General features: G+C 37.6%; 3 protein-coding genes and 1 pseudogene across 6 annotated transcripts; 2 read left to right on the top strand and 2 right to left on the bottom strand.

The window, feature by feature from the left end:
• Positions 1-10554: 10554 nt before the first annotated feature.
• On the top strand, positions 10555-16971 carry LOC127428599 (myosin regulatory light chain 2, smooth muscle minor isoform-like). 2 transcript variants are annotated; one of them, XM_051677079.1, is made up of 4 exons: positions 10555-10707; positions 13075-13289; positions 13678-13839; positions 16115-16971. In XM_051677079.1, exons 2-4 carry the CDS (start codon positions 13103-13105, stop codon positions 16285-16287), a joined length of 522 nt encoding a protein of 173 aa, XP_051533039.1. In that variant the 5' UTR covers positions 10555-10707; positions 13075-13102; the 3' UTR covers positions 16288-16971. The 2 variants fall into 2 exon arrangements, with proteins under 2 accessions (XP_051533039.1, XP_051533121.1); XM_051677161.1 differs by having other exon boundaries at positions 10558-10711.
• A 1180-nt stretch (positions 16972-18151) lies between these two features.
• Positions 18152-26068, top strand: LOC127426194 (FAST kinase domain-containing protein 3, mitochondrial-like). 3 transcript variants are annotated; one of them, XM_051672881.1, is made up of 7 exons: positions 18152-18222; positions 19840-21272; positions 21368-21456; positions 23686-23860; positions 24162-24231; positions 24348-24462; positions 25669-26068. In XM_051672881.1, exons 2-7 carry the CDS (start codon positions 19865-19867, stop codon positions 25801-25803), a joined length of 1992 nt encoding a protein of 663 aa, XP_051528841.1. In that variant the 5' UTR covers positions 18152-18222; positions 19840-19864; the 3' UTR covers positions 25804-26068. The 3 variants fall into 3 exon arrangements, 2 of the variants coding, with proteins under 2 accessions (XP_051528841.1, XP_051528915.1); XM_051672955.1 differs by lacking the exon at positions 18152-18222 and adding an exon at positions 18273-18415; XR_007894765.1 differs by lacking the exon at positions 25669-26068 and adding an exon at positions 24602-24916 and having other exon boundaries at positions 23686-24231.
• chmp5b (charged multivesicular body protein 5b) lies at positions 25124-41067 on the bottom strand. The gene is made up of 8 exons (XM_051676865.1): positions 40910-41067; positions 36393-36497; positions 36130-36176; positions 31956-32049; positions 31528-31599; positions 31271-31379; positions 26102-26217; positions 25124-25545 (listed from the first exon to the last, which is right to left on the bottom strand). Exons 1-8 carry the CDS (start codon positions 40976-40978, stop codon positions 25495-25497), a joined length of 663 nt encoding a protein of 220 aa, XP_051532825.1. The 5' UTR covers positions 40979-41067; the 3' UTR covers positions 25124-25494.
• A 4827-nt stretch (positions 41068-45894) lies between these two features.
• LOC127427592 (delta-type opioid receptor-like) lies at positions 45895-57898 on the bottom strand (annotated as a pseudogene).
• Positions 57899-65069: the final 7171 nt, after the last annotated feature.

Raw genomic sequence — 65069 nt, 5'->3', positions numbered from 1 at the left:
TCATCGTGACTTATGTTGGGGGAATGATTTTCATTTCATATGAAATCAGCAAGATTTATTCACAGTGGTTAATATTTAATCTGTTGTTTATCTGCCTATTTAATCTGTCTGTACACATCCTGCACTGCTGAAGTGACCCATTTCATTCCAGGTGTGTTCAGAGTCTTACAATCATGTGAAGAACAAACCTAAATGTAGGTTTTTGGTCACCGATCATGGTCACCCGGCATCCACGTAACACATCCTGCACAAGTTTCATTCTAACACATTAAAAAAGTGCCACCTCAAGTGTAATGACATAGGTTTGAAGTCAGACACTCGCGATTATGTCATTGGCTCTCGCATGTCTTGTGACCGATTACAAAGTGAACGTTACATTTATATAGTGCTTTTTTGACACTACACTCAAAGTGTTTTACACAGTGAACAATAGACTCCCCTCAACCACCACCAGTGTGCAGCATCCACCTGGATGATGCAACGGCAGCCATAGTGCGCCAGTATGCTCACCACACACCAGCTATTGGTGGAGAGGAGAGAGTGGAGTGATAGAGCCAATTAATGGATGGGGATTATTAGGAAGACATGATTGATAAGGGCCACTGGGGGGAATTTGGCCAGGACACCAGGATTACACCCCTACTCTTTTTTAATGGCCACAGAGAGTCAGGACCTCGGTTTGACGTCTCATCCGAAAGACGGTGTCTTTTTACAGTATAGTGTCCCTGTCAATATACTGGGACGTTTGGATCCACACAGTCCACAGGGTGAGCACCCCTGCTGGCCTCCCTAATACTTCCAACGACCTCAAGTTCGGATGTACATGTATTTTTTTAATGAGACGTGCCAGTGTTGTGAGAAATTGAGTCCCCCTGAAAATTGGGTCTCCCTCTGACATCACAGCAATTCTATTGGCTGAGGGACCTATTAATCGGTACTATATTCACTGCCTGAGTAGAAATCCTTTAAAATCGTTTTATGATGTGTGTCGATATAACTTTGTAAATACGACATTTTATGACTTTTAAACCATAAGTTAAACACATAATAGTATATAACTGAAGTTATATATCGTGCAATTAAAGATGTGTCACTGTTTGTGTTTTTCAGTTACCCTAGACTTCAATGACATGCTATGATGATAACATGATAGATTTTTGCTCAGGCATTACAAACGGTTACCCCCATGGGGACTCGATTTACGAGGCAGACTAAATTTATCATTATACAGGTAGAATCAGGATGACACAGGATCAGGATGCCTTCACAGAGGGGGAATATTTTTACTGATTAAAACCTTCAGTTTCAAAATGCTTGTGCAAAAGGCGATAGAGAGAGTGTCAGAGCGCTGTCGTGCTAGCCAGTATGGGGACTTTTATTATGAAACGCGCTTATCGCGGATAGCTGGAAGAGACGCTGTTCATTACTCGGAGATCGGCAGACTGCCTCCGCCACTGCTCGCGATTGGGTTTTCTGCTTAAACTAATGTTGGAGACGTGCATTGTCATTAATATCAGCCACAGTTTGGATGTCATTTGTGTTGTGTGCGTCCTATAAGAGAGAAACCACACCGTCCACCACAATCATACATCTCATGCTTCTACTGATATGTACCCAGCCCTCTCAAGAAGACAAGATCTGTGAAAGACAGTACTTAAGTTCTCCCTCTAACTGGCTCATGCCTCCCATCATTCTCAGCAACCCGTGTATGCTTATCAGCAGTGGTCCCAGAGCCCATACTGAGCAGAGAGTATTCATTCCTCTGGATGTTTCCAAGGAGGTCTCCTTGTCTCTATCACATACACCACTTTGGGCCCACTGCAGTCCTCAAGTCTATCTGTCCACATCCTGTTAGTAGAAACTGACTGATGTGCATGTAAAGGCTGACTCCCCTCTCTGGTTTGATTATAGCGCATCTGTGAAAATAAACCTGTTCAAACTGCTACTTCCCTCTGTGGTGTTCTGACCGACACACCTGGTTCACTGCGATTCGAGCTAGCCCTAACAGTATAAGGTAGCACTTCGCTACATTTGTGGTCCTTCGAGCCGGATCGTAGTCGTGCTGGGAGTATGCAACGGAGTGATGAAGCATCGTTACTACTACTCACACAATGCAATCGTATGGTTTGGAATATTATTATAATGCATTTTTAAAAATAAATGATCGTGACTGTAGTTTATCTGCTTGTTACGTCTTTTCTATTGTTGAAAACTGGTTAGGTTTAGGCATAAATGTGTGGTTGGGTGCTTAAAAATATCTATAAATAGTTTAAAGGTGCACTCAGTAACTTTGGTCTGTGTGTCATCTTGGACTTACACTGACACCTAGCAGCTTGGATGCAACATCATTTAAATCAATAGTTTTAGAAATTTAGTTTTCACAGTCAGCCATGATTACTTTAATCAATGAGTGAAAGTGTCAAATAATAGGACGGTTGCTGAGATTAACCCTTGTGCGACATTCGGGACATTTTTGTCTTTTTCATTTTTGATCATTTTGGCTGTGTTAATGCCAACGGCATAAATTTCGCCAGAGGTGTGTATTTTTTGGGGAATTTTGACATTTCAACATCAGTTCCTATAATACATCTATAGTACACTGTGTACACAAAATAGTTACACTCAGGACCTTCAGGACAAAAATGTACCCACTGAAACCCATTAAAATGGCAATATTTGATCCCAGTGCCATTAAAGCATAAAATTATGAATTCTATGATATTATGCTTTCATTCAGGACCCCTGGCTTCAAAATAAATAAATATTTTCCACCAGATGGCACCATTTTTCTTGATTGGCTTGAATGGATACCACTGATAATGTTTGGTTATGAACACGGGAGGCAAATTTTATTTTGCCTCTGTTTGGCCATTTTTGGATGCTTTTTGAACAGAAGCAGATGACATTGCGCCATTTAAATATCCATTTTGATTGGTCAGTTTACTAATGAGAGGTGGCATTATGCTGTCAGCCTCCTCTGGCATTCATACTGATTCAGAATCAGAATCAGAATAAGCTTTATTGCCAAGCATTCATACACATATAAGGAATTTGTCTTGGTGACCGAAGATTCCAGTGCAAAGAGTATACAAAAAATATACATATACAACATATACATACAAACATTTGAAATATAAACAGTGAAATAAGAATAAAAAACAAGATACAACAGATAAATATATAGAAGAAACTACAGTAGGGCAATAATGTTGTTCAAATATGTAATATACAGATATACAGTTATGTGCAAGTTGATTTAATGTATTGTGCAGAATAGGTAGGATATGTCAATAAATATAAATGGAATATAAATATGAAGGAATAGTTGAATATGCATATGATTGTATTGCCACATGGAGAGTATTAGGGGCAGTTTTAGTTCATAAGTTATATGGCCTGAGGGAAGAAATTGTTCTTATGCCTGACGGTTCTGGTGCTCAGTGCTCTGTAGCACCAGCCAAGAGGGATTTCGTCACTCTGGATATGTACAGTTCTAGCAGGGTGAGTAGGGGAGCGCCAATAATTCTCTCAACAGTCCGAACTATCCTTTGAAGTCTTTTGTTATTTGACTTGGTAGCTGAACCAAACCAAACAGTTATTGAAGTGCAGAGGACAGACTCAATGACTGCTGAGTAGAACTGAATCAGCAGCACCTGTGGCAGGTTGAACTTCCTCAGCTGGCGAAGGAAGTACAACCTCTGCTGGGCCTTTTTCTCAATGGAGTCAATGTGGGTCTCCCACTTCAGGTCCTGTGAGATGGTAGTGCCCAGGAACCTGAATGACTCCACTGCTGCCACAGTGCTGTTTAGAATGGTGAGCGGTCGATGCTGGGGTTTTCCTCCTAAAGTCCACTATCATCTCCACTGTTTTGAGCGTGTTCAGTTCCAGGTTGTTTTGACTGCACCAGTGAGCCTGCCGTTCAACCTCCCTTCTGTAAGCAGACTTGTCATCATCTTGGATGAGGCCGATGACTGTAGTGTCATCTGCAAACTTCAGGAGCTTGACAGAGGGGTCCTTGGAGGTGCAGTCATTTGTGTGCAGGGAGAAGAGTAGTGGGGAGAGCACACATCCCTGGGGGGCACCAGTGCTGATTGTACATGTGCTGGAAGTAAATTTCCCCTTTCTCACTAACTGCTGCCTATCTGTCAGAAAGCTGGTGATCCACTGACAGATAGAGGTGGGAACCGAGAGCTGGGTTAATTTATTCCATAGGAGAGCAGGGATGATGGTGTTGAAAGCAGAACTGAAGTTCACAAATAGGATCCTTGCATAACTCTCTGGTCTGTCTAGATGTTGCAGTATGTAATGCAGTCCTATATTGACTGCATAATCCACCGACCTGCTAGCTCTATAGGCAAACTGCAGGGAATCCAGAAATGGTCCAGTGATGTCCTTCAGGTGGGTCAACACCAGTCTCTCAAATGACTTCATGAACACAAACATCAGGGTGACAGGTCTGTAGTCATTGTAATCTTGGGTTTCATTGGGACAGGGATGATAGTGGAGCATTTGCAGTGATCTGTTGAAGGTCTGTGTGAAGATGGTGGCCAGCTGGTTAGCACCGGCTTTTAGATAAGTGGGTGGAACACCGTCTGGGCCCTGAGCTTTCCTTGTCTTCTGTTTCCGGAAGACCTGGCACACATCCACTTCACAGATCTTAAGTGCAGGTTGAGTAGTAGAATGGGGGAGGAGGATGGTTGCAGGAGGTGTTTGGGTTTGTGTGAAGTGAAGGTCAGAGTGGGTGTGGGGTGTGAGACTGGGCTTTTCAAATCTACAGTAAAACACATTCAGGTCGTCAGCCAGATGTTGATTCCCTACAATGTTGGGGGATGGTGTCTTGTAGTTGGCAATGTCATTCAGGCCACTCCACACTGATGCAAGGTCATTAGCTGAAAACAAGTTTTCCAGCTTTTCAGAGTAGCTTCTTTTAGCCACTCTGATCTCCTTTGTCAGTGCATTTTTGGCCTGATTATTCAATATTTTATCCCCACTTCTGTAAGCATCCTCTTTGGCCTGACAAAGCTGCCTGAGTTTTCCTGTAAACCATGGTTCGTTGTTGTTGTATGTTAAATAAGTCCTAGTAGGAATGCACATATCCTCACAGAAACTGATATATGTTGTTACAGTATCTGTGAGCTCGTCCAGATTGGTGTCTGCAGCTTCAAAAACACTCCAATCAGTGCAGTCAAAACAGGCTTGAAGTTCCAGCTCTGCTTCATTGGTCCATCTCTTTACAGTCTTAAATACAGGTTTAGCTGATTTTAGTTTCTGCATGTAGGTTGGAAAAAGATGAACCAGACAGTGATCAGAGAGTCCTAAAGCTGCACATGGGACAGAGTGATATGCATACTTTAATGTAGTGTAACAGTGATCCAGTATATTTCTGTCTCTGGTGAGGCATGTAATGTGCTGTTTGTATTTGGGCAAGTCACGTGTGAGGTTTTCTTTGTTTTGTTTTTGTTTTTTGTGATTTTTTTCCCCTTTTCTCCCCAATTTGGCATGCCCAATTCCCAATGCACTCTAGGTCCTCGTGGTGGCATAGTGACTCACCTCATTCTGGGTGGCGGAGGACGAATCTCAGTTGCCTCCACGTCTGAGACTGTCAATCCACGCATCTTATCACGTAGCTTGATGAGCACGTTACCGCGGAGACATATCGCATGAGGAGGCTTCACGCTATTCTCCATGGCATCCACGCACAACTCACCACGTGCCCCACCGAGAGCGAGAACCACATTATAGCGACCACGAGGAGGTTACCCCATGTGACTCTACCTTCCCTAGCAACCGGGCCGGCCAATTTGGTTGCTTAGGAGACCTGACTGGAGTCACTCAGCATGCCCTGGATTTGAACTCGCGACTCTAGGGGTGGTAGTCAGCGTCTTTACTCTCTGTGCTACCCAGGCCCCCAGAGGCTTGCTTTGTTAAAATTCACAAGAATAATAATAAGTGAGTCCGTGTGTTGTTGTTTCGTGTCTGTGATCGATCTGCCAGCTGTTGCAGTGCTGCATTCAAGCACGTTTGTGGAGGAATGTAAAAACTCACCAGAATAAATTAGGAAAACTCCCATGGCAAGTAGAAAGGCTTACAGTTGAGGAAGAGCGCTTCTAACTTAGGGCAGCACATCTTCTTCAACACTGTTACATCTGTACACCAACTTGCATTGATGTAAAAGCATGTTCCACCGCCTCTTGTTTTCCCCGATAACTCAGCGATGCGATCCGCTTTGAACAGCTGAAAGCCCAGCAAATGTAATGCGCTGTCCAGAATGGCTTCACTCAGCCAGGTTTCCGTGAAACACAGAGCAGCAGAGTTAGCAAAGTCCTTATTTGTACGGATTAGGAGAAGTAGTTCATCCATTTTGTTAGGAAGAGAGAGGAGATTTTCTAGATGTATGCTTGGCAGCGTGGTTCGGAAGCATTCATACAGTAATTTAAACTCACTTGTCTACCACGCATGAAAGAAAAATAAATAGAAAAACATATTTTTGCTTTAAAGGTATCTAAGTTGTTTATGTTATTAAGTAAACTGATTAAAACAACGTTCATTTTGCTATGCTGTGCCTGCTGTTATGCAGATGTTATGATATTGATGGTCAAAAAGTCACCCAATTTATCTTAATTCACCTTAATATAAATGTACTTAAAGTAAAACACAGTCCAGTCAAAAAGTTCACAATGGACATTACTTAAACAACCAAAGGATTTGCCTCTTGATATTTGTTTTGATTTGTCACGAAAGTCAATAATTGCATGTTAGATGGTCTAAACGGTCAAATTACAATCAGTGTATGTTAAAGTGAAATAGAATTCCCAATTAAAGGAATGTTCTGAGTTCAATACAATTTAAGCTCAATCGACAGCATTCGTGGCATAATGTTGATTACCACAAAAACGAATTTCAGCTCATCCCTCCTTTTCTTTAATAAAAGCAAAAATCTGAGTTACAGTGAGGCACTTACAATGAAAGTGAATGGGGGCCAAAATATAAACGTTAAAATACACACTGTTTCAAAAGTATTGCTACGAGACATAAATCATATTCGTTAACATGATTTTAGTGTGGTAAAATCGCTAACTAACCATTTCTGTTTAAAGTTATATCCAATTAGAGAACTTTGTTGCCATGACGACGTAACGCTGTAAACCCTAAAACAACCACACACAAAATAGAAAAACAAAAGAGATGATTTAAACAACTTTACAGTTCAAATAATACACAATTTTAACCAAAGAATTAACAAAAGTTATTTTTATAAAATTATAAGCTTAAACTTGATGTTTTTAAACCCTCCAAAAATTGGCCCCATTCCCTTCAATTGTCAGTGCCTCACTGCAACCTCAATTTTTGCTTTTTATAAAGAAAAGGACGGTCAAATATAAATAAATGTTTGTGGTAATCAACATTATGCCACAAAAGTTGTCGATTGAGCTGAACTTGTATTAAACCCGGAATATTCCTTTAAATGAGCAACATAGTAGTCATTCTTAAAGTGTTTTGCATTTTAGCCATTTACAGTGTTGCATGGCTAGTTTTGTAAAGATCATCTCTTAAACTGTAAAGCAAAGTTTGGGTTGGGATTATCTCCAATGCACCTTGGATTAGGAGGTAATTCATAAATTTCAGTTACGTTGTTGTCAATCAAACCAAGAGTGAATATTCTGGAAAGTGTGTATGTGTTTGCATATTCAAACTAGCTGTCTGAGTTTATGAGATTCTGATGTTGTCATGAGCTTGTGTATTTTTGTCCCTCATCAAAGAAGCTTTGTAATACTGGAAAAACACATGTTTGGCTGACCCTGGGAAGTAGCATGGGTTTACACACAGCTGCTGTACTACGTAATACACTAATAAACTAACGACAGGCCCAGATACTTACTGCTACAGTCTTCTGCAGAATATATGCACTATATTTGAAATTATAAACCTTATCATCATTACTATACATTGCATACTTAAGCCTCATTATACCATACTTTGCAGTTGTCAGAGTGGTTCAGAGTGCTATAATGAGCTGTTCAACAATGGGACACTATGAAAAACTGTACATGCGCACAGGCCCAGCTCCAGCTCTAAGATGTAAGGTGGGCCATAGGACTCTCTGGGTGGGCCAAACAGTTGGAGGGGTGGGTGGGGGTGTGGTTGCCAAGGTGGGCCAAGCTCAAGCCACACAGGCCCTCTGTGGAGCCAGGCCTGCATACATATATAACAGTTACAAGCCATAATGAACTATATAGTTCAACCCTTTTCTGCAGGGTATTTGAATATTTTTAGATATACAGTATATACATACTGTAGTTTAGAATCAGAATCAGAATCAGCTTTATTGCCAAGTATGCTTACACATACAAGGAATTTGTCTTGGTGACAGGAGCTTCCAGTACACAACAATACAAAAACAGCAGCAAGACATAGATAATAATAAAAAATAAAAACGATTTATACACATACTTACAGACACACACATACATACATACATACACATATACACATGGGTAGTGCAAATCTAATACAATCTGTTATGTACAGTGCAAATGTTTTTTTGTTTTTTTTTTCAGAGGAATGAAATGGCAGAAGAGGTTGGATGTGTTGGATAAATATAAAAAAGACTAAACTGTGTATTGCACAGTTATTGCTCAATGGGGCAGTGTAACTGTTCATAAGATGGATAGCCTGAGGGAAAAAACTGTTCCTGTGCCTGACGGTTCTGGTGCTCAGAGCTCTGAAGCGTCGGCCAGAAGGCAACAGTTCAAAAAGGTAGTGGGCAGGGTGAGTGGGGTCCCAAGTGATTTTTCCAGCCTTTTTCCTCACTCTGGGAGTGTATAGTTCTTGAAGGGGGGTGCAGGGGGCAACCAATAATCCTCTCAGCAGTCCGAACTGTCCTTTGTAGTCTTCTGATGTCTGATTTCGTAGCTGAACCAAACCAGACAGTTACTGAAGTGCAGAGGACAGACTCAATGACTGCTGAGTAGAACTGTATCAGCAGCGCCTGTGGCAGGTTGAACTTCCTCAGCTGGCGAAGGAAATACAACCTCTGCTGGGCCTTTTTCGCAATGGAGTCAATGTGTGTCTCCCACTTCAGGTCCTGTGAGATGGTAGTGCCCAGGAACCTGAATGACTCCACTGCTGCCACAGTGCTGTTTAGAATGGTTTTGGGGGGGTTTCTCCTAAAGTCCACAATCATCTCCACCGTTTTGAGCGTGTTCAGCTCAAGGTTGTTTTGACTGCACCAGACAGCCAGCTGTTTAACCTCCCTTCTGTATGCAGACTCATCGTCATCTCGGATGAGGCCGATGACAGTGGTGTCGTCCGCAAACTTCAGGAGCTTGACAGAGGGGTCCTTGGCGATGCAGTCATTGGTGTAGAGGGAGAAGAGTAGTGGGGAGAGCACACATCTCTGGGGGGCACCAGTGCTGATTGTACATGTGCTGGAAGTGAGTTTCCCCTGTCTCACAAGCTGCTGCCTGTCCATCAGAAAGCTGGTAATCCACTGACAGATAGACATGGGAACAGAGTTTATGAGCTTTGCCTGAATCTTAGTCAGTAACTACTGAAACTGCTTAATACTTTTATATTAAAAATGTTACATATATAAATCCCACATCATATCTGTTTAAAATAACATCACACAATGAATGAGAGAAGACAATCCATTCGTGAAAGTGATTTTATTAACAAGTCATATCTCATTCTGTAGACAAAGTATGTCTAATTGAAAATAACATAGAGATACCACTGGGCAATTAGCTTCTTATAAATATAAACCTTTAAAAATTAAATAATTAAATAATAAATATAAATATTAAAATAAAATGCATAAATATGTTAACACACAATATAATAAAATCATGGGTTTTATAAAAAGAATTCACTCAAAAAAATATATATTTTAGTTTATTTTTAAGATTTACGCATTTAAATTTTAAATATAAAAAAACTCCATCAAATTAAATTGTGAAATATTTAACAAAATTAAATTAATAAAACTTAAAGATATTTAGTTTTTTTTATTATTATTAATTTTATTAAAGATTATTTATTATTTCGTTATGAAATTTAAATACGTAAATCTTAAAATTGCTTTTTTTAAAGTATGTAGAATATTTGTACTTTTAAAAACCATTTGCCACACCGGTAGGATCATTTAAAAGTGAAGGCAAAACGCATTTTGAACAAAACTCTATGTTGATAAAGGTAAAAAAAATAAAAAAAGTAGGCCTACGTGGACATTATCCGTACACTATCCACACGTGATGGCAAATTAAATGTTTGAACAGATGGCTTTTCATAATCCAAACGTCGAATTGCTATAATTGCAACTATCGACACATTTGTCTTTTTGCTCAGGAAGAAAAACATTATTTCAGACCTCATATGGTCACGTTACAAAAACAATTACGTAGTCAGAAGGGGGCGTGTCCAGATAAACTACCCGGGAAGAAAGGGGGGGTTTCATAGACATTTTAGTTGATTAATGAATAGGACCTCATGAGAAAAATACAGATATTACATGAAGAATATTTTAATTTAAATGTATTACGGTTTACTGTGTGCTGCGTTTCACTTTTGCGAATCTCTGTCTTTCATCTGTGACCCCCTTACTGTTGTAATGGTCTGGTCCGAGGAAGATCGCCGAAGCGCCGCTGAAATCCGGAAGTTTGGGCGGTGGTTGAACAAGGCGGAGGTTACTGCTGTCGATCTCGGTTGGTAGGTGAGACGATTATTCTCATTGTTTAATCTGTTTTCACGCGTTTTTGTTTTATTTAGTAATATGATGCTAATTATATACTTACGTAAAAAACATGCGCGCAGAGTGAATAATCGAGTTACTGTATATGCTTCCACGTGTCTGAAATGGTCTTGGTTTTATTTATTTATTTATTTATTTATTTATTATTATTATTTTTTAAATCTTAGCATGTTATTTAGTTGCAGTATTTAACGAACCAACGTGTTTAAAATAGAAACTCAGCATTTTATTCATTGTGGCAGTTCAGTTTTTTTGTTTTTTTTTTTGCGCTTCCTGTGTTATTTTTAGGGCGTGTGTGTTAGCGTTTAATCGGAAAATATTCTAAAAGTTGTTATAATTCATAATCCTTATTTAGGCCACATGATTGGGATCTGCCCTCATTAAATGAAAGGTGCTATAAATACATCAAATTGGTCGCAGATGTAGGTTATGATTAGTGTCAATGTAATGGACCCTTGGTCACTGGTCAAATGTTTGTCGACTTTATTGCGATTATTAGTTGTGATTAGTCAGTTTTTGTTGTTCTTTTGAAATCGGGCTATGTTTAAGTAAGCATTTGTACCTGTTGTGTTTTTTATGTTGTAACTTTACAAGACTCAAGAGTAGGGATTTTTTATTATTTTAATTTTTTTAGGCCAGTTTTGCCAATATTTTCACTGGGCCACCACAAAAATGATCCATTTTATTTTTAGCAATGTATTTTTATATATGACAGAGTGTGTGTGTGTGTGTGTGTGTGTGTATGTGTGTATATATATATATATATATATATATATATATATATATATATATTCACCAAAGTGGCATTCAACTGATCATAAAGTATAGTCAGGACATTACTGATGTAAAAAACAGCACCTTCACTATTTGAAAAAGACATTTTTTATCAAATCTAGACAGGCCCCATTTCCAGCAGCCATCACTCCAACACCTTATCCTTGAATAATCATGCTAAATTGCTAATTTGGTACTAGAAAATCGCTTATAACTACCATTATATCAAACACAGTTGAAAGCTATTTGGCTCGTTAAATGAAGCTTAACGTTGTCTTTGTGTTTGTTTTTGAGTTGCCACAGTATGCAATAGACTGGCATGTCTTAAGGGCAATATTAGGTTAAAAATGGCAAAAAAGAAACAGCTGTCTCTAGAAACTCATCAGTCAATCATTGTTTTGAGGAATGAAGGCTATACAATGCTTGAAACTGCCAAAAAACTGAAGATTTCATACAAAGGTGTCCACTACAGTCTTCAAAGACAAAGGACAACTGGCTCTAACAAGGACAGAAAGAGATGTGGAAGGCCAGATGTACAATTAAACAAGAAGATAAGTACATCAGAGTCTCTGGTTTGAGAAATAGACACCTCACATGTCCTCAGCTGACAGCTTCATTGAATTCTACCCGCTCAACACCAGTTTCATGTACAACAGTAAAGAGAAGACTCAGGGGTGCAGGCCTTATGAGAAGAATTGCAAAGAAAAAGACACTTTTGAAACAGAAAAACAAAAAGAAAAGGTTAGAGTGGGCAAAGAAACACAGACATTGGACAACAGATAATTGGAAAAGAGTGTTATGGATCTTAACCCCATTGAGCTTTTGTGGGATCAGCTAGACTGTAAGGTGTGTGAGAAGTGCCCGACAAGACAGCCACATCTATGGCAAGTGCTACAGGAAGTGTGGGGTGAAATGTCATCTGAGTATCTGGACAAACTGACAGCTAGAATAACAAGGATCTGCAAAGCTGTCATTGATGCATGTGGAGGATTTTTTGATGAGAACTCTTTGAAGTAGTTTAAGAAGTTTTGAACATTTGCTTTCAAATTGTAATAGTAATTTTTCATGTTATTAATGTCCTGACTATAAACTGTGATCAGTTGAATGCCACTTTGGTGAATAAAAGTACCAATTTCTTTTCGTAAGAGCAAAATCTGTTCATTATTCCAAACTTTTGGCCACCAGTGTAAACATCAGATGAAGGGTTTTGGCCCCAGAAGAACAGAGGAATAATAAAAAAAAAATACTATCAGCGTTGATTTTTGCAGATAACCAATAGTTAAAAGCAACTATCGGCACTGATATATCGGTCAACCTTTAATTTTAACCAGCTTGATATCTTTATTGTGACAAGTTTAAATCAGCAGAATATGCAGCAATTCACATAAACCCAAATTAGGTTTGCAGGGCATTAAAATGCATGCACCTTCATGCAAGCTTCTAGTAATCTAATTAGTTTTTGAGCTGCAGACAAAGCTCTCTTCTGTTCTGTAAAATTCAGAAATTATTAGTGTTTGAGCTTGTGTTTGATATTTCCCTTGTTTGTTTAGCTCATAGGTAAAGCCAAACTCAGCCAAAATGTCAAGCAAATGTCGCGCCAAGGGAAAGGCCACCAAGAAGCGCCCTCAGCGCGCCACCTCCAATGTCTTTGCTATGTTCGATCAGTCACAGATTCAGGAATTTAAAGAAGCTTTCAACATGATCGACCAGAACCGTGATGGTTTTGTAGATAAGGAGGATCTGCACGACATGCTGGCGTCTCTCGGTAAGGTTTCATCTGTTGCCTTAAAGGGGTAATTCGCCAAAAAATGAAAATTCTTTCATTTACTCACCCTCAAGTTGTTCCAAACCCATTTTCTGTCTTCTGTTAAACCTAAAAGAAGATGTTAGGCAGAATTGAACAGGCTGACAGCCTCAGTAACCATTCACTTTTCATTGCATCTTTATCCATTTTTATCATAGTTGTCAAGCTTAATAAATGACAAAGACGTAATTGAAGCATGAATGATGTAGTCCATATGACTTACGACATCAAATGACAAGTTTTCATTTTAGGGTGAACTAACCCTTTCAGTATATCAGTTATAAATAACAATGTTTTGTTTACAGAATGGTTAAATTCATCTGTTTTTCACTCCACTTTTTCACTTCAGGGAAGAACCCAGCAGATGATTATTTGGAGGCGATGATGACAGAAGCTCCCGGGCCGATAAATTTCACTATGTTTCTCACTATGTTCGGAGAGAAGCTCAATGGCACAGACCCAGAGGAAGTCATTCGTAATGCTTTTGCTTGCTTCGATGAGGAAGGAACAGGTAAAAACTTGTCTTGAGCCCATGTGGGTCAATGACAAATAAGGATGGTCCGATAAGATTCAAATGAGAAATCATTACCATAAAGGAGTGGTGTTGGTGTAGTGGACTAAAGCACTGAACTGGTAAGCAGAAGGTTGTTGGTTCAATCCCCACAGCCACCACCATTGTGTCCTTGAGCAAGGCACTTAACTCCAGGTTGCTCCAGGGGGACTGTCCCTGTAATAAGTGCACTGTAAGTCACTTTGGATAAAAGCGTCTGCCAAATGCATAAATGTAAAATTACCAAACCTAGTTTAAAGCAGATGTATCGAGTTCATTAGTTCGTGAAAAAAACATTTATAGCATTTTCCACAAACACACACACAACAAATGATTTAATGACTTTAAAAATGTCAAGTGGTGTAACCATTAAATAAAAGGTATTAAAATACTTTCCTTGCTCAAGTGTACACAACTTTTTAGGTTTTGCGTTACCTCGCAATAAGTTTACCATGGTTTTACTACAGTTACCATATTTTAACCATGATATTTGTAGTGAAACCATAGTAATAAATCAGGAAAACAAAAACTGGTAATAAAAATCATAATTTTGTGGTTACTATGGTTTTACTACAAATACCATGGTTAAAATTTGGTATTTGTAGTAGAACTATAGCGACAATATTAACCATGGTTAATCTATAGTAAAAGCATGGTTACTATATGGATACAGTGTACTGTATTAAAACCATGGTTTCTGAGGGGGCCTGGGTAGCTCAGCGAGTATTGACGCTGACTACCACCCCTGGAGATGCGAGCTCGAATCCAGGGTGTGTTGAGTGACTCCAGCCTAAGTAGCCAAATTGGCCCGGTTGCTAGGGAGGGTAGAGTCACATGGGGTAACCTCCTCATGGTCACTATAATATGTGGTTCTTGCTCTCGGTGGGGCGTGTGGTGAGTTGTGCGTGGATGCCGCTGAGAATAGCGTGAAGCCTCCACACGCGCTACGTCTCCGCAGTAACGCGCTCAACAAGCCACATGATAAGATGCGTGGATTGACGGTCTCAGACGCGGAGGAAACTTGAGATTCGTCCTCCGCCACCCAGATTGAGGCAAGTCACTACGCCACCACGAGGACTTAGAGCGCATTGGGAATTGGGCATTCCAAATTGGGGAGAAAAGGGGAAAAAACAACAAAAAACATTGTTGCAACAGTCAGTGTTACTACAGTGAAACCATGGTGAATTTATTCAGAGGGGTTAGGTTAGGGGCTAACCTTAGTAAAAACAAAACTCTAAACAAGTAACCATGTAGGAAACTTTTTTTTTTTTTTTTAGCAGAAACCATGGTTTTACTATAGTAAGTAACCTTGATTGTAGTAACCAGTAGTACTGTACTATGGTTTTACTATAATAATATGTAGTCTGTAACCATCTTGTTTTTACTATAGTAATGTTGTAGTAACCATGATAGTAGTAGGCTAACCCTGTTTTTCCCCCCTCCCATGGTTTTAATACAGTATACTGTATCCATGGTTCTCTTATAGATTAACCATGGTTAATCTTGTGGTTACTTACTATGGTATTACTACAAATACTATGGTTAAACTATGGTATATGTAGTAAAACCATACTAATTTTTATTACCATTGTCTTTGTTTTTCTGTATTATTACCATGGTTTCACTACGAGTATCAAGGTTAAAATATGGTTACTGTAGAAAAGCCATGGTAAATTTATTGCGAGGGAACGCAAAACTGTTTCAGACAAACGAATCCCGCCCTGTCCACTAGAGGACTCCGTAGGTTACATCACCTGACTTTGATTTGGTGTGCAAGTTTGAAAAAATATTAATAATTAATACGGCCTTATTCAAGAATTTTAGCTTCTAATGAGACTTTTATTTCTTTTTTTACTGTCTCTGTATGGTTACACCACTAAGACATTTTTTTATTTTATTTAACCCCCAGAAAAATATCAAAATGACTTTTAAAAATAAAATAAACATGTTTATCATAGTAGAGGTGTATTCAAGTAATTGTTTGGTGTGAACTGCATTATTAATTATTAATTGCATTATAATATTTTTTATTTGAATTGCATTTGTAAAAAAAATAGCGTCACGTCAGTTTATGCTGCACCTATTGCATCACTGAATCTATTTACAATTTATCATCAAATATGACAGCAGTCTCCTAAAACATTATGCATAGAAAATACTAATTCGCCTTTTGACGATATTTGAAATATATTAATTAATATGTATGAAAGGAACATTTGATTCTTTCTCCCCTCAGGCTTCATTCAGGAGGACTACTTGCGAGAACTTCTGACCACCATGGGTGATCGCTTCACAGATGAAGAAGTTGATGAGCTCTTCAGAGAAGCACCCATTGATAAAAAGAGCAACTTCAACTATGTGGAGTTCACCCGTATTCTCAAACATGGAGCCAAAGACAAGGATGATTAAACTGAAAACAAGCCCCTGTCATCTTGCTTTTAAAATCCCCTTTTAGGCTAGAGAAATTCTGCGCTGTCCCATGGGAAGCTGACCTGAGCTTTATTATTGCATGTATGCGTGTATGTGAGAATTAAAGGAGCACTCTGTAGAAATCTCTAGGATAAGACCTAATATATGAATGGGTTATGATGCTGAATCAAGAAAACGGTTTGGGAAAAAGTTAAGTCACTCTATTACCAAAATCAAAATCCACCATGGAACTGTGCACCATTTTGTTTTTCTCTTTGTGGTGTTTGAATTTGGTCAGTGCAACGTTGACGTTTCAGTGTTTATTCTTTTTTTGATATATGCAAATTGTAACAAATTCCACTAATTATTAGGCCTCATGGTTAATAGTTGAATGTATTTGTAGCTTTATGGGTCTGATGGATCATCATCTTTTTCATATATTTTGTCCATGTCTAGACTATAATGGAGTGTAACTTTAGAGTTTACTTCTAGTTAGTCGGTAAGTTGTACGATCTCAAACCTCTAATACAGGGTCTCATTTCTCTCTTTGTTAAAGACAACAAAATAAAATAAATGTGAAAGTGTTACATTTTAGGTGCATTTGAGCTTTTCGTGGCCTGAACTAACTGTATTTTTACATTTCATAATAAACAATATTTTGAATAAATGACTTATTGAACATTGTTTCTTGTGGGCTTTGCTTAGTTGTTGTTAATTATATTAATCTTGATGTGAACAATGTAATTATGTTCACCAGATGTTTTGTGAAGGTTAGAAGATGCAACTGCACTTAGAGTAACTATGGTCTACTCTACATCTATTTAAAAGCACATCTTAAGAGAATATGTTAATGCATCAAAAAGCAAAGCCATATACACCCTATTGAAAAACTCAAAACTTGCAACACTTGTCCTTTCTGATTTTTTAAGGCAGATGTGCTTTCTTACAATGCTCTCATCATTTTGTCTGTTTTCTTTTACTCTGTCAATTTGAATCTTGCCTTTTCTGGTTACAGCATTTAGAACTTTCAGAAAAATATGTGGAATTATTATTTGTCAATTCATGCTTGTACAATGAAGATAAACTACAATAAAATTGGGCATAAATAATGCTGAATTTGATAAACGGTGCTTATTAAATAGCCATTATGTCTGCCCTGGGTAAAACGACAGTAACAAGAATATTTATTAACTATAATATAATTATGAATATATTAGTAATATAATGAATTATACAATAATATTAAATATAAATTGTACTACATTATTTATATAAATGCATTCTATATAAAATAATATATACAGTATATAGCAATTATTTATGACATTTTAATTATTTAGGAATATGAAATATGTTCAACGCTGGCTAACAGCAAAAGCAAGAATGTTCATAAACAATATAGTAATTATAATACAAATTATTATTCATAATATAATATATAAATAATATAATTGAAGAAATTGGTAATATAATTATACAAAACATTTAATATAAACTATAAAATACATGAATTCTATTATTATTATATTATAAATAAAATAACAAATGATATAATATATTAATAATTATTTATGAAATAATATAAATCATTGATGAATATGAAATATGAAGAAAAAAAATCATAATTAGAATACATAATTCAAATTTAAATATGAAATATGTTGTCATCTCATAGTGTTTAATACGGAGTAAACAAATATCGATTTTTTTTATTTATTTATTTATTTTATTTATTTATTTATTTTTTATTAAAATAAAAAATCCAATTCTTGCGTAAGTCAAAACAGCGGAAGAACGTGGGCGGAGTTTTGCCACACTCTTTCCCCGCCCACGAAGACGGAATGACCAATCACAATTCAGCTGTCAGTGTTCATGCGCAGTTGTTACAGAACCATGCCGGGTTTGTGTAATCTGCACTGGACGGATGTTTCTGAGGTAACTGTCTTTCATTTCACCTCATTGTTCTGTATTTGTGTTTTCTATCATGCCACTATGGCACTTACTTTGTCCCTTCATTGTCTCGCTGAACCGTGAATAGTTTATTCTCGATCTCACGCGGACTTTGCTATATAACATGACTTCCGCGTGAGGTACAAGGGCAAAGCGTGTTTCATGCAGCTTTATTGTAGTAAGTAATAATGATACTTTTTCTAATTCTTTTGCTATGTAAAATTTGTAGGCATGGCGTATCCGCACGTATAGTCATAGCATTATAGTAATGAGAATTGGGAGGTGGAGCGTTTAATTGTCATGAAATTAAAAAATAAAATCTAAATTGTCCTTATTATTTTTGCCAATAATAATAATATTTTTTCGTCTGTCTTTATGTCTGTGACATGTGCTTTGTGAGCTGCTCTCCTCTTATTGAAATAGGCTTTGTAATATAGAGTTACATCCTGCTGCATGTTGTAAAATTAATATAATTGATAGCAATCTTACTGATGACTTGAAACAATCACTGGTGACATTTTTCACCATTTGAGTTAATCCTTAAAGGTGCACTCAGTATATTTTTCTTATTAAAACAGTTGTACTCCTCATGAAATTAATTGTCATTTGGAAACATATGTATAAAATCATGATAACTCACATGAGATGAAGACTCCAGTCATATCAGTAACGTTATAAAAGCTGTTTATTCTGCATGAAGAGGGTCCCCTCATGGGGGCGGCCATGTTGAGATCACATGACCAGTCGAATACTGCTCACTTAATCTCAGTGACCACCCTGTTATTGGACACTTTCACTCAAGGATTAAATTAATCATGACTGACTGTGAATAGTGAAATTCTGCATTGGCATCAGTAACTGAAAACTATTGATTTTGATTGATGTTGCATCCAAGCCGCTAGGTGTCACTGTAAGTCCAAGAGGACATGAACAAAAACTTACTGAGTGCACTTTTAATGATGTTAAACATTAGAGTTATTCCGTGTCAGATCAACCAAATTTCAGAAAATTCCAGCTGGTATTGTTGATTGTGTTAATACGTTTTCCAGAGCGTTGCATTTCTGAAATCCTGAAACTTCTGAAAGCTAGATTTAGGTATTGCACTAACCGAAGAGCCACATGTGTCACTTATTTTTTTAAAATTAGCGTAACTATTGTTTATATGAGAATAAATAAAGGGACATATCTAGTTTCAGCATTATTTGTACTTCATACCTTTATTTTGTTGGACAAGACAAAATAGCCTTTGGTTTTCAACCTCTGAAAATGGGTGAAATTTAACAAACTACAGATGGAGCCACATTGAGAGTCTCAAATCTCTGGGATTTAACCAGATAGGGCCTTAAAATTTAAGATACAAAAAGAAAAGTTTGTTCTGAACCAGAATTTAGAATAATTGTATGATATCTTTCATAATTCTGGAGTTATAGGCACTCCAACTTTGGAAAACAAGAAAAAAAGTGCCATTTACCCTCTACAAAATAATTGATTACTCAGTAAATATTGATCCATGACATTTAATCTTTTGGCTTTCATCATCATTTGTGTTTAAAAGAAAATGACCCATTAACTTACATGTTCTGTCTTTTGTTGTGACTGTAGATTAAGGATGTTGTAGCACTTTCCAATGGCCAAAACACTGGCTCTGAGGCTGCATTTGCTTAGGAATTTGGGAGCCCAAGTCCTTCCATCGCTGGTAGTGTGTCTGGGTAAGCGTCTATGCTTTCCCTGTCTTAGGACGTCCAGTGTTTACTCTCTCAGTCAAAGAGGTGTATGTACCACAACACGAGACCCACTTTTCCTTGTCGCTGGACCTGTTCGCCCTTATCAAGAGCTCCTAGCCAGTGGAAGATGTCTATCTTGGTTGCACCACCTGACTTCCGATGAGGATCGCACATTTACAACCCGCTTGTCCTCCTGTACAACATCCCAGCAAGTTCTACGTCTTCTGCGATCTCACCCTGAGCTCTCGGGTGCAGCATCAGCTTCTGTCCTGCACCGATTGGCTGACTTGGAACAGGATGGCACCTGTGGTCTTGGGAACCCACAAGTCCTATTGTCAGACGTGGCCTTGAACAAACTTTGTCACAGACTTGAGCAAGAGTCCACCGCGTTGGAGGATGAAGTGGTGGTTCAAGCTCTGGTGGGCTGTACACGACTCTACCTTGACCCTTGGAGTCGCCTGGTGGTAAGGCTGGTGTCCGAGAGTCAGGAGAGGCTGGACTCGGGACGGTTAAGTGTTGAAGCACTCTGTGGGTTAACAAGGGCTTTATTTGCATTGGAAGGGCCTGACTGTGGAATGCTAAAACAGGCTACGACGCAGCTTCAAAATAAAGACCCGGCACAATGGAACGCAACACAGCTAGTGGCTGTTTATCGCATGCTAGCATCTGGTTTGGGTGAGGATGGACGCTACCTTGAGCTTCTGAATGAAATGAATGCTCAAGCACTCCGATTAGCGCACAGGATGGACCCAGTTGCAGTTAGTGAGATTTTAGGTGCTCTAGTCAAGCTGGGAGAGATGCAAGCAGTGCCACTAGTTATTGCGCTCTGCAAGCAAGCTGTCCGTCATGTGCAAAACTTTTCAGATGCAGAACTGACTGTAGTTTTGTCTGCACTTATGCACTACGGACACAGCGATCACTTTCTCATGGAAGCTCTTGAGCGCCACGTGCCTAAGATCACCTTCAATGCTCAAGCAGAAACAGTAACCAAGGTGATGCAGTATTTCGGGCGACGACGCATTCTTTCTCCGCCTGTTTTCAATGCAGTGGCTGAAAGTTTCATGTACCGTGCGGAGGAGTACTCCACGTGGCAGGTGTCACAACAGATAGTCGCACTGGGAGTTTTGGGATACGTGCCGCCTGACGCGGGGAGATTGTTCCGAAAGGTGGAGTCGGTATTGCATGCCCGATTTTCGCAATTTCAGCCCAAAGCTCTTCTAGATCTACTGCACGCCTGTACTCTGCTACAGAGGTACCCCCTGAACTTCGTCTCAAAAGTCTTCAGCCCTTACTTCATGCAGCAGCTACAGGGTAAGGAAGCAAATATGTCTTTGTTTATACAGTACCATTTCATAAAAATGTTAGAAAATGGTTTTAATAATAACTTTCTACTTCCCATTACAAAGCTGAAACGTGCAGCGGAATGGATCGCACAGTGCTCGCTCAGCTCACCCAACTCTACATGACTGTGAAGCTGGAGTGTCCATTCTATGATGTGAGTGAAAATGTATTGTTTAGATTAAAGGGCCATTCACCTAAAATGTTTGCCAAACCTTCGGACACCGTAACACGAACCTTGCATTTCCGCTCTCCCACGTCCGCATGTGTATGAATAAAAGTAAATGGAACACAAAATAACTTTACGGCCCCAAACATATTCTACGCAAGTATGCAAATGCTTCTAGCTATGCAAGCTCGATTCACGTGTCAGTGCATTCTGAAATTCATAATGCAATACAAGGCGTGTTGCGTTATCAGCGTTGCAACAAATGGCACTATAGAGAGCAACAGTGCCTGTCCACTTTTTCAGCCGTCTTGGTTCCAGAAGGTTTTCCTTCATAAGAGTTCTAAGCCATGAACCAAACCAACCAGATCAGAGATGAATCACAACATTGCATCAAAAAGTCAAAGGTACAAGACTTTGTATTTAACGTCTTTAATGAGGGAATGAACTACAATCCTGTAAACCATTGCGAATGATGTAATCGACCATACAATTATGGGGAAAAAAAATAACATTTGTTGATTGAGTATAGAAGCAATATATTCACACTATATTGCAAAATATTCAGGTAAATACAAATATATACATAGTTTTGAGAGTGAAGGGAGATGACTCAGTTGCGTCATTCACAGTGCATCATGGGAGCGTGCGGTCGCTGCAGAGCTCTTTTGGCGCAAATTGTTTGCTCTGATTGGTGGATGTTTTTTCTTCAGGATCATGGGTAGTGTAGTTCTTTACCAGGAATTCGGCTATTAAAGGATTAGTTCACCCAAAAATTTAAATTCTCTCATGATTTACTTTCAACAGAACTAAAATTAAGAATTTTATAAGCCCATTTCAGCTCTGTTTGTCCATAAAATGCAAGTAAACGGATGTCATATTTGGTATGGCTTCATGGTTAGTAGAATTTAAATTTTTGGGTGAACTTACCCTTTAAACACAAAAAATGAAATTGAATTATCACGTACCGATGAATTCAACAGAAGAATACCATCGATTAACAACCTCAGAGCTCACGGTAGGTCTGTTTTTAAAGGTTTAAAGTAGGGCTGTCGATTTAACGCATTAAGTCTGTGCGATTTAATTATATAAAAAATAACTCGTTAAACAAATGAATGCAATTAATCATGTCCCCGGACAGCTATATGGAATATTCCAACCATCGGGGCAATTCAAGCTTGTACCACCTGTTTTCAGCATGGGGCAGTAAGCGAAACTTCAGCTGTTTAGGCAATGCGCAGCTGTGCCGAGAACAAACCACACTCAGGCTTGCGTGACACTAGCGACTAGAACGTGTACTTGCGTTCAAAGTACACAGCTGGACACAGCGCAATTCGGAAAACTGGATCGAGTGTTTTTCTAAGTTTCTAAATTTGACACAGCGACCAAAAAACGCTGTGTTTATGACATGATGCAACCAAAGCGCTCTTAAAGCATCCCTCTGACGCATGTTTACATTGATGCATCCATAGAAAAGCCCTTAATAAATCTATCTCAGACAGATTGACGAATTCAGTGGATTGCTGTGAACTATATAGGTCAATGATAGGCGTATGTTCAATAATATGGAAAAAATATAAAGCCACTTTTTGTATTGTCTTATCAATGCTATGTTCGTCTGCCACAATAATGTAATGCATTTTAATTATCTGAAGTATTGTTTTTATAATATATATTATATTTACAATTATTTGACCATTATATATTGAATTCTTATTTGAGGGGCTTTCTGAGCAAATATTTATACAGTATATGTGAATAATTAAAACAATTTAATCGATTGACAACCCTAGTTTAAAGTTATCGTTAAAAATTGATTTGCATATGGAAAAATGATTGGGATTTTTACATCTGGAACCAGACTGTTGCGCTCTGTTAGCGTTAACTCTTCTCTACGGTTAGTTTTCTCTTTCAGATCAACTACTGTCATGGTGGAACAACAGTTTAAAGGGAATTTTGTTGACATGCTTATAGCTAACTAGCTGAATAAATAATATGGCCCATTTAAGGGCACAGAAATTTGAAGATGAGTCTATCGCCCCTAGAGTACTGAGGTTTGTTACCACGCCAGTAACGCAAGAATGCATGTACAACCAACCACAAACTTGCAATGCGTTGGCCAAACTTTTGTGTCTGCATTGGCGCACTTGTGTTGAGTATGTTGCTTATTTATTCATAACCTACAGTGTTTGCTTACATAATGTCTATATGTGTTTGAAGGGTCCATGGCTGTCACACAAGTTTCGTGTAAAGTCATTTTTGGCCCCAGGACAGTCTCTGGAGACTCCGGTGGAATCTCAACTGGACAATGCTGTGAAATCTGGACTAGTGGATCTGCTGGGAGCTCGATCTTACTTTGCTTCTAGAGTACTCACTTCGTATTGCTATTCACTAGGTATATCATAAATCCTGCAAGTAAAGTTTGGTTATAAAAGTCTATTACAGAACTGCTCGCGCTAACACAAAAAACCTTTTTGTCAGTTTGTTATTATACACTACCTACTCAATCTTTTTGACAATTTTCCACAATTTATTCTACAGAATTAATTACAAGCATTAGGGTTAGCCTAATGCTTGTCACCCTAACCCCTAGATCTAAAGGTTTTTAAGATCATGAGAAACCAAATCCAGTCTGGTAATGAATCTCTGTGATTGCATATGACAGATTATTCTGAATCGTCTGTCTCTCTCTTCAGATGTTGAGATAAAACTAGATGAGGAAGGTTATGTGCTGCCTGCTCGCCATATAGATGAAGTCCACAAGAGGTAATGCATGTCTTGCTATTTGCTTTTAAAGCTCGCAGTGAAGAGGCACTGATATTTATGGTGTGTGAGAATGTTTGCATGCACTAAACTTAATGCATACATTTGTGAATCATCAGAATCGCTGTCTGTATTGATGGGCCAAAGCGCTTTGCTGCAAATGCAAAACAGCTTCTGGGCAAGGAATCTATTAAGCAACGGCATCTGAGGATTCTGGGATATGATGTTGTTCAGGTAAAACAATCATTATTTGTTTACTCATGGCTTAACCCCATTACTTTTACCTTCTTAAAGAAATACAGTCTATTTAGTAGGTTCAAAATCAGTGCATTTACCACTATAGTCTGTTTTTGTCCCCTCTCTCTCTCTCTAGATTCCATATTATGAGTTTGAGAAACTCAAGGACAGAAAAGAAGTTGTGGAATATCTTCACAAGAAGATCTTCCCTCACAGCTACAGACTCAGCTGGTGACTATTGGATCACCAAATCCTATCCCACATCTAACTTCTATTTCTCAGTCTACAGTCAATGCATTCAATGGACTTAACGGGTCGACAATTTTTCCCCACATACAAAAACATTTGAGTTTTAGATTTATTTGTAGCTTTTTAAATCCTGAGGCTGTTGCACAGTTGTTTTAAATGTAAATTGCTATGTAAATTATCATAATAAAAGCACTACATAATCTTTTGATTTGCTGTTTCTCCAAGCAAACTGCACACATTTCTTCAGTTTTTTCCTCTCACACTTTTCAGACTGACATTATTCCATTTACGTGTCAATTTGTTGACATGTTAACCATATTGCAGCATTATGAAACAATATTTCCATTGTAAATTATCGTTAAATACATTATCGTCCACAATATTCCATTGTAAATTCAGTCCTCAAACATTTATCAAATATATAATAATTTATTATATTTACTTTGAGTAAGCAACACTGTACTGCAGTACAAAGTAAACCAACTACCGGTGTATATCCTTTAGAAAACAGCATAGATCATAGCAACAGTATCTCAACAGAAAATAATCAAACCTGAAAGCACAATGATTATTTAAGAAAGCTGACTATGATTTCAAAGCTGACACATTTCCTTATGAAGCAATAAAAGATTAGAATCAAGACCAAGATTGTAGGCAGGATTGTTTTAGTCTTGACACTGAAGTTTTGAATCTCTGTCCCGGTGTTTCATTGTAAAGTACGTGTGTAGATATTTGTCCAAGTCTTTTGAGGGTTTGGGGTTGTGTAGTGTTGTTTTTCTATTATGTAGCTGGAATCTGAGGAAGGCCAAATTCGTCCACCAGTACTCCATCCTGTTTGTACAAAAAAATAAAGATACTTTTAATAGTTACCAAAAATTGGTTCTTCAGAGACATTTATGTGAACATGACACCAGTGCATTGGTCATTGTAGTCTGTTTTTGTCTCTTTCTCTAGATTCCATATTATGAGTTTGAGAAACTCAAGGACAGAAAAGAAGTTGTGGAATATCTTCACAAGAAGATCTTCCCTCATCTAAAGCAAAAAATTAAAACAAACACAGTGTGTTCAGAATGGCATACTATATTTTAAAATGGTATTTGATACAATATGCAAAAGTAAATGATTCCTCACTACTTTGCATATGTACATCTAAGAGAGGTTAAATGTTATCAGCAAATTTAGATGGCCATTTTCAATCTGTTTTTTTTTTTCATCACAATTCCATTAAAATCTGTATATCATGCTATATATCGTTATTGACCACAATTTTGAAAATATTGTGGTGTAATTTTTGTTTATATCACCAACCCCTAAAAATTACTATGGTAATGTGCCATACTGAACATACTGATAGTTTCAGCATGTAACTTCCATAAAGTGCACTTACCCGATTGGTGCTTTTGTCTCCTGGTACTCCCTCGGGTATAGCTGGAGCTGAGGAGGCCTCGTCCAGATATGAGTTGTCATCGTCCAATAGGAGTTCATCACCAAGTGCATCCAGTTCTAATAATGCAAACAAATTAAATATTTGAAACCAGTTATGATGCCTTACAATAGAACAAGTAAGAAAGAAATGCAGATTCAGAGGTGATGGACAAAAAAAGCGTATCAAAGCATAAAATGCTTTGTGGCACAGAAGACATATATAGGTATATACTTATCTTTATATGTAATATAAATATTTAACAACACATATGCAAATATAAATGTATATGTAAAAATGAATTAAGATAATTCAGTAAAATATATATTGATCAGCCACAACATTAAAACCACTGACAGGTAAAGTGAATAACATCGATTATCTCGTTACAATGGCACCTGTCAAGGGGTGGGATACATTAGGCAGCAAGTGAACAGTCAGTTCTTGAATTTCATGTGTTGGAAGCAGGAAAAATGGGCAAGCGTAAGGATCTGAGCGACAAGGGCCAAATTGTGATGGCTAGACGACTGGGTCAGAGCATCTCCAAAACGGCAGGTCTTGTGGGGTGTTCCCGGTATGCAGTGGTTAGTACCTACCAAAAGTGGTCCAAGGAAGGGTAACCGGTGAACCGGCGACAGGGTCATGGGCGACCCAAGGCTCACTGATGTGCGTGGGGAGCGAAGGCTAGCCCGTCTGGTCCGATCCCACAGAAGAGCTACTGTAGCACAAATTGCTGAAAAACGTAATGCTGGCCATGATAGAAAGGTGTCAGAACACACAGTGCATCACAGCTTTTGGGCGTATTGGGCTGCGTAGCCAAAGACCAGTCAGAGTGCCCATGTTGATCCCCTCTACTGCCGAAAGTGCCTACAATGGGCACGTGAGCGTCAGAACTGGACCATGGGGCAATGGAAGAAGGTGGCCTGGTCTGATGAATCGTTTTCTTTTAGATCATGTGGACAGCCAGGTGCGTGTGCGTCGTTTACCTGGGGAAGAGATGGCAGCACGATGCACTATGGGAAGAAGGCAGACCGGTGGAGGCAGTGTGATGCTCTGGCCAATGTTCTGCTGGGAAACCTTGGGTCCTGGCATTCATGTGGATGTTACTTTGACACGTACCACCTACCTAAAGATTGTTGACCACGTACACCCCTTCATGGCAACGGTATTCCCTGATGGCAGTGGCCTTTTTCAGCAGGATAATGCGCCCTGCCACACTGCAAAAATTGTTCAGGAATGGTTTGAGGAGCATGACAAAGAGTTCAAGGTGTTGACTTGGCCTCCAAATTCCCCAGATCTCAATCCGATTGAGCATCTATGGGATGTGCTGGACCAACAAGTCCGATCCATGGAGGCCCCACCTCGCAACTTACAGGACTTAAAGAATCTGCTGCTAACGTCTTGGTGCCAGATACCACAGGACAATTTCGGAGGTCTTGTGGAGTCCATGCCTCGACGGGTCAGAGCTGTTTTGGTGGCACGAGTGGAACCCACACGATTTTAGGCAGGTGGTTTTAATGCTGTGGCTGATCAGTACATATTATAATATATATATATTGTGTGTGTGTATATATATATATATATATACAGTTGTGCTCAAAAGTTTGCATACCCTGGCAGAAATTGTGAAATTTTGGCATTGATTTTGAAAATATGACTGATCATGCAAAAAAAAAAACTATCTTTTATTTAAGGATAGTGATCATATGAAGCCATTTATTATCACATAGTTGTTTGGCTCCTTTTTAAATCATAACCACTGTGTGGTTGTTTCAAGGAGCACAATATTTGTTGACCCCTCTCCAAACATAGCGCTTATGGTTGTGACCATAAAGCTCTATTTTGTTCTCGTCACTCCAAATTACAGTGTGCCAGAAGTTGTGAGTCGTGTCAAGGTGTTGTCGGGCATATTGTAACTGGGCTTTTTAGTGGCATTGGCGCAGTAAAGGCTTCTTTCTGGCAATTCGACCATGCAGCTCATTTTTGTTAAAGTATCGTCTATATTGTGAACAACCACACCGTCTTTTTCCAGAGCAGCTTGTATTTCTCCTGAGGTTACCTGTGGGTTTTTGTTTGCATCCCGAACAATTCTTCTGGAAGTTGTGGCTGAAATCTTTCTTGGTCTACCTGACCTTGGCTTGGTATCGAGAGATCCCCGAATTTTCCACTTCTTAATAAGTGATTGAACAGTACTGACTGGCATTTTCAAGGATATCTTTTTATGTCCTTTTCCATCTTTATAAAGTTCCATTACCTTGTTACGCAGGTCTTTTGACAGTTCATTTCGGCTCCCCATGGCTCAGTATCTAGCCTGCTCAGTGCATCCACGTGAGAGCTAACAAACTCATTGACTATTTATACACAGGCACTAACTGCAATTTAAAAAGCCACAGGTGTGGGAAATTAACCTTTAATTGCCATTTAAACCTGTGTGTGTCACCTTGTGTGTCTGTAACAAGGCCAAACATTCAAGGGTATGTAAACTTTTGATCAGGGACATTTGGGTGATTTCTGTTATCATTATGATTTAAAAAGGAGCCAAACAACTATGTGATAATATATGGCTTCATATGATCACTATCCTTAAATAAAAGTTTTTTTGCATGATCAGTCATATTTTCAAAATCAATGCCAAAATTTCACAATTTCTGCCAGGGAATGCAAACTTTTGAGCACAACTGTATATATAGTCTGGTTCATCCTTGGGAGCAATTTCCAAACGCTTGAAGGTACCACATTCATCTGCACAAACAACAGTACGCAAGTATAAACACCATGGGACCATACAGCCATCATACCACTCAGGAAGGAGACATATTCTGTCTCCTAGAGATGAACGTAGTTTGGTGCAAAAAGTGCAAATCAATCCCAGAACAACAACAAAGGACCTTGTGAAGATGCTGGAGGAAACAGGTAGACAAGTATCTATATCCACAGTAAAACGTGTCCTATATCAACGTAACCTGAAAAGCTGCTCAGCAAGGAAGAAGCCACTGCTCAAAAACCACCATAAAAAAGCCAGACTACAGTTTGCAAGTGCACATGGGGACAAAGATCTTACTTTTTGGAGAAATGTCCTCTGGTCTGATTAAATAAAAAATGCTGCAGGAGGGACTAGTGCACTTCACAAAATAGATGGCATCATAAGGAAGGAAAATTATGTGGATATATTGAGGCAACATCACAAGACATCAGCCAGAAAGTTAAAGCTCGGTTGCAAATGGATCATGACCCCAAGCATGCCTCCAAAGTTGTGGCAAAATGGCTTAAGGACAACAAAGTCAAGATATTGGAGTGGCCATCACAAAGCCCTGACCTCAATCTGATAGAAAATTTGTGGGCAGAACTGAAAAAGCATGTGCAAGCAAGGAGGCCTACAAATCTGACTCGGTTACACCAGTTCTGTCTGGATGAATGGGCCAAAATTCCAGCAACTTATTGTGAGAAGCTTGTGGAAGGCTACCCAAAACGTTTGACCCGAGTTAAACAATTTAAAGGCAATGGTACTAAATACTAACAAAGTGTATGTAAACTTCTGACCCACTGGGAATGTGATAAAAGAAATAAAAGCTGAAATAAATCATTCTCTCTACTATTATTCTGACATTTCACATTCTTAAAATAGTGATCCTAACTGACCTAAGACAGGGAATGTTTTCTACGATTAAATGTCAGGAATTGTGAAAAACTGAGTTTAAATGTATTTGGATAAGGTGTATGTAAACTTCTGACTTCAACTGTATATATACAGTACACACTAGAGCTGCACGATTAATCGTTAAAAGATTGCGATCTCGATTCAGACACCCACGCAATCTCATTTCTAAATGACAACGATTCTGCAATGTATATAAACCTTCCAGGGGCATGCCTTTGTAAGGCGGTCAAATTTAAATGAGAAATTCACTTCAAGATGCATTTTTAAAAGTTGATCTTTTCAACTTTAAATGGCATCTACATGCATGAGATGCTGAATAAACTAAAACACAACGGCCAAAGACGTTTGTCCAGCACAGACTGCAGGATGCAGCTACGATTAGCTAGGAGTGTGACATTATCTCTGTTCAGTTCAATATTTTAATAGCTACTGATGCTACAAAAATAACAGCATTACTAAGATCTGACTGAATTCGCTACCCGTGCGCTGTTTGATCACAGCCGGCTGCTTTCCAATGCTCACATTTGTGTGTATGTCCATGAAGGTCACATTAAAACTAAATTGGAAACTTTTAACCAGGCCTTCATCATTTATTTTGTATACTTTTCAAATGCCTTCTATATACAGATTAAAATTTTTTTGTCAAACTTTCAATATTAAAAGATGAAAATCCATGATAAAAATACAAATTACTACATATTTAAAACTATGATAATCTAAACAAAGAGTGAAATAAACCATTTCAATATTTATTGTGTGAAAATGACTATCAATTTTTTAAAAATGACAACTATCCCACAGTTGTGACATCATTTCCACCACACCAAACAGCGGTGCCCCTAAGTTTTTTTTCAAAGGTTAATGTACATGTTAACCAAGTGAACAAAAGTGTGAGTGAAGAGTATGCTTGAGATGAAATTTTGAAGAAAACAAAAGAAAATTCAAGGCAAGTATCACTTGAGCAGAATATTTTTATATAATTATATTCCAATCAAGCTGTCATGTAGCCAAATTATTCAAATAGTGTAAAAATATTATATAATTCAGTGTATTTAGGATACATATGGTGTTAGCTATGAAAGTAGCCTTAGCAAGACAAAAGAGTTGGACATTGTATTTGAAAAAACGTTAAAAATGTAATTTCCATCAGCGTCATTTCTAGCACAGAATTCTATTAAATACGATAGAATTTGAAATGTTGCAGAAATGACACTGTGGTGGGAATTTTCATGAGCAATAAAAACATTTTTTTTTAAAAAAGGTGAAAAATCTTTTAAGGATACATTACTTTCCAGAAGTCCACAGTTCTAAAACTGCCCGAAGTTGAAGAAACAAACATATATAGGCAGGGTATATACAAAGTGAGAAGACCAAAATGCCCAACGTCTCACTAGGTTTTGCGAATGTAACTTACAAGCCAGACTGCTCAACTGAGAAAAGCAAAACATACTACCTCCAGGCTTGTTTTAACTAACCTGCTTCCAGGTCGTCTTCATCGATGTCTGGTGTCCCGTAGCTGCGGCTCATAGCCTCCTGCACCTCATTAGCATCTTCCATCATGTCTTCCAACTGATCCTGCAGATCCTGCAGAATACACAGCAAAGCAATTTCTACGATCAATTTCTGCAACTGTGTTTTACATCACAAAATGTACGGGGGGTGAGACGTCCCATATCAGTATATCGGTACTTTCACATAAACAGAAATTTGAAGGGCTGAAAAGGAATCTTACCTCAATCTGATCAATTTTAACATTCTTGTATGCTTTCTTCATTTCTTTGGCTCCGATTTTCATTGCATCTACCTGTTTCAAACATATTAACCCAGCATACAAACGATTATTTTTAGTGCATAGGACAATACTAATGATTATTACGAAATATGCTTGAAAGTTATCTTTGGTAACACTTTGAAAAATACTTTTATGGCATTTATTCAAAATTGGTTAATGATTATTTCAATCTACAAAAGTATAAATCTCTATCTATCCATCCATCCATCTATCTACAGTATATATATATATATAGTTCATTGTTAGTCTATGATACCCAATGGATTGTACAGTAAATATTTCCTTTTTTAATAAAAAATTCGGCATGCTTTTGTTTTGATCTGAGGTTGGTGTGTACACTGCAAACTGTGAGTATACTGTATTCTTACAGTGGTTTTGGTGTCTTTAAGGGTCTGGATGGTGTAGTTCGCCTGCTCCATGTTGAATGACTGCTGCATCAACTGATCTTTCTGCCCTTCATACCTGGACATTCAAGAATGATCTTTAATATTGTATAATAAAATGAAAAATATTCAGTAGTCCCAGATATAGCACATTTCATTACGCTTTAGAAAACAATAAGGCCAATCAGATTTCCTCTGTGTAAAGCACTTAGTAAATACAATAGTATAAGACAGGTGAGAACATGAAGTTCTCATTTTAGAGCTCAGTAGGGTCGAATCATAACCTTAAAGGGATAGTTCCTCCTAAAATTGACAATTCTGTCATCATTTACTCACCTTAATGTTGTTCCAATTCCATATGAGAGCCTCAGTCACCATTCACTTTCAATGCATCTTTTTTCCATACAATGAAAGTGAATGGTGACTAAGGCTGTCTAACATCTGAGGTTCTGCCTAACATCTCTTCTTTGTTCGGAACAACATGAGGGTGAGTAAATGATGACATTGCAATCATTCATTGCACGCATTCATATTCAAGTGCATTTATAAGAGGTGAACCGATATATCGTTGCTGATAGTTGCTTTTTGGAACTATCGGTTATCAGCAAAAAATCCAAGCCGATAGTTACCAATAATTTTTTTTTTTTCAATTATTATTCCTTTTTATTAGATTATAAAAAATGAGCACTCCGTAGAGGTGTTGTTGTTAAGTAGATATACAGGATGGTTTTTTGTTTTGGAATGCCCAATTCCCAATGTGCTTTTTAAGTCCTCGTGGTCGCGTAGTGACTCGCCTCAGTCTGGGTGGCGGAGGACGAATCCCAGTTGCCTCCGTGTCTGAGACTGTCAACCAGCGCATCTTATCACATGGCTTGAGCATGTTGCCATGGAGACATAGCGCGTGTGGAGGCTTCACGCCATCCACCGCGGCAATCATGCTCAACTCACCACGCGCCCCACCGAGAACGAACCACATTATGGCGACCACGAGGAGGTTAGCACATGTGACTCTACCCTCCCTAGCAACCGGGCCAATTTGGTTGCTTAGGAGACCTGGCTGGAGTCACTCAGCATGCCCTGGGAAGATATACAGTATGTATTTAAATGATGGTGTCCCTAGAGAAACTGAAAAAGTCTGTTTTTATTACCGGATCGCTGATGATCTACTACTGATGAATGATAATCTACTGTTGAAGAATGAATGCTTACACACCGATCAGCCACAACATTAAAACCACCTCTCTAATATTATGTAGGTCCCCCTCGTGCCCCCAAAACAGCGCCAACCCGCATCTCAGAATAGCATTCTGATATGATATTCTTCTCACCACAATTGTACAGAGCGGTTATCTGAGTTACTGTAGACTTTGTCAGTTCAAACCAGTCTGGCCATTCTCTGCTGGCCTCTCTCATCAACAAGGCGCTTCCAGGACTCGACATTAAGCACTGTCATGTGCTTGTCCTTCAGACAAGTAAATTGGTCATTCACTTGTCTGAGTAAAAAGTTACTTGTCCGGAGACAAAAACAAAAGAAAGGACGTAAGAAAGAAAAAAAAGCCTCCATCGTCATCATTAACACCTAATAGGGATTAAGAACACAGTGCAGAAAGACGGTAAATCATTACTCACCCTCAAGCCTGTATGAATTTCTCTCTTCTGAGGAACATAAAATTAGATTTTTGGCAGAATGTTAGTCACAGTCACTATTCACTGTCACTGCATCTTTTTTCCATAAAATAAAGTGAACTGACACTGAAACTAACATTCTCCCTAACATCTCCTTTTGAATTCCACGGAAGATAGAAAGTCAGACAGGTTTGCAACAACATGAAGGCGAGTAATGATGACAGAATACTTTACAATAAGGTTCATTAACATTAGATAATTCATTAGCTATCATGAACTAACAATGAACAATATTTTACAGCATTTATCAATCTTAGATAATGTTAGTTACAAAAAAAATTTTTTTTGTAACAATTGTAACAGTGCATGAACTAATGTTAAAATATACAACTTTTTATTTTAATGTATGCAAATGTATTAATATACTGTATGTTGGAATGAACATTAACCAAGATTAATAAATTATATAAAAGTGGTGTTTGATGTTAGTTCATGTTAACTGATGTAGTTAACTAACATTAACAAATGGAACCTTTTTGTAAAGTGTTACCAAATTTCATTTTTGGATAAATCATCTCTTTGAGAGTACAAGTCAATTCTCACCAGCTGCATTAAAAACAGATGTTTAATATTGACAAAATGCATTGAAAATGTTAACAGATAAAATCCTGAGTGAACCTTGCTGCTAAATCAGTTATGTTGTATATTCAAAACAGATATGCATATTAAAGATAGATAATACATTTTCATTGTGTCATTTATTAATGTTATAGTATTCATATTATTATACTGTATATTGTTATATACTTATTAAAACTGACTGATTCACATGGCAGAGAAAATACCTCGGATACATACATTAGATAGAGCTCTAGAAAGATGAGAGATGTGACGGGTGAATAAGTCTGTTTTAAGCGTTTCTCTTCACTCTATAGATGGTATTTAAACACAAAGCGTTTTTGCAATTTCTGCCTTTCTTGCTGTATTATGAGGGAGCGCCACGATGTGACGAGACAAAATTAGATCTCTCCAACTTTGCACGCATGCAATGAAGACAGCTTTGTTGATTATAAACAGGAGCAGTAGTTTTATCGCATTACTCGCTTATAGAGACATGGTACAACACCATTCGCATGTCCAATTAACAGGGTTATACCCGTTTATATATGTAAAATCTAAAGTTCAGTAAATATGCGCTTTCCCACTGCCCGCACTCACAAGCTGCTGAACTGCACCACGAGTGAAGACGAGAGGGAGAGAAGGCGACGCGATAGAGGGAATTCCCCGAAACATGCAGGAATTATTAAAATTGTGCTCAATCCCTGCAATCCCACGCTACTGAGCTAACATTCGTTATTCAGATTTTACTCAGGCTACTTGTCCGGTCGGGCAAGTCAAATTCTCTTTAACTTGCCCATTCAAAATTCAACTTGTCCCGGACAAGCATTAATGTCGAGCCCTGATTTCCATCCGCAGAACTGGATGTTTATAATGCAGGACTTTAAACTGTAAATGTGATTTGTGATCGCTGATGATCTACTACTGATGAATGATAATCTACTGTTGAAGAATTAATGCTTACACACCGATCAGCCACAACATTAAAACCACCTGCCTAATATTGTGTAGGTCCCTCTCATGCCCCCAAAACTGCGCCAACCTGCATCTCAGAATAGCATTCTGAGACGATATTCTTCTCACCACAATTGTACAGAGCAGTTACCTGAGTTACAGTAGACTTTGTCAGTTTAAACCAGTCTGGTCATTCTCTGTTGACCTCTCTCATCAACGGGGCATTTCCGTCCACAGAACTGCCGCTCACTGGATGTTTTTTGTTTCTGGCACCATTCGGAGTAAATTCTAGAGACTGTTGTGTGTGAAAATCCCAGGAGATCAGCAGTTACAGAAATACTCAAACCAGCCCGTCTGGCACCAACAATCATCCATGTGATTACCTAATCAGCCAATCATGCATATACAGGTCAGGAGCTGCAGTTAATGTTCACATCAACCATCAGATTGGGGAAAAAATGTGATCTCAGTGATTTGGACTGTGGCATGATTGTCAACACAGAATGGCCAGACTGGTTTGAACTGACAAAGTCTACAGTAACTCAGATAACCACTCTGTACAATTGTGGTGAGAAGAATATCATCTCAGAATGCTATTCTGAGATGCGGGTTGGTGCTGTTTTGGCAGCACGAGGGGGACCTACACAATATTACGCAGGTGGATTTAATGTTGTGGCTGATCGGTGTATATTTTCAGTTTAAAATCCTGCATTATGAACCAAATCTTATTTCTAGTTTTATGGTTATTATTGGGATTTAAATTGCAAAATAAACTGCATCTGGGATTTGTTTCATTTTGGACTCTTGTAACCTCTATGTCTGTGCCCGTCACAATAATGAAAGACTAAGAAGTTAAATCGATTTTAAAAGCTATCGTCTGATTAAATGGTTAGCAGCCTTTTCCACCAGCTACATTATTGGTATCGGCAAAATCCACTATCAGTCAGCCTCTACCACTTACATTCTCTTCTGTTTGAGGACCCGCATAGCTTTCTGTTTCACCATGTTCTAGAAAACAAGCAGAGAAAAAAAACTACATGAGAAGACAATATGATGAAGTCCAAAGCCTAAATCCTCAACCACTAATACGTGGTTGCATAAGCAAGGATATTTACTTAATTCTGATTTAATAAAAACGTATTAATAAAAAAAATAAAATAAAAAAAAGTATTACAATGTTTTGTTCCACCCATGTTTTGAGATAGAGTCCAAGCCAAATTTTACCTTTGATGGACCATCCCTCATTTTCTTCATCTGATCTTTGTATTTCATTAGTTCTGCATCGAGCCTGGCAATCTTCTTATCGACGGACTCTGCTCGTGAGTCGACCTGCAGTTCAGTATATGAAGGACATTATGTAAGACATGTATCAGCATTCATACATAAATAATACATACACAAGGCTGGGCAATAAGGATGCCCTTAGGCCAATGTGAGAGAGACTGGTCCGATGTCACAAAACCTCACATTTGTTTATCTTGTGCATGTGCTTTTGTACCTTGCAAACTTTTTTGTTTTGTGATATTGAAATTGGCGGATTAAAATGTGTCAGCAAGACAAAGTTAAATAGTTGGCTATAGGGGTTTTGTTGAAATTGTAAGAATGATTGGTTATAGACTACCCTTCCTGTCTAAAACTCTTGAGAGGGTCGTATTCAACCAGTTGTCTGCTTTTCTCTCACAGAACAACCTACTCAATAGACATCAGTCTGACTTCAAAAAAGAACACTCAACAGAGACTGTCCTCTTGTCAGCAGCTTAAACCCTGCGACTGGTGAGAGCTAACTCCAAATCATCCATCCTCGTTCTCCTTGACTTGTCTGCTGCCTTTGACACACTGAACCACAAGATCCTCCTGTCCACTCTCTCTGACCTGGGCATCACAGCAACTGCACTTGGATGGTTTGAGTCATATCTCACTAGCAAATTTATCAAAGTCTCCTGGAGAGGAAAGGTGTCCAAGACACACCAGCTGACCACTGGGGTTCCTCAAGGATCAGTGCTTGGACCCCTCCTCTTCTCGATGTACACAAAATCACTCGGACCAGTCATTGAGGCACATGGCTTTTCCTACCACAGTTACGCAGATGATATGCAGCTCTACCTGCCGTTCCAGCCTGATGACCCTATTGTCTCAGCTCGTATCTCTGCCTGCATCTAAAATATTTCAGCCTGGATGAAGGAACGACACCTTCAGCTCAACCTTGCCAAGACAGAACTCCTCGTGATCCAAGCCAACCCATCTATTGACCACACCCTCACCATTCAACTTGGTTCAACTACACTAACACCAACCAGAACAGCCCAGAACCTGGGAGTGATGGTAGATGACCAGCTTAATTTCACTGCACACATCTCATCAACCGCCCGGTCTTGCAGGTTCGCTCTTTACAACATCAGGAAAGTCAGACCTTTCCTGTCTGAAAATGCTACACAGCTCCTGGTCCAAGCTCTGGGTAGGTTGCATGAAACTGTTTTAGACTAGTCTTACAAGTTAGTTGTTTAAAATTTTGGTCTTAACTTTTTCAGTCAGTTCAATAAAACTTGGATCAGTCTAATTTAAGACAGAAATGTAAGACGGCAGACCCATAGGCTAACTTTCATTTACATTCCATGTTGCCGTGGAAAGTAACTGTCAGCTGAGCTTGTGGGGGCTTCAGTTGAGGGATAGAAGGAGCTTGAGTTGAGACTTTAAAGAAGATTTGACATCTACGATTGAAACAAAACTTAAATTCACTAAATTTGTTCATTACAATCGATTTTTAAGCATTGCATTCTTCTAATAGGCAAATATTTTCCAGCAAAGGAAAACTGTTGAACGCCCACTGTTGACCATTTTATTTAAGCTGTTCAGTGTCTTACTTTTCCCACAATGCAATGGCAATTAGACTGTCTTACTAAAGACAACTGAGAGCTTGTTTTATGCAACAGGCTTTTTATGGCATCTTTAGCTAGTCAGACTAAGGGTGTGTTCACACTTGGCAGGTTTGGTTCGATTAAAACGAACTCTGGTGCGATTGCTCTGTTAGTGCGGTTCATTTGAACAAGCGTGAACGCTGTCCCCCGAACCTTGGTGTGCACCAATCAAGCGGACCAAGACCCCTGAATAGTGGGTCTCGGTCCGCTTCCAAACGAACTCTGGTGCGGTACGACTGATATATGAACGCAGCATGGACCAAAGACATCTAAAAGGACCAATTACAGGATGTGATGTCACAAGATGCGACCCTAAAAATCACATGATTTGATAACACAGAAAGAGCGGTAAGAGCGGTGTATGCAAAACAAAATGAGCAGAGGGCAAACATGGAGCAATGAGGAGGTAAAGTTCCTTATTAAACATTTGATCCGATGAGCATATTTCCATTATACTGGAAAAATCACACAAAAATGCTCAAGTGTTCATAATGTTCAGTGATAGGTTAAGGGAAAGTGGGTCCAACGAGCGTAATTTGTCCAGCAGCCAGCATTTTTTTGGATGTTCGGCAAGTATACGTCATAAAAGCTGTCCAATCAGGTTGTGACCTTATCCTTATGCCTTTTGTTTTGAACGCTAAGCGAACCAGGACTAAATGTATCATTATATTTTTTGGTCCAGACCAAGAGGACCGAATTACAAGTGTGAACACACCCTAATTGCTAGACAAAGTCTTAAGTTAATGGCTGTGTTTATGCAACCGGCCCCTGGTCATTTCAAGACTGGACTACTGCAATGCTCTGTTGGCTGGCCTTCCAGCTAACACAATTAAGCCACTGCAGATACTCCAGAATGCAGCAGCACGTCTGGTCTTCAATCAGCCAAAAAGGGCTCATGTCACCCCACTCTTGATTTCACTCCACTGGCTACCTGTAGCTGCCCGCATCAAATTCAAGGCTTTGACTCTGGCCTTCAGGACAGCCAATGGAACTGCACACTCTAACTTCAATTTACTTCTTCAGGTCTATGCTCCAACTCACTCTCTGAGGTCTATGAATGAGTGATGTCTGGTGGAGCCCTCACAAAGAGGTACAAAGTATATTCCACGATCGCTCCCTTTCTCTAATCTTCTGTAGTGGAATGAACTTCCAACCTCCACACGATCTGCTGTTATCTTCTCAACAATCAAGAACCAGCTGAAAACACATCTGTTCCACGAGCACTTAACCAACCCACACTAACTGCACTTACTGTACAAAAACAAACAATCCTTTTATGTCTCTTTCTTCTGTGCTAGCATCTTTACTACTTCAGCCACTGTGAGAACTTGGCAGTCCAATACTGCAGATGTTGTTAAACTCTGTATGACAAATTGCTTGCTATGTGTCTCATTTGTAACTCGCTTTGAATAAAAGCATCTGCTAAATGACTAAATATAATGTAAATATAAATATTCTTGGAAGCATCAGTTGTGAATAGATTGAAATGTATGACATCTACACTCAGAAAAATGAACTTTCACTATTGTTAGGTTTACAGAATCCTCCCTCGTTCATATTACTTAAACAAATGCGTGTAACTAAGTTGTTCCAATGAAAAAAGTTTACTTTCATACATTTGTTTTTGGACAACATGAATGCTTTTTGTTTGGTTAAATGAAACTGGGCAAGGGGATTTCTAGTTCGCAGCATGCTTTGAATGGGAATCGATAGTGAGAGTAAATTTTAAATGTACGTGTTATTTAGTGTTTTTGTGCAAGATGAATAAAAAGGATACTTGTTAGTGTTTAATGTTTTGTAATGTTACTGTTTGTTGGTTTTACTCAATTCAGTTAGGCTCCCTCTACACAAAATATTTGAGTTAAGATTACATAGTCATTTTAAGTAAAGAAAACATGTTTCAAACACGTGGAACCACTCTCCAAGATTGAATCAAGTTTGGTCAAAGAGTTGTTTTTTTGGGTTTTTTTTTTAAGTGTATAGAATGGGTTGAAAATGATAAACAAATCACTGTTTTCCATTGTTTTGTTTTTTTTACAAGAAGTGTGCATTTATATCTGTCACAGATTAACACTGCAACAGTAGAATTTCAAGCTATACTTATGGATTAAAAACAAAATAAATTAGTTGTTTTAACTTATTAGAAAATAGAAAGCTTAACATTTATTGAAATCATATACATATATATATATATATATATATATATATATATTTCTTTCTGACACATTAATGTATGTGGTTAAAAATAAAATGTATATTCTTTGTAGTGGGCTCAGTGAAAATATTGGGGGGGAAATCTTATTGTTGAGTCATAAATAAATAACTAAAAAAAATAGAACAGATAAAACAACCAATTATCTTCCTAATTTAGGTAAAATACAGAAAAATGACAAGTTATTGATGTGTTATACACCAGCAGGACTGGTTCACAACACACCCACAACACAAGCCTCTCTCTTTTCCCGGAAACACAACTTTCACACCGAATGTTGTTGTCCATTCAATAAAAACACAATCATGTCACTTCACTAAAATAAGCAAGCTAATGTCTAACACAATGACAACCACAAAACAACGAAGTACACTCGTAATGTTTACCTATATGTACAGCGTTTGTTTTGATTTTACGGCACAGTAGAACATATTCAAATGACTTAAATCGCTATCAAAATGAGTAGAAATATAATGTATCATTTTTCAGTCTGAATAACTGTATTGTGAATGCGAGACTGCAGCAACAGTGACGCTAATGCAGCTGTCAGGACAAAGTTCCTTTGTTTGTCCGTCTCTAGACCGTCTATAACGCTGCAAATAACAAATACATACACTAGAAATGCAGTCCGTGAGGTTCGGAGGCGGTCCTTTGGGTTTTCCTCGTCCGAAAATGCGATTCATCTCGACACTTTTCTACAATATACACGTTGAAAAGAACAACACACCCGACCATCAAAACGCAGCCTGAAAAATCCCGGAAGCACTGACGTCATGACGTCACACGGCTGTCACGCGGTGTTGGGTGTGTCGCGTTATTTATTACGACTAAATGTAGTTTTTCTTGTTCACATGTCGCAGTTTAACTTGATCTTTTTAAATGCTTTTTGGAGTAACTTCCTCCTGTGGGTGTGAGGCCAGTGTCGGGTGTAATGCATTACCAAATAATTAATTACTGTAATTAAACGACTTTTTCATTGAAAAAAAAAGTAAAGTAAGGGATTACTGTTAAATTTTCAATAATGTAATTACAGTTACTTTTAATGTAAGTGCATTAAATACTGTATAGACTATAGAGAAATTCTATATTAAAAAATGGTGAATTTAAAATCGAAATTTAACATCTAATGTTAAAATATATGTTTTCTAATTAAACACTGCCCCCTTAAATTCTTTGGCCAGTTCATGATTCATAATTTATTTGATTTTATATGATTTATTTGAAAGAATTAAAAGAACTGTTTTATGTCTATCCTTGTATTCTTCATCTGGTCGAGGTTGATAAGGGTTTTAGAAAGTAATAAGTAATGCAGTTACTTTTCAGACAGAGTAATTAGTACAGTAATCTAATTACACTGTAGAAGATGTAATTAGTAGTTAGTAATAAATTACTTTTTTAGAGTAACTTACCCAACACGGTCTGAGGCGGTACTGTAGGGGTTTCCAGTGTTACGTTGTCATGGCAACAAAGGTGCAAAATTGGATCCATACGACTCCAGTGGTTAAATCCACATCTTCAGAAGTGATATGATAGGTGTGGGTGAGAAACAGATCAATATTTAAGTCCTTGTATATTAAATATTTAAGTAATTTTTTTACCATAAATCTTCACTTTTACTTTCATGTTCTTCTTTTGTTTTTGGCGATTCACATTCTTCGTGCATATCGCCACCTACTGGGCATAGAGGAGAACAAATGTTAAATGTTAATCTGTTTCTCACTCACACCTATCATATCATTTCTGAAGACATGGATTTAACCACTGGAGTCTTATGGATTACGTTTATGATGCCTTAATGTGATTTTTGGAGCTTCGATGTTCTGGTCACCATTCACTTGCATTGTATGGACCTACAGAGCTGAAAAAATCTTCATTTGTGTTCAGCAGAAGAAAGAGAGTCAAACACATCTGGGATGGCATGAGGGTGAATAAATGATGAGAGAATTTTCATTTTTGGGTGAACTGTCTCTTTAACTTGAATTAAACCAGGAATATATAAGTCACATTAAAATGTTGGAATGCACATGTGTACACAATATGACTCTGTACAACAATAATGATTGTTTTATAGCTTTGCAATATAAGTCATCATAACAAAGTATGTAAATGCATGAATAAAGTACTATATGCATGTTTCTATAGAACATGCTAAAAATATGTAAAAGGGGGTACAATAGTTTAACAGTAGTACACAAAACTAAACTAATAAAATAACTGCTAATTAATCCTCTTTAGTAACGATGTTGAAGGCAACAGATCTCAAAGCTAGGGGGAGCTCTTCGCCAATTGATCATGCATTCAGGACCCCAATACACCAGGCTGCTCGTTTATATGATCAAATAGGTATAGTGTACTAATGAAGTATTTTTTAAATCATAGTTGCAGCAGGTATACTCCAGATTGATGGGGGTTGCTTTAATCACGCAAGGATGCAGGATACGCAAGGACTGTAAGGATAAACTAATCAGACAACAATAAGAGGGGAGTTGAAAGAGAGAGAGAGAGAGAAAAACATGTACTGATTAAGAAAAGAGCTCCTGTTCAACAAAGATATCAACTCACAAGTTATGACATATGTCAGATTGGGACAGTCTCTGCTGAAAAGTTTTAACTTTCTGTTTTTAAAGGATCTGCATTCAGGTGTGTTCACATGTTGACTGAGCAGATGTTAATTAGAGAACTAACAACTCCTGTGATAGTAGACTAATTTGAATTCACATTTACAGTAATTCACACTTTCATGTCCTCTTAACAATTTTAATAGCAGAGCACTCACTCACAGATATTTACGTACAGCACAGAGAAAGCAGGTTGCAAGTCTGAGAAGGCATACACACAAATACACAAAACAAAAGTCCATGGACAAACACAATCGTACTTATTCAGAAACACCTTTAAGCTCAAATGCACACTCTCGCATACCCCTCACAACAATCAGAATAGCCATAAATTCATTTGTAATCACATTGGTTCCAGTTCTCCATTACATAAGAATTGGTTGAGATTTAAGGCGTATAATACAGACAGGAAAGGATAAAAATAATAATGATATTCCACATATTTCAAGCAACTATTTACATGAAGGCTATAGGAAATTCAGCAGAAAACATACAGTACAAAACACTCTCTGTCCACCAGAGAAACAAATGCGTATATACATTTACATAACATATATTTTGTTTTTATGGTAGTGATATGAACATACAGTACAACATCTGTAAATCTCTTCAAATCAGCACAAGCAGGACATTTAATGTACAGTAACTGTGCATCATTTTAACTCAAGTGTTGTTTTTGATAGTTCCATAAAACCCATGCAGAAAGGCCATCACAATGCCAAGAGTATTAAGATATAAGCTCAAAGTATGCAATGAAGTAGAGAAAATTCATTAGTATTTAGGATTTGCACAATCCAACAGAGGAACACCCAGATTATGAGCAGTTTACTAGCAGTCATGCAATTGCTATGTTTCCGTGTATGAACCTACAGCCCTGGGGGGCACATTAGTGTCAGGCAAAATCTGTGTGTCGATTTGTGTAGTCTACGTGTTTTGTTAGAGAAACACGACATGATTCAGTCTTTTGCCTTTCCACCATTAGTCAATTAGACATAGACAGATGAACCAGAATTAACTGTAGTTAACTTGCTGGGTCAAGAGACATGAAAGTGGATAGCTGCACAAATGAGGAAGTACAGAATATTTCCACTAATTAGATTCAAATAAACACAGACCGCACTACTCTAATTTCCTGAGACATACATTATTTACAAGTTCACTTTACAAATGACCAGCTTCGTTCACTCTTTTTAAATCCTTTTCTTCAGCGAAAAGAGAAATGCTTCTTCAACACAGATCCTTGTACTGCCCAGAACTAATGTATGTGAATCACTCATCTGAGCAAGCATAGGTAAGCAGAAATGAATGGATGTAAAACCAGTAAATAACTTCTCTGTCCTGCTGTTATTAGTCATTGGTTGTCAGCCTGTCTCACTGCACCAAGTTTTAGGGTGAATACAGGTAAAGTAGGACACTTTCTGATAGTTTGTCATTGCAGTTGTTTTTAAAATATGATTCAAATCGCTACATCTATATATTAATAAAATGCATCAGAGAATCGGCCTCAGAAGAGCTTATCTGAGCATTAACGATGGTCCCCAATTAGTTTTATTACTGAAAGGTAATACCATACATGGGGTGCAAGTGAGCATGGGTGAGCGTTTGTGCTCTCTATGGGTGTATGCGCACTAACTCTGGGTGTACTGTATTGTAATTTGCTATTTTCCTGAGAAAATATTTTAACATTGCGCTAAAAGCAGGTCTGTTTTTAGTGCAAAGTCTAAACTCAGTTCTTACATTTGCAGTTTGGAGATTCCACCAGCAGGTGGTAATAAAGTCTATGTCCAAACTCTGAAAATATAGTGGAACACCAAATTATGTCCCTGACGATAACTGTTGTAGCCGTTTTATGAAACAACATTTTCAAACCAGGTCATGGTTTATTTTTCAATTATTATTATTATAATTTTTATATTTACAATTGTACTTACAGTATGATCTAATTTTTATTGGTATTTTTCCACCTGTTGTCGTAGAGTGACTTTTAAGTCACTGCAAAAGAGGCCGATGGAAGAAGTTGGAGAGGGTAAAATGTTTGGATTTGGTATGATGTTTTTGACCACATTGTTTTTTGATTATATTTTCCTTTAGTTTGAAATGCAGTTTTAATTTAACAATTCAACAAGGATGTAGTTAATGCACAAAATAATGTAAGTCCACATTTCTATTCTTCTAATTCAATGCATAGTCCATTTATACTATCAACTTCTTATGAATGTGCTGTATTTGTTTATATCGCTGGTGCTTTACAGGGAATGGACTACAGTATAAAATAGGAGGCAGACGGTGCAATAACCGGAGAAGAACCTCAGAATTAAATTGCACTTGACCCAGCCCATTAGTACTTTGCGTGCGATTTCACCCAAACCCATTTGCGCCTAGACTTAGCGCATGCTTGCACGAAAATACCAAAACGTCATGGCTATGCCCACTTACTTTGCGCTCATGACTTATGGCATAGCGCTATTGCTCTTAAAGAGCCCATATTATGCTCATTTACAGGTTTGTATTTTATTTTGTAATATGTATTTTAATTTTAATTATTATATACTAAATAATCTTTATTTGGGGGCCTTTCTGGTAAATACTGATACATGCGATTCATTCAATTAATTAATCTGCACATCATGTAAATAATTTGATTAATGTCAATTTAACCGATTGACAGCCCTAATCATTTTCTATTTTGGAAAGATGCAGCTGTGGTTTTAGGTTTTTAAAATTGCTTTTATGGGCCTTTTTTAATTTTTTTGCCTTTAATTTACACGAAAGTCGTGACAGGAGATGGGGAGCAGGATTCAAACTTGCATCCCCGTGAGCACTGTACGTGTTGCAAGCCCATTCACTACTCACTATGCCACAGCTCTGACAATCTTTTATTCTATATTTAAGCCTTTCCTTTTTTTCCTCAGCCCCAAAAAAGATGATAATGTGTCCCCCTCACTTTTTACATCGTCCCTGTGCCCTTGGATGCACCATGATCAAAGCGCAGAAGAAACCTGCGTCAATCCTAATGTGTTGGAGTCCTCCTTCCCGGTCTGCGTTATGGAAGACAGTTCCACGGCTAGTCATGCCGGCTTTGCTGCTCTGGGTGGAGTCTCTGCAGTCTGGGGAAGTTCCCTGGATGCCATGACCCTTCCTCCAATAACCCCCAAGCCACCTCCAGCTCGTCCTCTCACGGGTAAACAAAAGTCCCTGAAACATCTCTTGAAGTTCTCATCCAGGAATGCGTAAAGAACAGGGTTCAGGCTGCTGTTGGTGTAACCCAGCGCGACGCACAGGAAGTAGGCAGCCATGACGGATGTCGTCTCCGGAATAGCTACTAGGGCTTTGAGTAAGATGAATATGTGAATGGGTGTCCAGCAGATGATGAAGGCAGCTACGACCACGAGGACGAGACGAGTGATACGACGAAGGTTGCGGTCTTTCTCTCGAGAGCCTGAGAGTAAACGGACACTGCGTAGACGGAGCAGCATGAGCGAGTAGCAGACGCTGATGATGAGGACAGGCGCAACGAAAGCAAAAACGAAGACGCAAATCTTCATGAGGGTGTCCCAGTATTCATATGGATCAGGGAACTGGAGGGCGCATTCAGTGGTGCCTGAGAAAAGAAATTGAAGAAAATTAGGAATAAAAGAGTACAGAGTAGAAAAAAAAAAAAGCATCATCACATCAAACTTTGAATAGTGGTGTGACAAAGCCTTGTATGAATGTTTAAATAACACAGTCTGAAGACTAGTTTGAAGAGATTTGAAGTTTAAAGGCTATATAGGCCTTCAAACTGTCTACTCAATCTACATAAAGCATATAACCTTCAAATCTCTCTTCAAACTGTCTACTCTAGCTCTCTTGAATATGTAGACAGGTAGAAGAGAGATTTGAAGTTTGAAGGTGATATAGGCCTTATGTAGTTTTAATAGACAGTTTGAAGAAAGATTTGAAGTATTTAGGCATTATGTAGTTTGAAACATTACATGCTGCTAAATAGTTGCTAAGGTGTTCTGAGCAGTTTCTAGGCAGTTACTAAAGGCCAATTTATACTTCTGTGTCAAACCTATGGGCGTAGGCTATGAAGGCTAGCCACCCGTCCCATAAAATACAGGATCGTCCCATATTTAAAGATGAAATCATGTGCCCTTATCGAATCAATACGGGATGCGATTTGTCCTGTATTTAAGCTAGTCAGACGCGTGAAAACGGCGAAATCACTCCAGATCGTTAACTTAATATTGATAGAAGTTGGGGGGCTATCTGAAAAGTCCACACATTGTGCTAAAACATACTAATACTGTGGAGGGTGTGGTAAGGGACCATCTGAAAAGTCCACACATTGTGCTAAAATATGTTAATGCTGTGGAGGGTGTGGTAAGGGACCGTCTGAAAAGTCCACACATTATGCTAAAACATGTTAATACTGTGGAGGGTGTGGTAAGGAACCGTCTGAAAAGTCCACATATTGTGCTAAAACATGTTAATACTGTGGAGGGTGTGGTAAGGGACCATCTGAAAAGTCCACACATTGTGCTAAAACATGTTAATACTGTGGAGGGTGTGGTAAGGGACCATCTGAAAAGTCCACACATTGTGCTAAAACATGCTAATACTGTGGAGGGTGTGGTAAGGGACCGTCTGAAAAGTCCACACATTGTGCTAAAACATGTTAATACTGTGGAGGGTGTGGTAAGGGACCATCTGAAAAGTCCACACATTGTGCTAAAACATGCTACTACTGTGGATGGTTTGGTAAGGGACCGTCTGCAAAGTCCACACATTGTGCTAAAACATGCTAATACTGTGGAGGGTGTGGCAAGGGACCGTCTAAAAAGTCCACACATTATGCTAAAATGTGCTAATACTGTGGAGGGTGTGGTAAGGGACCATCTGAAAAGTCCACACATTGTGCTAAAACATGCTACTACTGTGGATGGTTTGGTAAGGGACTGTCTGAAAAGTCCACACATTGTGCAAAACATGTTAATACTGTGGAGGGTGTGGTAAGGGACCGTCTGAAAAGTCCACACATTGTGCTAAAACATGCTAATACTGTGGAGGGTGTGGTAAGGGACCGTCTAAAAAGTTCACACATTGTGCTAAAACGTGCTAATACTGTGGAGGGTGTGGTAAGGGACCGTCTAAAAAGTCCACACATTATGCTAAAATGTGCTAATACTGTGGAGGGTGTGGTAAGGGACTGTCTGAAAAGTCCACACATTATGCTAAAACTAGGGATGTCGCGATACCATTTTTTTGAGAACTAGTACGAGTATAGATACTTAATTTTGGTACTAGCCGAGTCTGATACCTGTGAGATATTGATTAAATATAATATAATTACTATTGATTTATTATTATTATTATTAGTAGTAGTAGTAGTAGTAGTACAGTGAATATTACAGTAGAGATATATTTCTGTCATACTGTTTTTCATATAAATTGAGCTTTGATTTTTCATTGAGCTTTTATTTTGAAGTGTTTCTGTGTTGTGACAATAGCTTTTCAGTCCGGAAAAGCCAGTCGCACTACGTGACTCAAAGTGATTATTAAACCACAAAAGGCTGCTATTTAATTAAATAAGTATGTGCTTTGTATATGCCTCGTGCTACAATGTGAATTTGTACTCTGTTTACTGTCATCTGCTACAAACAGAGCGTGTGATGCTCATGATGGTGTTTGCCCTGTAAAAGCCTTGGAGGAGCTTTAAAAGGTTTGAGCAGCCGGCGTCAGCACAACACTGTCTCAACACATTCACAGGTGCTCACATTTGAAGCGCGCGGCATATGTAAACTATATATTTATCTCATTAAATTGCAGCTTTTGCGGTTAAATAATCGCACTAGGACGTAAAGTGATTTTAATTTGTGGGCTGAATGTTTACATAATGACATTAGTACGTCAGATGGTATCGTTTTTTGGTATCGGATCATTTTTACGAGCACGATACCAGTATCGGTATCAGGACATTCCTATCTAAAACTGTGGATTTTTTTTTATTGAAAAACAGAAGGTTCGATATACAGTAAATGTTCAATAAGATGTACAAAATTACACAGATCAAACAAACTGAAAACAATCACTGATAAAGACAAGAAGTACAGGTAAAGGAAAAATAACACATAAATAAAATAAAGTTAAAGGTGCTGTAAGCGATTTTGGCCGTTCTAGAATTTCCACAAGCTGAGCCGTTGGATTAGCCATGCCCCCTCTGTCCAAAACCCCGCCCTCCAACGATACCAAACTAGCTTTATTGAGACCGACACGAGCAGAAACGGTTGTCCAAAACAACAGCAGCAAAATAGCGCCCTAAACTGACAACAAATCGCATTTAAGCCTCAATAATTCGCTGCAACTACAATACTACGAGATACTATGAATACGCGAACAATTATTTACAGACTGAAAGCGTCAGAGACCGCGGCCCGCGGACACATTTTTGTTGGCTGTTTACAGAGTCTAGTGCTGTCACAGAGAATGGTGAGATATCTCAGGACACTTATTTCATTAATATCTTTCAGGGAGTAGGAACAGTTTTTGCATACCTTTCCATGAAAAAAATCGCTTACAGCACCTTTAATAAAAAAAAAAAAAATAAAATAAAATATATATATATATATATATATATATATATATATATATATATATATATATATATATATATATACATATAAACCAATACAAATGTATAGATGAAGATCAAAAAAAAAAATCTAAGAGATGAAAATAAATATATTTTTATAAGTCATGGGTCAGAAAAGTTCTCATTTAAGAAAGGATATATATATATATATATATATATATATATATATATATATATATATATATATATATTATTATTATTATTATTATTATTATTATTAATAACTCTCAAAGCATTTATTGCTAAAACTGTGGAGGATGTGGTAAGCGACCATCTGACACAGGGACTATTCTCAAAGAATGACGCAAACACAACAATTAATGCAAACCACCACGTTGGCCACTATGCGGAGCCGATGTCCTAGGTTTGACACAGAAGCATACTGTAAATCGCCCTTAAGGTTTTTTAAGTGGTTGCTAGAAAGTTGCTTAGGTGTCCTGACTGTTGGTATATGGCTACTAAGGTTTTCTAAGAAGTTGCTAGGGCATTGCAAGGTGGTTTTCAAGGGTTCTCTGGGTGGGTGTTATGCAGTTGCTAATGTGTTCTAAGTGGTTGCTAGGATATTGCTTAGATGTTTTGAGTGGTTGCTAGAATGTTATTAAATAGTTGCTACAGTTTTCTGAGTGATTACGTGATGATTGTTAGGCCATTGTTGAGTGGTGGCTAAGGCGTTCTGAGTGATGTCTAAGCGGTTGTTTAAGAGAGACATGCAGAGTTTCAGTTCCTATAGAAGCTTTTAATGGAAGTCTATTGAATTTTTGATTGTCAGCTACAGGAAAACGGCTAGTCTAATCAGTTAGATAAGACATAGCAACCAGAGTCAGAACAGCCTGAAGGTCTTTGCCAAGTTTGGTGGATGTATCTAAAAAGCCCAAGTTTGTCAAGACAGCATAATAAGGATATGACTCTGCAAGCCTGGATGGACAATCGGTACATAAATAAAAGATTTTACATAGATCATAATGTAAGATCTGTAAGCAAAGTTACTGGCATCATTTGTACTCATACCATTATTAGTCTGCGTCCCTCCCAGTACCATGGCTGGAATTCCTGCTGCTGATGATAGTACCCATATTCCCACATTGATGCCCTTGGCATTGAGCGGAGTGCGGAAATCCAGGGCTTTAACAGGATGGCACACTGCCACATATCGATCCACACTCATCATAGTGAGAGTGAAGATACTAGTAAACATGTTGTAGTAGTCAATGGAGATGAAGACTTTGCACACGACTTCACCGAACGGCCACGAGTTCAGCAGGTAGTCGGCGCTCTGGAAAGGCATCGTGGTGGTGACCAAAGCATCGGCTAATGCCAGGTTGAATATGTAGATGTTGGTGGCTGTTTTCATCTTGGTGTACCTGTGGTAAAATGTGAAATTTAGGGTTTTATAATGACACCTGGGGGCGTAGTTGCAGCATTGTGCAAAATCGAAAATTCTCAGTCACAGCATTGTAGAAATGCGCTTTTCGCAGTCAACCGTGATTAATTTATTCTGTGAGTACAAGCAAGCAATAAAGTTCGGGATTATCGTGATAAAGCGGGTAATATTCGGCTGGTCACCACATGTCAGACCTTATAAGACGCCCCACTTCATGTAAAATAAAGTGCTGCAAGTGATGTTTTTCTTATGGAGTAGCACACAGAAATGGGACAGTTATTACATGTGTGTACAATGATGCAGGACGTTGGGGAATTGTTTTCTTACCTTGTGTGTGTATTAGGAGTGATCAAAAAGCTATTAGGGATTGCAGGCTTCAGCATAAGAAGATTTATTAATACTGGATTACATTATTTTTGCTTTGTGGAATTTCATTCTCTCATTCTAAATCAGTTTCATGAAAGAACAGGTTGCTTTGCACAGTTTGCACATCAACATTACTAAAAAAAGTTAGAGAAAACCTCATCTGTCTCCTGATTTTATCAGTTTGCCTAATTTCAGAAGCTAAGAAAAAACCCATCACTTTTTAATGTACTTTTAAAGGAATATTCTGGGTTCAGTACAAGATAAGCTCAATCAACAGCATTTGTGGCATAATGTCAATTACCACAAATTATATTTTGGACTCGTCCCAAAACTCGAGGTTGTAGTGAAGCACTTACAATGGAAGTAAATGGGGACAATTTTTGGAGGCTTTAAAGGGATAGTTCACCCAAAATTGAAAATTCTCTCATCACTTACTCACCCTCGTGCCATCCTAGATGTGTATGACTTTATTTCTTCAGCAGAACACAAACAAAGATTTTGAGAAGAATATGTCAGCTCTGTAGGTCCATACAATGCAAGTGAATGGTGACCAGACTTCTGTAGCTCCAAAAATCACATAAATGAAACAGAGAACGTAATCCATACAATTCCAGTGTTTAAATCCATGTCTTCAGAAGCAATATAATAGGTTTTTTCCTGTCAATCTCCACTTTAACTTTCACTTTCAGCTATGAAAGTTCAACTAAACAGGCACCACATGTGACTTTCAGATGTAAAAGTGAAAGTGGAGATTTAAAGTTAAAAAGGACTTACATTTTGATCTGTTTCTCACCCACAGCTACTATATCGCTTCTGTAGACATGGATTAAACCACTGGAGTTGTATGGATTACTTTCCATAATTATTGGAGCTACTAAGTACTGGTCACCATTCACTTGCATTGTATGGATCTACAGAGCTGAGATATGTGTCTAAAAATCTTCATTTGAATTCAGCAGATGACAGAAAGTCATACACATCTGGGATGGCATGAGGGTGAGTAAATGATGAGAGAATTTTCATTTTGGGGTGAACTATCCCTTTAAAGGCAGAAATGTGAAGCTTATAATTTCATAAAAGCACTTACATTCATTCCTCTGTTAAAGCTCATGTATTATTCCATACATAGTCATTTTTAAGGTTGTTTTAGGTTTTACGGTGTTATGTTGCCATGGCAACGAAGTTGTAAAATTAAATGGAGAGCAAATTGAGGCTTTTACTGAAGTCTCCGGCTTCTTCTGAGAAAAAGACCCTATTAATCTCGCATGTGTCTCGTCTATAGTTTCAGAACAGATCTCAACATTGTCTGTTGTCAGATTTGCCAAGATACCAAAGTCTGCAATTAAAAGTCTGCAATTTAAATATGAACACATGAAACGTTTATCATCAGATTTTTCCAAGATCAAATTATCTAGGCTATAATGTCCAGTCTGAGCTCTATGCTTAAACTGTCTATCAAGAGTTTTTGGTTTTCTCTTAAGGAATGCAAGAAGAATCATCTGAGACTAAGTTGACACACAGTGAACTCTGTTAGGTCTCATTATGAAAGAGTGAGCAATAATATTTGGAAACACTTTCTATGAAGCCCACATTTATAATGCACTATACTGTAAAGTCATTATAATGCATTAGTAATGTCTAATAATACATCTTATAATATGTCAAATAATTGTAACCACAATTATAATACTGACCTATTAATTGTTATACCTTAGAGTATAATGCATTATAACACCAATAACATCCAAATTTTATCTGCAAAAGTTATAATGTATTAGATGCTGTATATTTGTAATATATATGATAGGCATGCTTTAAGTAAAGTGACAAAAGCAATGTCTTATAAACATCCATAAGATATTTTTTAATTGGTTATAAGACATTACAACTCATGCTGGAAATTGTATACATTACACTTGCACAAAATACAAAATAACGTAATGTAAATTTTGAGATATTACGAAAAATACTTGTAAAGCTACAAGGTTAAAATATATCAGAAACTCTAAATATGTAATGTTGATCACACATGTAGCCAATCTTCCAGGGTGTAAACACACCTAAGAATAAAAAAAAAAAAAAATCAAACTATATTCTTTTCTATACTGAACTCTATTTAATCAAATTTAATATTTGTGAATCTCATTTGGAGTCTTATTTTATAAATAACTTCCACTGTATAAGTTTGACTTGTAATGTATTGTGTGTTACAAGTTTATGCTATGGCTGGTTATGAGAAGATTTTGCTTTTGTAACTTTACTTAAAGCAGGCAAAGACAACTTATAATATAATCACGTCATAAAGCCTTTTGACTGTTTATACTGTACGGCACTTATACGATTAACTTTCTTAACTTCTGCTGTGTTAAAACTGGATGTGGCTTGTGTTATAATGCATTATACTCTTAAGTATAACTATGAATGGGCCTGGGTAGCTCAGCGAGTATTGACACTGACTATCACCCCTGGAGTCACGAGTTCAAATCCAGGGTGTGCTGAGTGACTCCAGCCAGGTCTCCTAAGCAACCAAATTGGCCCGGTTGCTAGGGAGTGTAGAGTCACATGGGGTAACCTCCTCGTGGTTGCGATTAGTGGTTCTCGCTCTCAATGGGGCGCGTGGTAAGTTGTGCGTGGATCGCGGAGAGTAGCATGAGCCTCCACATGCTGTGAGTCTCTGCGGTGTCATGCACGACAAGTCACGTGATAATATGCGTGGACTGACGGTCTCAGAAGCGGAGGCAACTGAGACTTGTCCTCCACCACCCGGATTGAGGTGAGTATCTACGCCACCACGAGGACCTACTAAGTAGTGGGAACTGAGCATTCCAAATTGGGAGAAAAGGGGATGAGGAAAAAAAAAAGTATAACAATGAATAGGGGAAGTCTTATAATGTACCATAACTGTTGTTATGATTATTTATGAGAAGACAACTTATTATAAAGTGCATTATGAGACATTATGAATGCAGTATTATGCATGTATAATGCCTCTACAATGCATTATAAATATATGCTTCATAGAAAGTGTTACTAAAAAATTTTCTTTGGGCACACGCACCCCATTCTGGTATTTCCCATCCATCTCTCTTATCGCCGCAGCTCCCATCCACTCCTCACACGCACACTTGCAGAGTTTTGATTTATCCGACGCTAGTGACATAAATAGAGTTCTAGCTGCAGGGAACTACAGCAGTGCTATTAAACATCACTGAGTCAGCATTCAGAGACTTACAGGCTAGAGAATCACGGCATGAAATCGTAATTAACTCCACACAAATGTGTAAGACTGCATGTTGGCTGATGTACAGCAGGCTAACACTACATGTATACAAACATACATCTCACAAATCCTTTAAGCAGCACTAGCTTATGACCACTCACGTTAAAGCTAAGCCTTTTATTCATATTTTTCAAGACAAGACAAATCTGTAATCTTTAAGTCACTGAAATTAATAATAAAAAAGGGGGAAATTCATCCTGACTTTCATCTGTGTAATGAAAAGGGAAATCTTTTGGGAGAAAAAATGAGATGTCAAAGAATCTGTCATCATAATACTGGTCTACATATAGGTAGCTTAAAACAGACACTTAAAACAGGGAAGGATTGAAAGAGAGGAAATGTAAATGTGGCAGGTTAAAGCTCTTGTCTTCACTGGGTGGATATCTGGTAGCATATTAAAAAAATAAAAAACCCAGCAATAAATAAATAATTATAAAGAAATAACTTGGGATTTTTTTTATTTTTTTTTATGGTATACTATGTGATGACTTGTATTTCAGGTAACTGTTTAAGGCTGTTTCTTCAACTTTGGACAATTTTGTATTATAAAAATGAATAATTTTGTTGATTATTGTTGATTTTTATTCAAACTAATTTTTCAAAATGTTTCTTTTTGCTTGATGATGGTCACATTCAAACTTTTCGAAAATTTTACTCTGCCTTCGTTTATTTTTTGCAACTTTTCAGTAGCCCCAAAAAAAAAAAAAGTCAATATTTATTGTGTAAAATTGATTTATAATCATTTTGGTAGCACTTTACAATAAGGTTGCATTTGTTAACATCAGTTAATGCAAAAGTTGCTTATAACAGTAAACAATAATTTTAAAGCATTTATTAATCTTCGTTAATGTTCATTTCTACATATTATAATACATTTGTACATTAAAGGTTGTATATGTTAACATTATCTAATGCATTGTGAACTAATATGAACAAATAATGAACAATAGTATATTGATCAGTTAACATACATTACCCAAGATTGATGCATCCTGTTAAAAATCATTTTTCATTGTTAGTTCATGATACCTAATGAATTACGTAACTAATGTAAACAAATATAACCTTATTGTAAAGTGTTTTTTCACAATGTATAACAGAATTTAGTGTGCTTGTTAACCAAGCAGACAACAGTGTCAGTGACGAGCATGCTTGAGATCAAATATTTTGTGTGTTATTTTCCAATCAAGTTGTAACTTTGTCCAAATCGGCAAAAAGTACGAAATATTATTTCATTGTGAGTATTAAGAACAAAATGCTATAGCTATCCAATGAGCTTTACAGAGTGACAATTCTGTAATTGTCTTATGATTTTTATTCCATTAATGTTTAAAATGTTATTAAACAATATCAATATGAGATGTGGGGAAATATTACATAAAATATTACATAAGTGATGCATGTATGTTGGGCACTGTTAGTAGACAAATTCACTAACCTAGTGAGAGTGTGAGTTAATGTTTTAAAGGGTTAGTTCACCCACAAATGAAAATTCTCTCATCATTTACTCACTCTCGTGACATCTCAGGTGTGTATGACTTTCTTTCTTCTGCAGAACACAAATTAAGATTTTTAGAAGAATATTTCAGCTCTGTAGGTTCATATAAAACAAGTGAATGGTGGCCAGAACTTTGAAGTTCCAAAAAGCACATAAAGGCAGCATAAAGGTAATCCTAATGACTCGAGTGGTTTATTCCATGTCTCCAGAAGTGATATGATAGGTGTGGGTGAGAAACAGATCAATATTCAGTATTTTATTATAAATATTTACTTCCACATTCTTCTTCTTTTGTTTTTAGTGATTCACATTCTTCGTGCATATTGCCACCTACTGGGCAGATAGGAGAATTTATAGTAAACAAGGACTTAATTATTGATCTGTTTCTCACCCAGACCTATCATATCACTTCTGAAGACATGGATTAAACCACTGGAGTTTGATGGATTACTTCAATATGTGACTTTTGGAGCTTCAACGTTCTGGTCACCTTTAATTTGCATTGTATGGACCTACAGAGTTGAGATATGTTTCTAAAAATCTTCATTTGTGTTCAGCAGAATAAACAAAGTCATACACATCTGGGATGGTATGAGGGTAAATAATGAGAGAATTTTCATTTTTGGGTGAACTATCCCTTTAAGGGAGTTTCCTTTCTAAAAGTCCTAAAGTGCCCATAAGTTGAAGAAAATCACTTATTAGGGATGCTGCTTGTCAGGAAAACAGAATTGAAAACTGTACCTGATAATGACGTACATAACGAGGCAGTTTCCTACGAGCCCTACCACGAACACCATCGAGTAAACTGCCGTGATGACCGGAATCAACGGTGACATGCCCTCATGCGTCAAACCACCACTGAGCGTCGCGTTATTACGCGCGTCAGTGTCACCCGCCAGAGACGCGTTGAGTCCGCAGTCATCTAGTATGGACTGGCACTTTTCCTCTTTAAATATTTCCACCACATTTGAGTCCATGTTTGAGTGTGGTGAGAGCCTGAAGGCAGGAGAGAAATTAAAAGGCGTGAGAAAGAAGTCAAGTCTGAATACTTAAATAAATAGCCTATATTATAAAATAAAATAAAATAAAATAAATAGGCTTTCAGTAAAAAGAAAACTAAAACACACACACACACACACTCACACACACACACTCTCTCTCTCTCTCTCTCTCTCTCTCTCTGGGAAATATTGTATGGACGTTAACAAAACATAAAAAGAATGTTCTTATAACTAAAAGTCAGAAAGAAAGAAAAAATACATTGGAGAGAAAAAAAAAGGAATTCAGTTTATTTAGTGGGATCTTATTTGGTTATCAGAGGATTATTCTTTATTAAAATCGGTTTCAAATTCAGTTTAAATTCCATTAGAATTCTTTCCTTCCTTTCAAGATTCCGACAATTCTTCAACATGGTTCAATTTCTTACTAAAATGTATCATTTTTTTAAAAACATATTGCTCTGTCTTCCACAAAAACATTCAATGTTAAAATATAACAAATATCATTTGAAATATAATTTTCAAACTTAATAAGTATCACGGGGGGTGTTAACACAGGACGCGTTCTTGTGTTCACAAACAGCTGGACGGAGCGCAACAGAATAGACGCGAGACGCGTTTTCATAAGATGAACTGTTTTACAGTATGCTGAATTAACAATAAGACGCGACGCAACAGACAAAGACGTCCGTATGACGCATGTGTACATAGACAATTAAAAACAGCGCAGACTGAACGTAAGAACGCATCCTGTGTGAACGGCCCTTTAGATCTTAAACAAGTGCACTTACTTGACAACAGAACGGCAGTAATGTTGCGCTCGAGGCTCCTCACGCGCGGCGGACTGACACCCGGTAAACTTCTGCTGTTAGTGGACGACCCTTCGACGCGACAGTCTCAAGATTTCCCTCTCTCTCCACCCTCCCTCTCTTCATTCTTTTCCAATATGACATCAGTAACCACAACTATCACCGCAGAAAAGCGCTCCAGCTCTCTCCACGCTTTCAGCCGAGTTGAGTCATTATACACTAGACATCAAGTGCGTAATCAACCACAAATAAACAATGAGAAAAAAAGTAATCTAAGTAGTATATCTTTACACATAAAAGCATCCTCACAATAGATGAGTGTTCATGACGTTATGTAACTCATCTGAGTGCTGCTGTATGGGAATGGACATTTTAAATACATAGCAGAGGGTAAAGTTGTCAGAATGAATAGAATAGAATAGAATAGAATAGCCAAAATAGAACAGAACAGAATAAGAATAGAATGACCAAATACAGAATAGAATGGCTGAAATAGAATGGCAAAAATAGAACAAAACAGAATTAGAATACAAAATCCAAAATAGAATAGAATGACATGACTGAAAAAGAATGACCAAAATAGAACAGAACAGAAACAGAATAGAATAACCAAAAAAGAATAGAACGACATGACTGAATTAGAATGACCAAAATAGAACTACAATGATAAAAATAGAACAGAATAGAATTAGAATACAAGGACCAAAATACATTATTATACAATGGCATGATTGGGGGGGGGGGGGGGACATAGAACAGAATAGAGGGATCAAAAGAGTACAGAATAGAATTATGCCATTATGTCATGAATGAAATAGAATAGAACATAATAGAACAGAATGACCAAAACATAATAGAAAATAATTAGAACAGAATGACCAAAAATGGAACAGAATGACACAACTGAAATAGAACAGAATAGAATAAAATAGAATGACCAAACTTTAACAGAAAAGAATGAGACAAGAATGACCAAAATAGAACAGAAGACATGACTAAAATAGAGTATAATAGAACAGAATAGAATAGAATGACCAAAATAGAAAAGATTATAATTAGAATAGAAGGACCAAGTTTGAATATAAAGGCATGACTGAAATAGAATAGAATAGAAAAGTTTAGAATATAATAAAATAGATTGAGCAAAACAGAAAAGACAAGAATGACCAAAATAGAATAAAGTGACATGAATGAAACAGAATAGAGTTTGAGCAGAAGGTCCAAAATATAATAAAATAGAATGACCAACATAGAACAGAAAATATTTTGTATAGGACCAAAACAGAATAGAATGACATGACTGAAATAGAATAGAATAAAACAGAATGCAATGTCTATAGAAGGACCAAAATAGAATAGAATGGCATGTCTGAAATAGAACTGAATAGAAAAAACAGAATAGAATAAAATAGAATGACCAAAATAGACCAGAAAATAATTAGAATGGAATGACCAAAATAGAATAGAATGACACGACTGAAAAATAATAGAATAAAATAGAATGCAATGTCTATCGAAGGACCAAAATAGAATAGAATGGCATGTCTGAAATAGAACTCAATAGAAAAAAAACAAAATAGAATAACATAGACCAAAATAGAACAGAAAAGAATTAGAAAAGGATGACCAAAATAGAATAGAATGACACAACTGAAATAGAATAGATTAAAACAGAATAAAATTTGAATAGAAAGATCAAAATAAAACAGAAAAAAATTAGAATAGAATGAGCAAAATAGAATAGAATGACACGACTGAAAAAGAATAGAATAAAATAGAATGCAATGTCTATCAAAGGACCAAAATAGAATAGAATGGCATGTCTGAAATAGAACTGAATAGAAAAAAACAGAATAGAATAAAATAGAATGACCAAAATAGACCAGAAAAGAATTAGAATAGAATGACCAAAAAAGAATAGACTGACACGACTGAAAAAGAATAGAATAAAACAGAATAGAAAAAGAGATTGACCAAAATAGACCAGAAAAGAATTAGAATAGAATAAAACAGAATAAAATTTGAATAGAAAGATCAAAATAGAACAGAAAAAAATTAGAATAGAATGAGCAAAAAAGAATCGAATGACACAACTGAAAAAGAATAGAATAAAACAGAATGCAATGTCTATAGAAGGACCAAAATAGAATGGAATGGCATGTCTGAAATAGAACTGAATAGAAAAAAACAAAATAGAATAAAATAGAAGAACAAAATAGACCAGAAAAGAATTAGAATAGAATGAGAAAATAGAATAGAATGACACGACTGAAATAGAATAGAATAAAACAGAATACAATTTGAATAGATAGATCCAAATAGAATAGAATAACATAGAAAGACCAAAATAGAACAGAAAAAAATTAGAATAGAATGAGCAAAATAGAATAGAATGACACATCTGAAAAAGAATAGAATAAAACAGAATGCAATGTCTATAAAAGGACCAAAATAGAATAGAATGGCATGTCTGAAATAGAATAATGATTTACTTGTAGTAGACACTTAATCGTTTCACATTTCAAATTTTATTCATGCATATTTAGTGAGATGTGACCAATGGCACCGCCAAGATTAACATGCGAAAATTCCAGAACATTACAAAGACACATAGTCACAAATACAAAAAGAGAAAGTGAGTGAAAGAGGGACAGAGAGACCATGTAACATCAATTATTCAGAGAACAAATCCTCTGCCATGTTTCATGTTCAGTTACTGATGCACAAACTGCTTTTTGGGTCATGCCAACCTACTGATAGTGTGTGTGAGAGAATGTATGTCTATACAAGTCTCTTTAGGCACCTTTGCACAGCTGAGTTAAAGGGATAGTTCACCAAAAATGAAAATTCTGTCATTTACTCAGCCTCATTTCTAAGATATGGCTAGCTGGTCTTGTTGTTCTCTAACATTTATCATTTCACTTGATTCCTGTAATGTAGTCCTGAAACACTAAGACATGTAAAGTTTGTCTGTCATCTCATGCAACAAGACACTGAATTAGCTCTGATGTTCAAAATAAAACACACAGATATGAGAGCAATATTAAAAAGACCCCTTTCCCTTGTTTTCTATCTTTGTGTGTGTGTGTGTGTGTGTGTGTGTGTGTGTGAGAGAGAGAGAGAGAGAGAGAGAGAGAGAGAGAGCTGCATTGGCTCAGTAGTAGAGTAAAACACTCACCAGGAGGGTAATGAGTTTAAATGAGGTTGATTATTATTGTGGTCATGTTCAAATGATTTCCTTCAGTCACTCACACAGGAAACATATTACTTCTGACTCGCTGTCGTATCAGCATCTCTGATATTTGTATTTAGTCGTGGTGTCTTTAGTTTAACCCTTATTCGAGTGTTAAAAATAACCATGCTGTTTTCTCGCTCTATAACATATCGTGAGACATTAATGGCTAGTTGACAAGTGGACATGTCCTGCGATGTGACGTGCTATACTCCAAGACTATATTAAACAGCATTTTGCTAATACTTTTATAATTATTATGCATGCAGCAACCGATTGTATTTTCATTATTAAATATAAAGAAATACATTATTTTATTTATTTATTCTTTGATCTTCAGTTCCCTGCCTTCTGCAGCACTTCCCGTAGGTGTGATTGGTTTGTGGGTCTCACGATCAGACTTCTCAGGTTGTTTTATTCTTTGAAGTCAGTAGAGCATGGAATAGCCTTCATCTCCGCAAAAACAGACTGATGACTTTTCTTAGGAAAAGTGTATCTTTCTAGCCATTTTTAAAGCCAAAATTTGACTTTAATTGTGTAAAGTGACTTGAAAGAAATGCAAGTGCACTCAATACTTCTATACAGCGACTGAAAAAACACACTGAACTGCGATGCCCAAACTTCAGGAAATTTCACAAGCGTTTTCAACTCTTCTAATGGTAAGACACGTTTCTTGAGTACCAAATTAGCATATTAGAATGATTTCTTAAGGATTACGTGACACTTTGTCTTCTTAGTAGATTGGAGTAATGACTGCTAAAAATTGAGCTTTGCCATCACAGGTCAAGATTTAATTTTAAAATAAGCATGTCAAACAGTTATTTCAAACTGCAATAATAAATTGCAAAATGACTTACGTTACTGTCTGTATTTATTGTCTCCATAACTTAAGGCATTCTTAAAGCATCAATTTAAAAAATAAAATAAAATATCTCAGTGACAACTAAAGGTAATGTACATGTACATGTATATACAGGTTATAGGTACACAAACTAATATTGCAAACTTTAATTTAAGACTGTGACTTTAGGACTAATTATATTGTTAATAACATTGTAGAAAGACTGTAAAACAGAGGACACTGCTTTTCCTTTACGCATCATTTTCATTATCCTTGTGAACATTGCAAACAACAATTATTTAAGCTTTGTCAACTAATTCTGCCTAAAAACTTAAAAGAATTAAAAGAAATCTTTGGCAGAGAAGCAAAGGGGGACAGTTAATGTACTACACAATAAAGATGCTAGTGCATAGAAAACATATGAGTTTCATGCAATAATAACTCGTCATTATCAAGTGTAGTGTTATTTTGTCTAGTAAGTACAAATGCAAGTTATTAAACCTGTTTTAAAAAGACAGTTCACCCAAAAATGAAAATTCTCTCATCATTTACTCACCCTCATGCCATCCCAGATGTGTACAGTTGTGCAGAAGTTTCTTTCTTCTGCTGAACACAAAGATATTTGAAGAATATTTCAGCTCTGTAGGCCAATACAATGCAAATGAATGGGTATCAGAACTTTGAAGCTCCAAAAGGCACATAAAGGCAGCATAAAAGTAATCCATCTGACTCCAGTGGTTTAATCCATGTCTTCAGATGTGATATGATAGGTGTGGGATATTTAAATCCTTTTGTACTATTAATTTCCACTTTCACTTCCACATTCTTCTTCTTTTGGTTTTTGGTGATTCGCCTTCTTTGTGCATGTCGCCACCTACTGGCCGGGCTGGTTAATGGTGGAGATTTAACGTAATAAAGGACTGAAATATTGATCTGTTTCTCACCCACACCTATCATATTGCTTCTGAATACATGGATTAATCCACTGGAGTCTTATGGATTACTTTTATGCTGCCTTTATGTGCTTTATGAAGCTTAAAAGTTTTGGACCCTGTTGACATGCATTGTATGGAGCTACAGAAATATTCTTCTAAAAATCTTCATTTGTGTTCTGCAGAAAAAAGAAATTTCAGAAAATCAGTATTTATTGGCATGTGTGTGTATGCACACACTATCTGCTCTGCATTTGTTGCTCCTGGTCTCATATACTTTATGTTAAGCATCTATTGATATTTTTTACTCTCCTTAAGGCAGAAAATGTAAAATTATTAATGATTCAGAAGTTTTGTTTCGATGGAGAGGTGTGGATTGCCCGTGGCTAATGCTGGTTTGCGTTGAGGGAAATTGTTGACTGTTGAATAATGCAACAATCAGAAACAGTGAGACAGAGGAAGAGTGGTATTACGAAAAAATACTTTCCTTTTCTTGCCAGGTATTTTTTTATTTGTTTACAAGGAGAAATGAGCCTGCCATATCACACAGTTATGATGTGTTTCTATGGTTTGTGGGAGACTGAAAATGCCAGATTGCCATCTGTGACCGAAAGTCTGCCTGGGCCGATGAAATTTGTTCCCCATGGGCTTCCACAACCCCAGCTGCACCGTTACAGAAATATCATGGGCTTTCAGTGTCGAGAAATGTGTGTAGGTTAGTTGATGGTGAGTGATTCATGCTATCACTCCCCTCAGCAATCTGTCACACAGACAAACACAGACAAGTCACACAAGGGAGGAGTTGTAAACCGCTCAAAAAAAAAAAACAAAAAAAAAAAAAGACATAAAGAAAACAAAGAAATGTTGAAATGAATCGTGCCTAATGATGTATTTTCACTCACATTGGATTATGTTTTTAGCAGATAATGTGATGTTTAGCATATTACATTTGTAAAGATTGCCAAAAACATGTGGCTCCATAGTACCCATACTTTAAATCAGAGGTGTCCAAACTGTTTCTACTGGGGGCCAGATGCAAAAAGAAATAAGGTGTTGCAGGCCGCATCGTAAAAAAAAAAAAAAAAAAAGACTAGATGCAACTAGATTGCCACTATTGCATCATATTTATATTCTATGCTTAATATTATGCTAGTTTTAATTACATTTTGTATTAATAAAGGATATTTCTCTCAACAAGAGACACTTGCAATAGAATATTGATGCAGGGTCAGAAATTAAGGAGGGCTCGGGGCAAAAATACCCTGATATAATATCTGATAGTTTTTATATTTATATAAGAGTAGCATTACACATTATGACATAAAATATGATTTAAATAAAAGAATGACACAGTACATTTTTATATGTTTAAAATAAAATGCCGTCATAAACATAAAAAAATGCCCCTGAATATTAAATCCAGCCTGCAATTATTGGCCCCTTTATGGAAAAGTTAAGTTCTGACAATGCAGTAATGTAACATTTTATACGAAATATTACACTGGGTAAGAGCTTGTTACATTCAATACCCTTGGATTTTGTGTTTTAACATTTTAAAGTCCATTCAGTGTCACTGCAAAACACATAGAGCTGCTTCTGAGCGGTTTTGTGTGTGATGCATCATAATTATCAGAATATTTTCCTGCGACTCGGTGCGCGCTTATAAAACTCTGTGCGGCCACTTGTGATGTGTGGTGGTATCGGGACATTTTATTGATAACGAGTACATGAGCAAAGTTTCTAGCCTGATAGCAGTAGTGGTTCTAGCTTGTATGGCACCCTGGGCGAAACCCGCATCAACGCCCCCAAAGTTGTTGACCGGGGGTGGGGGGGCGGGAGTGATTGTATGGCACCTTGTGCGAAACCCGCTTCAACACGCCCCCAAAGTTGTTGACTGGGGGGGGGGGTGGATCTGTGTGGGTGCCTCATGCCATACCCCCCCCGCTAGATGCCGCTGCCCACCCGCAAGATGCTGCCCTGGGCAACTGCCCATGTCGCCCATGCCTAAATCCGCCACTGCCTGATAGCAATCCTTTCACAAATGCATCATTCTTTTTGCATGGCGCTTCATCCGTTCATTCCAAACTCCTGAACTCTTCCAATGGATGAAGCTTGTGGCAGGGGTGGCATCACTACTCCAAAAGTGGTGGGGCAAATTCTCCACCCCCCACCCCCGAGCATGGTG

Source organism: Myxocyprinus asiaticus, chromosome 1, assembly GCF_019703515.2.
Source record: "Myxocyprinus asiaticus isolate MX2 ecotype Aquarium Trade chromosome 1, UBuf_Myxa_2, whole genome shotgun sequence".
NCBI classification, from domain to species: Eukaryota; Metazoa; Chordata; class Actinopteri; order Cypriniformes; family Catostomidae; genus Myxocyprinus; species Myxocyprinus asiaticus.
Note: the sequence above shows the minus strand (reverse complement) of the source record. Positions and strands in the feature narration are given on the sequence as shown.

Coding starts and splice junctions, on each gene's coding strand:
- LOC127428599 (XM_051677079.1), top strand. CDS start 13,103: ATGTCAAGCAAATGTCGCGCCAAGGGAAAGGCCACCAAGAAGCGCCCT. Junction 13,290..13,677: donor CGACATGCTGGCGTCTCTCG/GTAAGGTTTCAT, acceptor TTTTCACTTCAG/GGAAGAACCCAGCAGATGAT. Junction 13,840..16,114: donor CTTCGATGAGGAAGGAACAG/GTAAAAACTTGT, acceptor TTCTCCCCTCAG/GCTTCATTCAGGAGGACTAC.
- LOC127426194 (XM_051672881.1), top strand. CDS start 19,865: ATGGCCAAAACACTGGCTCTGAGGCTGCATTTGCTTAGGAATTTGGGA. Junction 21,273..21,367: donor CTTCATGCAGCAGCTACAGG/GTAAGGAAGCAA, acceptor CCCATTACAAAG/CTGAAACGTGCAGCGGAATG. Junction 21,457..23,685: donor TGGAGTGTCCATTCTATGAT/GTGAGTGAAAAT, acceptor ATGTGTTTGAAG/GGTCCATGGCTGTCACACAA.
- chmp5b (XM_051676865.1), bottom strand. CDS start 40,978: ATGAATCGCATTTTCGGACGAGGAAAACCCAAAGGACCGCCTCCGAAC. Junction 36,498..40,909: donor TCACGGACTGCATTTCTAGT/GTATGTATTTGT, acceptor ACTGAACTGCAG/GTCGACTCACGAGCAGAGTC. Junction 31,600..31,955: donor TTAAAGACACCAAAACCACT/GTAAGAATACAG, acceptor TGTTTGAAACAG/GTAGATGCAATGAAAATCGG.